The sequence below is a fragment of the Pygocentrus nattereri genome, chromosome 8, assembly GCF_015220715.1.
Source record: "Pygocentrus nattereri isolate fPygNat1 chromosome 8, fPygNat1.pri, whole genome shotgun sequence".
In the NCBI taxonomy this organism is placed as follows: Eukaryota; Metazoa; Chordata; class Actinopteri; order Characiformes; family Serrasalmidae; genus Pygocentrus; species Pygocentrus nattereri.
Window position 1 is genome coordinate 31,366,419 of NC_051218.1, and position 72,089 is coordinate 31,438,507.

The 72,089-nt window shown below is 38.4% G+C and overlaps 2 protein-coding genes across 2 annotated transcripts in view; one reads left to right on the plus strand and one right to left on the minus strand.

Annotated features, from left to right (window-relative positions):
• The first annotated feature begins 5,940 nt into the window (after positions 1-5,940).
• On the plus strand, positions 5,941-35,236 carry elovl6 (ELOVL fatty acid elongase 6). The gene is made up of 4 exons (XM_017693385.2): positions 5,941-6,223; positions 25,162-25,293; positions 25,832-25,983; positions 33,665-35,236. Exons 1-4 carry the CDS (start codon positions 6,141-6,143, stop codon positions 34,096-34,098), a joined length of 801 nt encoding a protein of 266 aa, XP_017548874.1. The 5' UTR covers positions 5,941-6,140; the 3' UTR covers positions 34,099-35,236.
• A 15,068-nt stretch (positions 35,237-50,304) lies between these two features.
• egf (epidermal growth factor) overlaps positions 50,305-72,089 on the minus strand; it is a 43,427-nt gene continuing 21,642 nt past the window's right edge. The window contains exons 10-24 of the mRNA XM_017693384.2: positions 70,318-70,454; positions 69,516-69,667; positions 69,334-69,438; positions 67,296-67,519; positions 66,089-66,256; positions 62,679-62,822; positions 62,468-62,578; positions 61,706-61,822; positions 61,127-61,252; positions 58,895-59,017; positions 57,547-57,712; positions 53,895-54,059; positions 51,644-51,743; positions 50,784-50,886; positions 50,305-50,662 (exon numbers count right to left, since the gene is read on the minus strand). Coding sequence (XP_017548873.1) covers positions 50,490-50,662; positions 50,784-50,886; positions 51,644-51,743; positions 53,895-54,059; positions 57,547-57,712; positions 58,895-59,017; positions 61,127-61,252; positions 61,706-61,822; positions 62,468-62,578; positions 62,679-62,822; positions 66,089-66,256; positions 67,296-67,519; positions 69,334-69,438; positions 69,516-69,667; positions 70,318-70,454 — 2,114 coding nt within the window. The 3' untranslated portion in view covers positions 50,305-50,489. The remainder of the gene's footprint in view (positions 50,663-50,783; positions 50,887-51,643; positions 51,744-53,894; positions 54,060-57,546; positions 57,713-58,894; positions 59,018-61,126; positions 61,253-61,705; positions 61,823-62,467; positions 62,579-62,678; positions 62,823-66,088; positions 66,257-67,295; positions 67,520-69,333; positions 69,439-69,515; positions 69,668-70,317; positions 70,455-72,089) is intronic.

Here is a 72,089-nt window from a genome sequence, read left to right on the forward strand (position 1 = left end):
GTCTGAGGTGAAACACTGAACTTTAAACAAGCTGTTTTTACAGCTACATATATTTACATTTTATGGCATTTTGGCTGACGCTCTTATCCAGAGCAACTTACAGTTTGATCATTTTACACAGGTAGGCCAAGGTGGTGTTAGGAGTCTTGCCCAAGGACTCTTATTGGTATAGTGCAGGGTGCTTGCCCAGATGGGGATTGAACCCCAGTCTACAGTGTAGAAGGCAGAGGTGTTAACCACTACACTATCCAACCACTATATGTATGGACTGGGTAGGTGTTGAAACACTAATAATGCTTACATGTTACATAAAACACTTTTATTTCATAAAAATAAGAAAACCTCAGTTTTCCACAATATGGGCCCTTTAAAGGCTTATGCCTCACATGCTTCCTCTAAATTTGTTGTTTGAATGGTGTTATGTACACTGGATAAAAATATTAGCCTGATTCAAATGAGTCAGTCAGACACGCATGAATAAAACATGCATCAACACAATTGCTGTCTTTCGTTTCTGTACTTTGGCAGGAACTGTGCTCATGTGCAACCAACATATGATTCATGTAAATTCAAAGCACTTTTTCAGTGTATGAAAAACATAATTCATTTTTACACAGCCATTTTCCAAACTGCTGGCTGTTTTTGTTACTTACTGTGATATGCAAATGACCTCTGCTCTGACTGGTGTTCATTGAAAAACCAGTCTGGGTTGAGAACCACCGTTTAAGTCATAGGTAATTCTGAACTATGGAAATCAGGTAGAAAGTTGGTTTGAATGCATGTTTCAGAGACTGTGGGGCAAAAGCATGAACAGCAACATATCAGAGTGCTTATTATTAATTCAGATGTTATCAATTTTATTTCTATAGTTTTTTAACTAGATCCTTCATCCAAAAAGCAGCTTTAATCCAGATCCGTGGGTGCATGCCCCTTATAAGCATCACTGAGGGCAACACTGAGAGAAACAATCCCTAACAGCATGAAGAAGAACCACTGAGAAGAACCAAGTTTCCCAGAGAGCATGAGGAAGAACCACTGAGAAGAACCAAGATTCCCTGAGAGAATGAGAAAGAACCACTGAGAGGAACCAAAACTCAAAATAAGAACCCATCCTCCTCTTGGCTGCACCAGGCAGTGCAATAACAGTGTAAGCAGGACAAGTTAAGAAAAATAGTAATAAATCTAGAATAATAAGGTTACTTTAGGTGCTATTTTGCCTCACAACACCCTGCATGTGCCCCTCCACCATGAATGAATTTTAAAAAATGCATTTTAGATGAAAGTCTTCTCAAAACTATCATAAAACAATGTCTCAGGCATCAGGCAGTGTATTCATAACCATTTCTTGTAATAACTTTCTGTGAGGGAGCTTTTAGAGGTGGATGTCTGGTTCCTATCACCACCACTGTGAGCAACTCTGTAAGTTTCTCTAGAACAGAGCATTTCACACCAAACCACTCTGAATGACCTTGTTTACATCTTAAACATTTACCCACACTTTAGAAAAAACAGTGCCGTTCTCCTTTAGGTGTTTGAACATTTTATTGTGTGCTTTATTGGTTATTTGGATGCAACCACTGGGTTTCTCAAATAACGCTATATGAACAGAATGGTTTAGTCTCGTCGTTAACTAAAATAGACTCAAAAAGTAACATCTGATGCTGTGGTGTCATGTAGTGTGTTCTGCCATGCTGGCTGATTGGTACATTGTTTGGGGAACAGCTTTATCAGTGAAGTTATTGCCACAGCAGTTTCCAAATGCCTTCTCCAAAAGTAAACGCAGTGAGCTATGCAGGGCTGAGGTCATCAATCAAACAGGCAACGCATAAAAAGTCTTTGTACCTGTGTCACAATATGAAATGTCATTTTGTTTTTAAGGCCTGTGTTTAATGTAAGGCATAGTTGAAAGGATTGACATTCCACTAAATACTCACTTAACTTTACATACAATCAGGTCCATAAATATTTGGATATTAACAAGGTTATTATTATCATAGCTGTCTACCACAACATTTTGGAGTTGGAGTAAATGTAATTAAAGTGTAGACTTTCTTGTTTAATTTGAGAGTACCACAAGTAATCCAATCCAAAATGATAAGCATGTGTGGAGAACTGCTTTGTGTAGACTTTACCATGACAACGGGTATCTTGTGAGTCCAGTCAGAGTGAGAGGAGCAGCAGTGAGCAGTGCTTGTGTTTTTAATTACTTTAAAATTATGTCAGACTCAGGAAAACGTACTTCACATGTACTTATTAACAGTGGTGGACAAAATACGCAAATCATGTACTTGAGTAGAGCTACCCAAGGTAAAGTATTACTCTGGTAAAAGTAGAAGTTCCTCCATTTAGACCTCCACTTGAGTAAAAGTACAAAAGTATTTGCCTTCAAATGTACTGAAGTATCAAAAGTAAAAGTATTAAAAGATTAATTATGACTTTAATGACCTATTAGCGTATTTGTAACAAGAATCTTGCTTTATCAACTCATTTTAGTTGAAAATATTCAAGTGTTACTCTTGATAAACCAGTCTTTTAGAATAGAATGTTGTTAATTAGTCTGATGCTGATGTCAATTAAAATTATCATAAGCACAAATCACTACAGGCAAACAGTTTCCATCAGGTAGAACCGAGTGGCTCTGGAATCACTTTTTACAAACAAGCAAAGTTTCAGTTTAAGATTTATTTGCAACTTAGTTACAAGTTTAATTTTAATAAAAACTTGCTTTAAACTCAGGATCACAAATGACTTATCCTTTATTACATTGCATCTGTAGGCCTCTGTTCATAAACATAAACTAGCCAAAACAAATTTACTATAAAGTGAAAGTGTTTGTATAAATTCAGAAAAAAGACGCGTCAGTCACGACTGCATATGTGTACATATTTCTATAGTGTGGTCTATTTACACAAAGTTGGGTTAGTTAAATCATGTTGGAATAGACACTTCCAAAATGTTATGGTGCTGACTGGGTCGGTATGACCAACAGGTCAAAACAAGCTCAAAACAAAGTGCGAGCTGTACCCTGATTGGTGTTCTTGCTTCGCACTTCTTTTGTTTTGTTACATTTTTATACACACATAAACCAAAAGGATTGACAGAATTTCACATAATGTAGTTTAGTAAAAAGTAAGATATTTGACTTTGAAATGTAATGGCATGAAAGTAAAAAGTTGCCCAAAATGGAAAAACGCCAGTAAAGTACAGATACATGAAAAACTACCTAAGTACAGTAAAAAATTACATTTACTTAGTTACTGCCCATCACTGCTTATTAAAGAAGGATGAGAGGAAGATGTCATGCTCTGAGACACATAAGTTGGACGCCCATCTCACTGCCGTCTTTTCAAGACCAGACTATAAACTTCATTTCCTCTGCAGATCAGTTTCTGCTCCCGCCATGTTGAACGTTATAAACTTTCACTATGACCTGATGCATAAAAAGCATACCACCTCCTCTGTCCAGCATGGTGGAGGTAGTGTTGTGGGCATGTATGGCTGTTAATGGTGGTGCTAACCTTGTATTTACTGATAATGTGACTGCTTACAAAAGCAGCAGGATGAATTCTGAAGTGTACAGAGCTGTATTATCTGCTCAGATTCAGCCAAATGATTCAGAATTCACTGGACAGCTCTTCACAGTGCTGACAGATGATGAACCAAAGCCTGCTGAGGATGTTACCTTATATAGCAACTTTTTTTTAAAGCAAGACTTTAATTACATCTAGAAGTGGAATGTTCTGCAGTGACCAAGTCATTCACCTGACAGCAATCCAATCGAGCACATTACTGAAGGCAAAGCTGAAGGTAAAAACAGCCCAATAACAAGCAGACAATGGAGGCTGCTGCAGTAAAGGCCTGGCAGAGCATCACCAGGGAAGAAACCTGACTAAGAATTAAGAAAATGTTGGTAGTTCCTACACCGTTCACCCGATTTGGATGTGAATGCCATCAAAGAAAAGCTGAAACTTTTGTGCACTCTGAGCTCATATTCATTATTCGATTCTGTGGTAGACAGCTAAAATAACAACTTTGTCAATGTCCAAATATTTACAGACCTTACTCTAAAACACTTTTCATGATATAATAAATAAATATAAATAACATTCTGATTCTGATGTGACTTCATCTAGGTGCCAGACTGCTACCACAATGAAGCAATTCAGTCAGTTTGTAGCCTGATTGCTCAATTCTTGCACAACTGATTATGAATGATAAGATAAAAGATAAAACCTTATGTTGAGAAAGAAAAATTAGATTTTATTTATTAGATTAGATACAACGATTTTTATCATGTAATATTCACAGATGATTTCACTGACTTTATAGTGTTTGTATCTCTAGTTTTGTCCATTTATGCATAGGATCAAAGACATTATCCTGACAAAGTGGTCTTAGGCTTGACCTTGGCATGCTAAAACACGTATTACATTATACCTGACTATGCAAGCTGGAAGCAACGTGGCACATTCTGGACAAATAGCCATCAAACCTAATATCCCACATTGTAAGCACATTATTTATGCCACTGAAATGGACAATGCGATGGCCATGCAAATTGACACAAGCCATTACTGCAATGAGATAAGTGCTGATGTGCTTCCTGGCTTGAGAACAGACAGTATAAAGTATGGTGGCCAAAGGTTTGTAGAGAGAGGGTTTCTCATGAAATGAAGGGTATTAACAGTGAGTTTGTTCCCCTTTGATGCAACTACAGCCTCTACTTTTCTGGGAAGGCATTACACTGTATGCTGGAACCTTGCTGCAAGGATTTGATGGCAGCCACAAGAGCGTTAGTCAGTTGCTCTTGATGATCTCAAAGGTGTTGGATAGAGCTCCATCACTTCAGAGAACGCAGTTCCACTGCTCCACAGCCCACTGCTGGGGAAGGGGGTTATATTGCTCTAGTCCATGCTTGGCATTGGCCATGGTGACCTTGGTTGCCCGAGAGCATCCCACTCAACTGGTAATTCCTGTATAATTTAATAATAGAGATAAATAAAGTCATCCAGAATGGTTTGATGTGATAGGATTCAGGGGTCACAATGGCAACACAAATACTTCTATTTTACTTACTGTCCAAAATGACCAGCAAACTTTTTTCATAGTCTTTATATGTAATGTTGTCAATGGTTGGGATAGTGTAGTGGGTAACACCTCTGCCTTCTACGCTGTAGACTGGGGTTCAATCCCCACTTGGGTAAGCACCCTACACTATACCAATAAGAGTCCTTAGGCAAGACTCCTAACACCACCTTTGCCTACCTGTGTAAATGATCAAACTGTAAGTCGCTCTGGATAAGAGTGTCTGCCAAATGCCATAAATGTAATGTTGATGACTATGAAACAGTGACAAATCGGAAAGAAATAAGGTTACACCAGATACCCTCAGCCATGAACAGACTTTAAAAAATACGTTTTGGGCCAAAACCTTAGACACCCGGCTGCCATTCAAGCCCTTCTTCAGAAGCTCATCAGCTGGAGCAGGTGCTGCAGGCTGTTGCTGGAATTGGAGAGTAGACCTGTAGATCTTGAGGACCATGTGACACATCTTATTTAACATGCCACGTGGAAGGCACATCATTTATGTCATTAAAACTATCAGTGCGCTGGGACACGAGCCGTTACTGCGATGAGATGAATGCTGCTGGGCTTTATTTACAGCCTGAGGTTAAGATGTTATCCTGATGCGTGGGGGGGAGACAAAGGAAGCATCATGTGGGCCTAGCCAGACTATATAGCGCAGCATCAGTCTCTCGCGCGCATATGCATGAAGCCTTTCTAGCTTTTCTCACAGCACTAAACGTGCGCGCGCCGTAGTTGCATCGCGCATCTATTAAAAAATGATTTGGCCGGTGAATCTGTGCGAAAGGTCGGCCCAGGCTCCTCCTCCGAGGGAGGAGAGAAAAGAGGCGGCGTTAGGACCCAGCTTCTTCCCCCAGAGAGGGAGACAGAGAGAGAGGGCGGACGAGCTGACATTCGAGAACAGCGCGAGAGAGAGATGCAATATCTGGGCTGCAGCTGAACCAGAGACAAACGCAGACGTATATACACATTCACTAACCTGAAAAAAACACGCGTCCACGTTTTTCTGCTGTTTCGTCGCGAAGCGAAGGCCAAAGCCCCGGCAGTGGTGGATCATGTCCGTGTTGGCTCTGCACGAGTATGAATTCGAGAGACAGTTCAATGAGGACGAAGCCATCCGATGGATGCAGGAGAACTGGTAAGGTTAACGCAGCGCACTGCGACCGTGAGCGGCTCGTATTGGCGTTTTAGCCCGAGCTATAGCCCAGATTAATAGATTAGGGGGCTTCAGGCGCTCTCCCGGACTCTAAAACCTCTAAAGCCGGCGTCTGTTGTGTCTTTCTCCATCACTTGCACTTCCTGTTACCCCATGAGAGGGGCAGTTCTGAGTTGTGCTACATTGTCGAAATGCCCTGTATTTATAGGTGGCTTTCTGGATAAAGCTGTAGGTAGGATACATTGTCACTGTCTGATAATGCCTCTAGCCTTAAAACTGTAGGTGGGATACTTTGATAGCCTAAATCACCTCAGAAAATGCCAGCAGCAGGTAGGATCATTTAACAGCCCGGATCTCCTGATCAGAAAACGTCGCCAGCATCAGGCAGTAAACGGGGAACTGGATTTCCATTAGAAGCACAATAGAACGAAACACTAAAGTTACTACACTATACTGGTGAAATGCGCATGCTCGGTTTTACCCCCAGCGCCCAGTGCCCTCAGCCTTGTTTGCATTATGTCCATCGCCTGCGTTCGTCTATTTGCAGCATTGCTTCCCTTCACTAATCAGATTGTAAGGTGGTGTTCTGCTTCTGTCCTTGTGCTCGGGGTCAACGCGGGGCATCCTGTCCGCTCCTTTGTTTTTTTTTTTTTTTTTTTTTCAGTGGGGAAAAATGTTGTGCATTGGTCTGTTCAGTGAAGATGACTACCAGATGATCAGATGATGATCAGGTGATGATGATGGTGGTGATTAGGTGAGAGAGTCTTGGTATATAAGCTTATGTTGTGAGTCTTGTGGTCAGCCTCCTATTCGCCAGCTTCTTGTTCGAATTTTCCCGTTCCACCTTAAATGGTGCAACTGTTACAATCTGGCAGACTCTTTTTGGCTCTAGCTAGAGACGCCCCCCGCCACCACCCCGCATCTCCCCTCCTCTCCCCTCCTCCCAGTGACGTGATGAGCCTCGTTGTGACAGATGAGACACTTACAGCCTCTGTGCGTTCGTTCACCAGTGATTATGAATGAGGAACACATATCAAACAGTTCTAGCAGTACTACCTTAAAAATGATCTTCATTGGTGACAGAATTCAAGTGCACGTGCGGGTTTGCTTCCTGAAGGGTGCGTCATCCAGAGCTCATACATACACACACACACACACACACACACACACACACACACACACAGAGCGGGCAGGTTTAGGGTGGGTTTTTTGGGCCACATTTCACGCTGTTGTAATTCCTGCCAGCGTGTAGAGACGGAAAGCTTCAGCCTGAGTGTGAAGCCGTTCGCCACCGACCAATCAGAGGCGTCATCTGATGTCTGCTGACAGACTTCTGACCTATCATGGTTAAGCGTGGCTCTGGCCGCGTTGAGGGGGGGCGAAGGCGAAACCGCTCACATTCACGGCAGTACAGCACTCACTCTTGAAAACGATGGTTCTTCAAGGGTTCTTTAGTGAAGGGAATGGTTCTACTTAGAACCAAATGTCCCGTATATAACCATTGGCATGCCTAAATGGTTTTTTAGATTGATTGTGTTGCATATGGTTCTATATAGCAGCAAACGGTTGTTGTTATACGCTTGACACTAACATAGAACCCTTTTTGGTGCTGTGTAGAATCCTTTTCAGAAAGGTTCCGTATAGAACCACATACAACACATTCTTCATGAATCTGAAGAACCATTTCACCCTGCAAAAACCCTGTAAGCATGCAGATGGTTCTTTGGATGTTCATCCCTTGAAGAATCATCTTTATTAAGAGTGTGGGTCTGGGCAATATGACAGTATATATCATTATTGTGACGTTGTCACACTACAGTACACTTTTCTCAACATATGTATATCCGTACCTGTAGAACCTTGACTGACTACATGTTTCTTTATAGAGAAAATGTGTCCCGTTTAAGTGGATTTAGTGCCAAATACTGAATAAAAATCACCGTGTTCACAGTTTTTGGAATAAAAACTTTGATCAAGTTTCTGAAAAAAGTTAAATGACATTGTGTACCTTGAACATTTCTTGAAATGTCATGATTTAAACATTTTTGATATATCGCCCACCTCTGATATGCAGCACCATTTTCGAAAAGGTGCTGTATAGAACCATATACAACACATTGTCCATCAATCTGAAGAATGAATTCACCATGAAAAGAACATGAACTGCTTCTGTATAGAACTCAGGGAACCATTCTCTTTACCAAAGAACCTTTGAAGAAGCATCCTTTTTTTAAGAATGTAGCTTTTGGTCACTTCTAACCCAACTACAATTTGTCACTTGACATTCCAGTGTAATTTGTAGTATTTCAGTAGCTCTGGGAAGGATTGATGTTTATATGTACTTCTTAAAACACGTCCTTGTTTTGTAGCTCATATAGAAGAAAGAAATATTCTGAAGTAGTTCTGTGTCCTAATCTCGGTACTTCTCCTAGACGTGGTTAAGTCCTGAGCCTGAAATTCAGCTCGTGAGAAATATCCCTCAGATTTTCTCATTTTAATCAAGATATTATCACACGTTTGGATGAACACTTTAGTGTCTGACTCATCTCCCCCCAGTCCTAGCTGAATAAAATTTCCATAAGAAATGTGTAAGATCCCATTATATTATTCTACAGCTCTATTCTATATCACAGAGCTCTCTCAGCAGTCTGTCAGTGCAGAGCAAGAACTCATGCTGTTCTCATTCATCACTAGAACGTCCTACAATGAAATGCTGATGTTTAATCTCCTCTCTTCTCCTTAGAGAAAGCAGTGATCCTCCATTAATGCAGTATTAAGATCTGCTTTATTTCTTTGGGACAATCACATTTTTTTCCTCTTAAGTATGGATATATGATAGTCATGCCTTTGCATGGTTACTGCACACTTTTTGCCTTTACATCTCTGAATCACCCATTTCAGGCCTCATTAAAGGACAAAAGTAGCATTTCCCTGGTCAAAATAAAATCCTATAGGTTTTTTTTTTCTCCCAATACAATCAGGATCCCAAAAATCTTTGACTTTTTTTACACTCATATTGAGTTCTTAATGACCCAACCCCCATTAAAACTATGACATATTTGTCGCAAGACCTACTGCATGCTTTATTACAAAGAGAACATTAGTCGTATCTGAGTGTAGTTCATTGCTTAATGTGAAATGTTGAATAAAAAGCATTGAGATTTCAGTGGCATTGCGTCAAATTATCGTGATGCATTCTGTGCATTGTGAAAATGTCTAAGCATTATGGCATTTTTGCCATATTGTCCACTGCAGTTTCCTGAATATATTAAAATATATAAAAACTACAACGAAAATGTATAAATACAATATAAAAAAGATGATCTTCTCTTTAATGAGCCAAAACTGGCATTTTACATTCCTAAATAACAAATTAGCTCTTTATTTAAATAACATGAATCAAGTAAAGGGGTACATTGAAAGTAGGAGGTGATGGATACGAGTCATATAATTATACTACAGCGTTTTGATACAAGTGCAGCAATAGCATTCAGAACAGTGCTCATATTGCCTGGCTTGTGTTATTTACCTCATAAAATACAATGCAGATCTGCCCAAATCACACACACACATCTTCTAAGCAGCTTCTCCTTCTGGGTCGCTGGGGGTGTTGGAGTCTATCCCAAAGGTCATCGGGTTTGAGGCAGGACACACCCTGGACAGGTCAGATCTGCCCAAATCAAAATAATAAATTGTCTGATTGCTGAGTCATCCTTAGTAAGTCTGCTTTTTGTTAAACAAAAATACATATTTACAACACTGTGTAAGAAAATAGGCTGTTTTAGATTTCTAAGACATTATTTTAGCAAAACATCACATCACTCAGGAAGCTTTGGCCCGTTATTGTATCAATGCTCACATGTCATCTGTGTTTAACACTGTGTCATACAGTGTTAAAATCAGATGTTATCAAGTTTCATCAAAAACTGAGCAAATTTGAAGATGTCTCTGTCTAAAACTATGTTTTTGAAACCTGAGATTGGATACAGGGGACAGTATACCTACACTCTCTTTCTCAAGACTGAAGCTGCCAGTGCAATATTTGTAGGGGACAAACCCTGCAGGCTTGATTACGCCACTTCAGGAGAATGATAACTATGCCTATAATGACACAGAGTACAAAGCGCACAGCAGTACTGCTAATGCACTGAGTACATTTGATTCCTTCTTTGCCTGATGCTTGACCCTGTGCTTAGTACTACAGTAAATACCCAGCAGCAAGTTGCTGTGCTGAAATCTTGGTCATTTATTGACCGATAATGTTGGTGTGCCTTGGAAAAAGGGTTTTGGCAGGCAGTAGCCCTAGGCCTTCTCTGAAACACACCTCGATATGTCTGTCGTCATTCTGTACGTGGCATTTCAACACTCTCTCCCATCAGCAAGCAGTTCACAACAGCATCAGTGTGTGACTGGGTTGAGGCTATTTAAGGCAGCCTTAGTAAGGAATATCAGAGTGACTAGACATAACTCTGCAGGTGAAGGTTTCTGGAAAATTCTGTAGTTACCAGAAAGATGAGAAATCACTGCTGTGCTGACATCTTGTCATTCTGTGACAGATAAGTGACTGGAAGGGTTCAAAGCTGTTGTATTCGGTCTTTATGGAGGTGACAAATGGTTATTAAATGCTTTAACTGAGCAACTGACTTATTTATGGCATCACCAGCTAGCGTCCCACTAACAGATCATTTAAAGGGGATCGTTTGAGACACTAACAGATCATTTAACGCTGGTTGTGAAATGGTTGATTGCAGAGACTTCTTTACAGTGGTGGTGATAGGAACCAGGGGTCGCCTACACAACACAACTATAGACATTTTATGTACTATCCAAAACTACCAGTGAACCAGTGAGGTTTATGTGGAATGTTGATGACGGTAAAATAGTGGAAAATCTGAAAAAATAAGTTTTCTTTAAGGACTGTTTTGCTTCACAACGCCCTGCATGTATCCCTCCACCCTCAGTTCTAGCCCCACCTGTTTGTCAGCAGTGCTTGACAAGCCTCTTCTAATGTAACCCTGAGGCTCATGCTGGTCCATGGGCAGAGAAAGCAGCCACCTGGAATATGGAAGTAGGAAACTATTGCGTTCTTCAGAAAAGTCTTCTCAAAGCTGTCTTAAAACAATGTCTCAGACATCAGGCAGTGCACTCATAACCCTTTCACATAAAAATGTTTTATCTTTTAGAGGTGGATGTCTGGTTCCTGTCACCACCACTGTGAACAATTTTGAGCAAGTTTCTCTAGAACAGAGCGTTTCACACCAAACCACTCTGAATGACTTTGTTTACATCTCCGCTGTTTAATTATGAGGAAATTTTGAAAAATAAATTTTAATGATTTGAGTAACTAATCATGCACATGACTGTGAGTGTGAAAACACTGTATTGTATTTATTCATCACTATAAATAACTAGTACAAGTAAAGAAATGCAATTAGTGCACTGACAAAAGCTTAACTGATTTAAAGGGTTGATACTATGGAAAACATTTTTCCTCCCTTTTTTAAATGAGTTAATGTAATACATAAACGTTTTGTTCAAATTGTCAAAATGTACCATTCACTTCCTAGTCCATATATGGAAACTAATCTGCTTTGAATTCACATTTTCTGTGATTCTGTCACAAAAATCAACCCGTATGCAGATTAACTGCTTATGCAGCCAACAGCAATTTAGCCCCACCCGTTCACCATGAAGTAATAAGGAGTGTTTCAGCCCAAGAAGCCAATCAGAACAGAGCTCATTTACACATCAATCTTAAAGGTAACAGTAACAAAAAACTGCCTGTTTATTTCAAAAGGATGATGAGAGGTTGGAAAGTGTTTATGTGAAAATGACTAATAAATGTTTTTGGTAAATAAAAACATGGTATATGGGCCATTTAAAGAAGAGAACTTTAAAAATGTGCTGAAATAGTTACACCAGATGGAGATTAAAGGTTGTCAAAGTTGCTCCTGTTGGGTTAAATGCACACAAATGCAACAAGCATGACATTTGCTTAGAATGCAGTCTGCATATTTCCCGCCCGCTTTCCTTTGCAAGCACTCATGGGAGTAACTGCTGTGCTTTGTCAGTTGGAAGATATTGCTTTAGGGACAGTCCTCTGGACTGGTTCTCTCCACAGTTGACGGGGGGGGGTGGGGGGGGAGGGTCTAGGTGAGCTAGATTTTTTTTTTCCCTAGGCTAGAATACTGTGTCGCACTCCTCCGAAGGTTGTTTTACTCATCCTGTGTCCTGCAGGCCATCAGTTTGACGAGCAAAGAGGAACAGAGCAGGAAATTCAGCTACTCTCGCCATCGATCTGTACCAGCTATCAGATAACAGAGAAGAAGACTGCTTTGTTAGGAAGAAAAAAAAAGGGTTCATGCATATTTTATGAAAGTAAACAAATAATCTGAACCTTGGATGTTACAGTGATGTGATGTAATTGAAGTTCTTAGACAGATATAGATAAAAAATGTCAAAAAATCATATCACAACTCTGTGAAATCAGTCTTTTCTATTAGCGGTGCACCCAAAGGGGAGTTGTGGGCTGATTGTTATTATCTGTTATTTTTCATTTACATATTTGCTGATGCAAAAACATTCATAGGATGTAGAAATTGGGACTAGATCTATCTGGATCAGCATTACATAGAGAGAGTGCATTTAATTATGGGCTAAAGTGAAGCAAAATGAATAAAGTGCAGACATGTTAGTGCAGACACCCACCTAAACAATCTGCTCTCCTGGAGTTCAATAAATACATCACACTTTAGTGTGAAATATGGGCCACATCTAAACATTTGTCTGATACTGATATGTATTTTTAAAGCGAATATCTGCCAAACCAGCTGTGATTCTGATATTGTGCAAGTCTATTCTCCATGAAATTGATAATACACTGCAAAATGGTTTGACTGAAGATACTGATAAAATTAACAATCAGTTACACTGATTCTGATCTCTTTACAGAATAATATATTAATTCAGAGCACATTTATAGTACGTTCTACTCACAGTAGAAATAAAATGAAACTACCATTTTAAAAGTTTTAAAACTGTCATTGACATTTTTGGGAAATATTGCAATGTCACATTATCAAATGACATAATAAAAACAAATGGTTCTCTGTGGGTAAAAGGATGTTCTGGAACTTTTGTTCTTTCAAAAGAAGTGGTGCATCCACCTGAGCGTCGGCCCTGTCATTAAGACAATGCCACAGTTATTTGGAAGTGGTAGTACAGTACTAGCCAGTGACGACATGTCATTTATTTATGTATATATTATAAAAATCTATTTTTTATTGTAAGATCTATGTGTTATTATCAAATTTTGTATAAAAGTTAAGGTCACCATTGTTGTTGTGTAACAAGTACAGGAATAGACAATATAAACGAATAAAGGCGGGCAATATGGTCAATATATAATATCACGATACTTCACAAAATGTATACAATACAGTATCACAATATTTCTATATTTAGACATATGATCACTTGGTTCCTCCCACAGTCCAAAGATGTGATTGTGAATATATGAGTCTGTCTACCTGTGATGGACTAAGAACCTGTCCAGGGTGTTTCCTTCCTTCCGCCCAATGACTGTTGGGAGGGGCTTCAGCTCCCTCCACGACCCAGAAGGATAAGCGGTTTAGAAAATGGGTGTGTGTGTGTGTGTGTGCTCCGTTGGAGCAGTGACAAAAAACAATAGTGCTGTTTAAAATAAAATTTTAAAAAGTGATCAAAAACTGAATACCATAATTATTATTCAATATTTTGCAAATAGATAGACAGTCTGAAGAAACATTTGTAAGATATAATTTATTGTGGTGATATTATCTATTGGCGTATTGCCCAGTCCTATAAACGAACAATATAGACCCAATTATTCTCAGCAGTAGCACTTCTGAGTGCAACAATTTCAGCACGATTTCAGTCTCAAAGCATTAAAAAAAAAGGAGTATGTGAAACAGTGGTGAACTAAAACCGCAAGACGGACGATTGTCTATGACCTTAGCTATAAGAGATACAGGTTTATCTTTTGTGCTTTGCTGACAGACTGGTGAAAGATACTGGTCTGTTTAGCTGCCATATACAAGCTTAAACACACTTGCTGCCATCAGCATTATACAGTCAGGCTTTTTGAGTGTGTTCTGCATTAGTTGACTGACAGTTATTTGATTCTAGGAGATCCTTACATGGCTCCAGACTGGGCGCATGCATCAGTACTGCCAACTGTAAAGACACAAAAGGATCTTTAATTCTGCACCTATGAAAAATAACCATAATCATATTTATATATCGAAATCACAAAGGGTATGACCAAATCCGCTCTCACATTATCATCTGTCTGTCCACATTATCATGTTGCCTTAACAAGTTTTAAGCTTTAAATTTAACCTAGTAACACAGAACTCATGAACTGCTTGGAGATTTTTTGGACCAATCAGAAGCAGCCAAACACCAAACACATGTTGTGCACAAAACAGTACAAGTACAGCTGACTTGCAGTTTGGCACTCTGTGTTCAGTGTTCAAGCCTGAAGCAAGAAAAAAATTAATGGTATTTATGGCTGACAGAGGTGAAAATGCAGTAGAAGTGTTAAAAAGCATAATAGAAAAACATACATTTTTATTTCCATCCTTTACAGACATAAGACTCGTAATGTAAATGATATCTTTCTTTTCAAGGTTACACTACTTGCTTTTTCTTTGCATTTTTTTTCTTTCTTTTTCTTTTCAGTGTTGCTGAATGCCTGAGCCTAGCAGTATTTTATAGTAAAGGCTGCACTATGAGCTTCCTTGGTTTAATCTACTAAAAACAGTGAATCCTGGTTTGTTGGGAAAGAATTTGTTTGCATATCTGTAGTGTAGACAGTGCAGTCAGTTTTATAAATGTGGAAATGTCATAAAAGCCTTTTTTATTAAAGAGGCTGTATCATGGAAAAACTATTAAAATTTCTTATTTATTATTATCTTTTAAATAAAATTGGATTAAAATGGTGTACAGTTCACCCACGGTGGTGTGGTGGGTAGCACTGTCGCCTCACAGCAAGGGGGGTCTGGGTTTGATTCCCCGGCCAGGTGACCGGAGTCCTCTCTGTGTGGAGTTTGTGTGTTCTCCCCGTGTCTGTGTGGGTTTCCTCCGGGTTCTCCGGTTTCCCCCCACAGTCCAAAGACATGCAGTTAGGCCAATTGGACATGCTACATTGCCCCTAGGGGTGTGTGTGTGTGATGTGTGTATGTCTGTCTGTCTGCCCTGCGATGGACTGGCGACTTGTCCAGGGTGTATCCTGCCTTCCGCCCAATGACCACTGGGATAGGCTCCAGCACCCTCCCCCTTGACCCTGAGGGAGAAGCGGCTTAGAAAGTGTGTGTGTGTGTGTGTGTGTGTGTGTGTGTGTGTGTGTGTGCATACAGTTCACTCCACAGTCTGTACAGCCCATATAGGTAACCTGAATTGGTTAGACTTGATCTTGTGATGTCACAAAAACAAATATTATAGTTTCCTGTCTATACACACTGAAGTTATAAGAAATGTTTCAACCTCGACTGCATTTTGAATGAGGCTAATTTACATGCATCTATCTGAAAGGCACAGTAACAAACATTTCTATTAGAACACAGTCATGCAAATATGCATTATGACTAATATTAGTATATAATACAACCTTCACAAACATCACCCCTGCAAAAGTTAAAAGAAAAAAAACAAGAAATGTAGGATGTAGGCCCTTAAGTGGACATGCAAAAGTTTGAGCACCCCCAATAAGAGTACTTTTTTTTTTTTTTTTTTTTTTTTTTATTTCTTCTACATGAGACGCACATTTTACAGCAAGATTATGTATATTGGGGGAAAAATAAAATGTGGCCTGTACATAAGTTATGGCACATTTTGTACCATAGAAGAGTGTAACTTGGAAAACAAACAAAGCATGGTTTGACCAGAGGTGTTACACTTTTAAACTGTAAAAGTCAAGTAGTATCACTGAGTGATGTAATTTTAACCAGCTGTCTATTAATACACCTTCACTTTAAGCCATTAAGAAGCTAAAACTATTACCTTCTTACCTGAGTAATCCAGGTAGGGGGAAAAAGTTTATATAAACACTGTTATGTCACCTCACAGTCATAAAGATGGAAAGCAATAACTGAATTATCTTCCAGTTCTCATGTTTGACCATTAACACTGTCCGTAGCATGGGCCTGTGCAGCCTCCCGAGCTCCAGGTTAGTAAAAGAGAATTAGTCTCAGATGGGTGCCTGGAGGTCATTCTCTAATCTGGGCGTATTTATATCCTGCCCTCAGCCAACACAACCGACCAAAAGTTTCTGTAATGAGTCGTGTCCTGTCAGGAGAATGAAACAGCTTGTCTGTCCAGATCCGGTCAGATCAGACGGCTGGGAGAGAGCGTCCAGCAGAAGCTTTGTGAACCAGCAGAGCTGCTCAGCTGTAGTGAAAGCTGCAGACTGAATCATGCACGGACCGCCAGAGTTACATAACAGGTCAACTCCCATCTCTGTGCAGTGCGCCCAGTGGCTTTGACCGAACATCAAAGGAATGACTGATATTGGGCTATGTGATGCTGGCCTTTGCGATACTGATGTCACAAGCAACTGCGATTTACAAATGGGTCCCTTACCATATGTAAATCAGGCCTTTAGCTAATCACAGCACTTTTTATGGGATTGCTTCACATTATCAGTATAGATACAGGCCCTTAAAGGGGTTCCACCGATTTATCAAAATTTCTGCATAATTACGTGGTCAAGATGTAAACAAAGTCATTTAAAGTGGCTTGGTGTGAAATGCTCTGTTCTGGAGTAAGAATTGTTCACAGTGATGGTGAAGAGAATCAGACGTCCAGCTCCAATTTTGATTTTGGCCTTAAGATCCATTCATGGTGGAGGGATACATGCAGGGTGTTTTAGGGCAAAATTGTCCCCAAGGAAAATTTTCCACTATTTTACCATCATCAACATTCCACATAAAACTCAGAAGACATGTGAAGGTTCACTTTTAGCTTTGGGTAGAAAATTAAACGTCTATACTTGTGTTGTCAACATGGAGATCCACGGTTCCTATCACCACCACTATAAAGAAATCTGAACCATTTCACACCAAACCACTCTGAATCACTCTGTGTACATCAGCACTGAGTTATGCAGAAATTGAGTAAGATCTGGCTGAGGTCTAGTGGAGTGCATATAATACTTTTGAGTTTTTAGGGGTTTTAATTAGGTTAACAGCTACATGTGTAAGAAGAATCTCTCAGACTGTGGTCTGATTGAGTTACATGACCTCCAAAGGAGCAACTGTTTTCTTTCTGGCATCTTCTAATCCAGAGGCTATGGCTGAGTTTGATGTGTGGAGAAAGATAGCGATGTGCACCTCAGGATACTGCTATCATAAAGCATCCCATCAGCCGTTCAGCTTCAGCCTTGTTTGTGCACTCCATCTCCAAAAATAACAAAATAAAAGCTCCCTGCATGCTGCCAGTGATTAAACCATTTTTAAATAAGTGTTTGAAACTCTTTCAGTTCTTGAAGTTAAGCACACAAATGTTAATTGTTGATTACCTCAGCTAATATTACTGGCCTCATCACATTTGGGAGTGGACAGCTAACCAGCCAAGTACAGGTGGGAGTGGAACAACTCATATGTGTAGAATCCTGCAAATGGACAAAAGGCCTAAGTAAAATTCTAGCAATCACTTAATAATATAATCTCCTAAACAGATTTTTTGAATCATGTGAATTGCTTTCTTGTAGGCTACAGAAATGGCAGAGCCTTCAGACTGTTAGAAGGCTGCAGCGGTGGAAAGTGCTTTCAATAAAGGCGAGTCTGACCTACAGCAGTCATTTTCAATCGTGACTAATGCAAATGAAAAAGTTATACAGGTATGTGGGTGGGAGCGGGACCAAATTCTAAAGTTAAGGGTGGGAGTGGAATAAGAGGTGCAGTTTTTCTCTGGTTGAAATCTTTTGGGAGGAGGACTAAGAAAAAAAAAAAAACGTCCTGTGCAGATCTCTGTAGTAAAGATTGGAGGGCTATGAAAAGAAGGCAGAGCTTGGCCAAGAATGAAATGATGTCATTGGCAATTAAGCATTCACAGACAACAAATCAAATTTCATTATCTTAAATAACCTTAGTAAATAACCTTCCCTTCTTTTATTATGTGGGCGTGTGATCAGTTGGACTATGCCCAGACTTACCTGTGGATACGCCCCAGGTGAGGACAAGTTTTATGGATTTGAGGAAGAAGGAAGAAAAGACTATTAGTAGAGGGAGTATTTGAAGATGGCAGAAGCAAATGCTGTGTTATTTCAGCAAACTATGTTGTATTTCAAGGTCAGTTTGGACGACGATGATGATGATCCATAACTTCATGCTCTGTAATACAATATTCAGGTTTTCAGCAATAGCTTTAGAGTCGGCGAAAAAAAAAAGAACTGTACTTGTTTCCAGCTGCGCAGCTTGCGTGCTGGCAGGAAATCTGTGCTGATTCTTGCTCTTCTGCACTGAGCTCTCAGCCTTTCTGCACTTTTTTCCCTTTATTGTGCTGCGTTCTATAAAACCCACCGGCTGTTCGGATCTGCCAGAGCAGATTCTGCTAACATCACTGGTCTCAAACTGCAATTAAGCTGCAGATTTTTTTTTCAACTTGCACTGTTTGTTTGTTTGCATTCTAAATTACTTCAGATGCACTTGGAGAGCTTAGCAGCTCCATCCAGACGTTCTCCGTTTCAGGTAGACGCTGTCATTAATCTTAGTCTGCTACGCAGCTGGGAAAACCAGTGAATAAACAAACACCAGAAGATGTGGACTGAAACTTGATGGGCTTGTAATTTGCTGTAATTCATTTTCGATCAGAACTCATCATCCAACATCAGTTCTGGACCTTACAAATGCTCAACCAGATCTTCATAGCAATATTGTAACATCTAGTGCAAAGCCTTTCCAGAAGGGTAGAGGCACTTACTGCAGCAAATGAAGACAAACTCACTATTAATACCCTTCATTTCAGAAGAAACCAGTTCGTCTACATACTTTTGGATAATATAGCGTATCATTTGTTAGGTCAGTGTTTACCTTTGCGATACTGGTAACGCAGAAGTCTGCAATAAGAGCTCTATGAGCAATATGAGCACAAAGTTATTCATGGCCATAACACAGAGCAGTAGACTCTGGCTTTCGTTCTCTGACCACATTGTTTAGCATTAATGTAAATGCTTGTGAAAGCAGCATACTGGTGAATATGAACCCCGTGTTGGATTCCTGCTCTTCACGTGGAGATGGGGATGAACATGACTGATGAGAATTCACTCTGACGCTTGGTAGAGCTGGCTAGCCCTGAAGCAGCTCAGAGGGCCTCTGTGACCCTCATTCGCCCTCCACAGTAACGTGTGAAGTCCTCCCACAGGGAGATCTCCTGGGAGAGGCTTGTGAAGGGACAAAACACCTCTTCAGCTCCTCACTTGCTTGTGTTGCACATGGTGGTTTAGTATTTAAGTCCAAGGACACCTAAACTCTGCTCACTGGTGTCTCATACATTTCACTTTTTCCACACATATTCATATCTGATTTTGAGCTTGTGGCAGTGTAGCGTAGTCTGAAGTAGACAGTATTAGGGATGTGCATGAGTACTCGGTTTAAGGTCTTTCAAAACGCCGGTGTCTGAATACTAAAATCGTCGCCTAATCAGCTAATCATCTCAATTACTTATGCTGATTTCATTTTCCACAGTCTTTCACAGATTTCCGTCATGTTAGAAAATGAAGAATCATCTTTTTTATGTAAATGTGTACTTAATCGGTTCTTGGCATGGTTAAATGGTTCTTCAGATTGATGAGTGTGTTGTATATAGAACCTTCTCCAAAATGGTTCTGTATAGCAATGAATGATTCTTCTATTGATATATGTTAGATATTGTAGCACTAGCAGGACCCTTTTTAGTGCTGTGTCTAATTAATGTACTAATTTTTAAAGGCTTTTATATAGAACTAAATACAACAGTTTCTCCATCAATCTGAAGAAGCGCTTAAGCATGCAAATGGTTCAATATCAAACTAAATAGAACCATTGCCTTTACTAAAGAACCCTTGAAGAACCATGTTTTTTGAGTGTTAATCCCAATTTCTACACTTTCTAAATGTTTATAGGCTTTGGTAGATATGTGCATCTATATTGGATATTTGTGTCTGACAATTTCAATAATGATCAGAATTAGCTTTAGCTTTTCATTCTTTGCATGCAATGGTAATAAAGGATAAATATGTATTATTGAGAATTTGTAAGTAATTGCAGATCCTAGTAGTTGATTATTGGGTATACTGTGTGTGTATCATGTAGACAAAACCTTGGAAATATCTCACTGCTGTCGGACAAAAACTTTGAATTTCCATTTTTGACGTTTTTCAGTTTTTAACATAATTTGACAATATCTATGGCCCTTTACATTGTGTATAAATTTCATGATGAATGGACCAAAATAAACAGCCCAAAATGAGTTGGAAAAAACTCTGGTTCCATGGACTTACATTAAAAATAAAGTAGGTTTTTTCCATCTCCTGCAAAAGTTTGGAGACATGAGGGTTTGTTCCAGCAACAGTGAAGTATAAGCAGCTGTGTGTAGCTAGAAGCCAATGTCTTTGTTAGTGGGGTATCAACCTGATTTTGTCTCACAAAACCGGCTCCGACACCTGAACTCTGATCAGGAACCCTTTCGTACACTTTGTGTATTTATGTTTTATTTTTCTTTTATTGTTTACAAGAGATGTGTGGTTGGTGCATTTCTACCTAAAGTATCTAGACTGTGTATTTTTTTCCGTTTTGTGTATAAAAAATATCACATGTTCAAGTCTACCCACAATTCCAATATCAAAATGTCCCCACAATTAGTCATAGTGTCTGATCCTCATCCTCAGTGATTATTTTTTCTGTCATCATTGAATTAGTGTTAATTCAGTACTTGTCTTTCTTGTAAGAAAAATTTGCATGCAAGGTTATTAATGGATAAAATGCATCTTTGAGAATTTGTGATTGCTTATTTATTCATTTTTTTATTATTTATTAATAAGTGTGCTGTGTATAATTTAGACAAAACCTGGAAATATGTATACAGCTATCTGTACCTAGAAGCTAATATATGTGGTGTTAACAGACAGCAAACCCTCATTGTCCCAGTCATAAAACCGGCTACGATACCTGAACACTGATCATACATTTGAATGTATGTATGTGTATATATATATATATATATATATATATATATATATATATATATATATATATATATATATATACATTCAAATGTGTGTGTGTGTGTGTGTGTGTGTGTGTATATATATATATATATATATATATATATATATATATATATATATATACATACATGCTGGTTATTTATTTATTTACTTATTCATCTTTTGTTGTAAAAAAGTGTTGTCGTTGATGCAGTGCTTCCATATTGCTGACCCCACTAAGCAGCCTGAACTAGAATGCCTGTAGGTAGTGCAGCACTGCAGCCTCTCAAGTCTCGTTCTTGTGGCCCCCTCGCGTCCTTAACAAAGGACGACACTGTAGCATGTCAAAGACAGAGGAGGCCATTTGTACAGAATAGCCTCAGTGTTCGAAAGCAGAGTGAGGTCAGTGTTTACACATTAGAAACCCGACAGGCAGAGATACGTGATGGCCAGAGAGCCTTTACGATCTGTGTTTCTGATCCTCAGTGTCCATCAAGGAATCAGAGTCAAGAGTCAAAACCAACTGTTTATGGATTAATAATGAATGCCACTGTACATTATAAAGTCGTTTTCAGACTAATATCTCCTAGCATATCAGAGTGTTTTATTGTGGCTGTTATGTGCTAATGTCTCCTAGTGTATGGGAGCGTTTAATGCGGTTGTTAATGGACTAACATCTAGCAAGCAGGAGTGTTTGAGGTTGTTTGTGAGCTAATATCTCTAATTCTAATGTATAGGAGCATTTATTGAGATTGGACATGGGCTAATATTCCCTATTGTAGTGTACAGGAACATTCATTGTTTATAGATTGACATCTCCTAGTGCATAGGAGCACTTATTGAGCTTATTTATGGGCTAATATCTTTCTAACTTAGTATATAGAATGCATATTGAGGTTGCGTATGGACTAACTGCTCATATTCTGGTGTATAGGTGCATTTATTGAGCTTGTTTGTGGTCTCGTGACTCCTATACTAGTGTATAAGTGCATTTATTGAGGTTGCTTAAGGGCTAATATCTCCTATTTTGGTGTATAGGTTTACAGGGTTGTGCTGAATCTGCAGACAGAGCTGAAATGCTTGATATACTGTCAAAAATGCCAAAAAAATAATCAAAACACAAAGCAGAAAGGTCTTAATGTAGGTCTAACATGGATCTAAATTCGAATTCTAGGATCTTTTTCGTGAGCCAGTGTCTCTGTCTCATTTTCACTGTAGCCACAGAACAAAAGCTGCCCAGGAGGTTATGCTCCTCCACCTAACTCACTGTGGTTCTTGGAAAGACAACAAAGTAGCGAGTCGTCAACGAAAGGGGACATTTGGCAGGAAGTGGGTGTCCCAGTTTTTTTTTTCCTATAATTCCTGCTGGATGCAGGCCTGTCAGGACACACGTCTGCTCGAGTTTTGGCGGCACAAGAGAGGCACTGCTGCCAAGGCCTCACTGATTACTCCGTCATTCTGCTTAAACTGCTTTATTCCATCTGATACAGTTTTGCCATTATTCTAATGCAGCACTCAGAGCGAAATGAAAGTGAAAGCTAAACCAAAACTGGGATTTCAACCACATTACTAACCATAAAAGAGCCATTTCCTGCTCCTGAAAACAGTAATGATATTGATTCTTATGAATGAATCATTTCTACATTAATAAAATAAATTGCATCAGTCTTTCAGGTTGCCTACATTTTGCAGAGGAATGTATTTTTATGATTTTCTTTTCCAATTCAATGCATGATTATCTTTAGTGTGTTGTTTTTAGAAGCTGTAAGTAAACGGTCAGATGTGCCAACAGTGGCATTTCCGCCTTCTACAGCCAGTACTCCCCTGTAATGATCTGTATATAGAACAGAGGCTTAATTATGTTAACAAAAAAGAAACATGTTTGTGGGCGATGCAGCTACTGAACATCAGGAAACATCAAAATTCAGATAAAGAAAGCCTTATTGTTTGTTCCTGTCTTTGCTGAGTGATTGATAGATTGATTATGCTGGTGTCCTCATATCGGTGTCACCCAAGAATACTGTTTTTAGCTTTAGCTGTATTATCAGATAATAATATCATAGTTAACTGCAGTTTTGTTGGGTGTTTCAGATTGTTTTAAAAGAAATCGGTTCAAAAGACATAAAAAGTAAATAAATGATATTTTTTCCCTGTAAACGTGCTGTCTGTGTGAAGGTTTGCATTACTGCGCAAGTTTGTTAAAAGGTAGCATTAACATTCATAAATGCACTTATTAACTGTAATAAGGCCAAATTATTGCAATTTGTTATTGTTAATGTTTAGCTTTTTTATTAATGCTACCTTAGAAACTGAAAAGTAAACCTTAAGTGTTTGTAAAGCATATGTATGAAGTATATTAATGCTAACATTAACCTTATTAACAAAAACATTTTATATTTATTCATGCTAACCTATTAAATTCATTCATGCTAATGTTTTTGTCTTTATTCATGCAAACCTGTTAACTTTTTTAGCTTTATCTTAATTCATGCTAACTTTTTTTTTTTTATCTTTATTGGAGAAGCGGCTTAGAAAATGGATGGATGGATATTCATTCTAGCCTTGTGCACTTTATTAGGGCGAATTTATTAACCTCATTCATACTAACCTGTTAACTTTATTAGTGCTAATTCATTAACTTTATTAATGCTAACGTTAAATGCTAACTTTCATGTAATAGTGCTAATTTATTAACCTTATTAATTTTAACCTACTTACTTGATTAATGCTATTGTATTGGGTTCGGTAATTTAATAATGCTAACTTTAACTGTGACAGTGATATTTGGGAAAATGCTGTGATGTTGAGTCTGTATGGTGCAGAATTCATCCCCGTCTTTACTGTTAGCGCATATACATTCATGAAGGAAACATTTAGTCTCTGAGTTTGAAAGCCTGCAAGGTAGTGAGAAAAATGGTGGTCAGCAAAAAGAGACGACTCCATGTGTCTCTGGTGGACAGCAAAGGCAGAGAAGCCACTGCATTAATGACTAATACAAACCTCCCAAAATACTCTGTTACACAACAAGGTGACCCTCGGACTAAACTATACTGTCTAAATCACACTGTTGTATTCTGGAGTGCAGTGTGTGTGTGTGTGTGTGTGTGTGTGTGTGTGTGTGTGTGTGTGTGTGTGTGTGTGTGTGTATGTGTGTGTATATATATATATATATATATATATATATATATATATATATATATATATATATATATATAAAACTAATCTGATGTAGTGTATACTTTCACTGATTAAAAAAATGTTCAATTGCCTTTTTTCATGTTTTTGGCCTCTTTCACACCAAAGCACTACACCTACAAGGCTACTAAAGTTAGCAAATAATTGGAGGCTTATACCACACCAAGTAGCCTTGTGCTAACTAATTAACGTTTAATTATGCTGAAATTTAGAAACATTGGTGGCGTTCCACTTTAAAAGCAGGTAATTTCAATGCTTGATTCTTATGTATTCAGTACAGTTGTCTTAGTGTCTTTTTCTATTGTTTAACAGTTTATCCTCTCCTTCTCCCCATCTCCTCTCACTCACTCACTCACTCACTCACTCACTCACTCACTCACTCACTCACTCACTCACTCACTCACTCACTCACTCCTCTCTCTCTCTCTCTCTCTCTCTCTCTCTCTCTCTCTCTCTCTCTCTCTCTCTCTCTCTCTCTCTCTCTCTCTCTCTCTCTCTCCAGGAAGAAATCGTTCCTCTTCTCTGCACTCTATGCAGCCTGTATACTCGGTGGGCGCCATGTAATGAAGCAGAGGGAGAAGTTTGAGCTGAGGAAGCCGTTAGTGCTGTGGTCATTAACTCTTGCCGTCTTCAGGTAAACATTTGCAAAGTTTCATTATTGACTTTTTATTGTTAGATTTTGAGACAATGACAACACAAAAAGTAATCAACATGAAATCGTATGTACATGTTTGGTTTGCATAACCAGTCACGTGCTGAGGTCAGAACTAAGACAGTTTAAAATCTGTTTTAAGCGGCCAGAGCATCCAGACTGAGATGAGTCTGTAATAATCTGGTTGGAATCACATTTGAAACCACGTCCAAATGTGGTTTAGATCAGAATTGGAAAAATCTGGATATATGAGGTTTTTTTTTGCTGTCCAGACTGTCAGAAATCTGGATACAATCTTGATGTGACAGAAATCATATTTGCTCTGGGAGTCTGAACAAGGTCTGTGTTGTAATTAGTAGGATGTACATCAGTGCCTATACACATCACTAAATGTGTAATAAATCACATTTACCTCTAACCATGTGGTCTTATGTCTGTCCTAATAACTGCTGGAGACACTTTTTTTTTTTTTTTTTTTGCACGCTTTGGTTACCTTCTTATGTCCTTTCTGCTGTTTTAGTATATTTGGTGCCATCCGAACTGGGAGCTACATGACATACATCCTGATGACCAAAGGCCTGAAGCAGTCTGTGTGTGATCAGAGTTTCTACAATGGACCGGTCAGCAAGTTCTGGGCGTACGCTTTCGTGCTGAGTAAAGCACCCGAGCTCGGTGAGGCGCTCTATAATCCACACTTTTCATTTAACCCCTTTAATGCTGAGGCAGAGTCTGTTCTCCTTCACTGAGACAAATAGTGCTTTGAATTGACTTGAGAAACTGCTGCATGTGTTTATCTACTTCTAACTTAACTTTGCGTCATTCATTTACCACTCACTGTCTTTATTGAGCTCGACTGGGAAACTGAAACGTTCCCGAACAGGAGCCAAACGTGAGGAATACTTTGCCTTTTCCAGCTCCAGCTCGCTCTCTCTGCTTGCCATTTTATACAGATAGGTTGATCATTCATCTAAGGCACATAAAGCTGTAGTTATCTTCTTTGCCATCTTCTTATTCAAATTATCCTCAGGAGGCAGAGTGTAACTGCCGCATCGTTTAAGATGGAACGAAAAGTTTGGTTAAAAAGCTGACTTCAGCTGTCTCCTATGTAGGCTAACTAAACAAGCTTATTTCAGCTCTGAGAGCTACAGGGCAGTGTTTATGTATTCAAAACACAGGACATATCAACTCGCAACCCCTGTAACGTGTCGTGGCACTCCTAATTTTCCACACACACACATACATGTGTGTGTGTGTGTGTGTGTGTGTGTGTGTGTGTGTGTGTGTGTGTGTAAAATGAGGAGTGCCACAACACGTTACAGGGGTTGCGAGTGTGTGTGTGTTATGTTTTATTTATATATATATATATATATATATATATATATATATACACACACACACACATTATTTGTGATGGACATCATTCTGACAATGTTTTTTTTTTTTTTTTTTTTGGCCTGTGTCATTACTGCATAGACAGTTGTGCTACAAGGGCATCCATTATGAGGCACCATGAATGCTACAGTTTAACTGTGTTAAGGATATACTGAAAATTCTGTAATGAATTGTAACTCCAAGCACCATCATATACAGTGTCCATATCTCACCTCTACCATGAGAATAACATTCTAAAACACAACCCCTTTTTCATAAAGAAAAGTAAGAATAAGACACTTACCAAATAAGAATAAGAGGCAGTTACCATCATTAGTCAGTAAGTACAGGACTGTTTAAATAAAAATATAATGTAAAATTAAAACTTAAAACATATTGGTTATCAGAATCTTTACCACTTTGAAATTTTTATATAAAATTTCTAAAAGAAATTCAACCGTTGTCTCTCAGGTTTTGTGAGCTTGTTATTCAGAGTACAGCGATAACATTTGATGCTTTTTGGGTTTTTTTTTGCAATATATTGACAATATATTCTACACAATTTATTTAATTGTATTAAATATGAAAACATTTTCATCATTTCACTGGGCTAAAACAGTAATTTTCCTGAGAGTCTACCCAGCATCACCACACACAGAGTCTTACATCCTAGTCAAAAAGTGAACTTATAATTTGTTCTAATCAAATTGGTGAATCACGCTTACTTTCATGCTTTACAAAAGTCCTGTTTTAGAAGGTTGTAGAACGAGTCTTTGAACAAACCAGAACTTCAGCTCATCAGCATAAACCAAACACTAACATACAGCCCGGAACTTACTGTTAAAACAAACGCTTTGGTCTGCGCTCTCAGCATATTTTAGTGCTGTAAGGGAGGGAAACATGACTTTTCAGAATATTTCTAATACAAATGAATGTGTGTTTGTCATCGCAGTACCATTACACAACATGTTAAACAGAATGCAAGTCAGATCTCACCACTTTTCTATGCAAGGAACTTTAAGACTGAAGGAACACATGATTAAATCACAGGATCATACATTTTCTACCCTCAAATCTTTAAGGTTTTTAAATCAAATTTGGAACAAAAAGTTCCAGTTTTAACTTTTAACAGTAGATTGGGAAAAAAAAAATTAGGCATAACCTGCTTTTCACAAATTCCCTTATACCAAAGATAAATATACACAAAGCATCTGTTTTTAAAACTGAAAGTTATTTTAAGGGAGTAACAGGTTTAATATGTATTGAAAAATTGTAAAATATATTGGAAATCAAATTTTAAACAGTGTATTGAAATGTTACAATTAAAAATTGTATCTTGCTATATCTGTAATATGGCCAGTATATCTACTAGTTCACTTCTCCTTCTATTTCTTCTATTTCTTATGTTTCTCATGTCAGTTTTTTTTACTCCTTTAATGTAATTTTATTAAGTGACATTCTCACTATATTGACAGATCATTTTAATTGTTTTAAGAAATATGCTTAAATAAAACAAATCCATCTGACAATTTATTGAGACAATTTTGCTAGATAAAATGACTTAAACAAGCAAAAATGGTTTAAAAGTGCTTAAAGCAGGGAACAATTAGGCTAAAAGATGACTTATTACAAGCTTAAAACAGTCTCAGCTTGAGAGATATTAGATATATCTGCTAGAGTCAGGATGATTTCACTTGCCAAGATACAATTTTTGTCATCAGAGACAAAACTGAGGCTTGTTGGTCCTCTCCGAGTGTATTTATCATCTTTAATGGAAACTAGTGTCCGCTGTTAAAACTGAGTGTCTTGGTGTGGCCTGTTAGAGTCCCTGGAAAGTGGGTGGAGATTATGCTGTGGACACGCCCACTCTTAGATCCCTGGGCTTTTTTCTGAAGAGCTTATATATTGTAGACTGTGATTGTGGGGGTTAACTTTGTTAGAGAATGATGCTGAAGAACTATTATTAGAGAACTTTTATCTATCTGAGCCAAACCAGTCTTGCCTGTGATTAGAGCTCTACAGTCTCTTTTTAACAGTTTAAACATACAAAAAAAAAAAAATCAAAAATCTAATTGCATCTTGACCTCTTATTGAACCTGAAAGCATGTGCATCATTATGACCCTACATTTTGTTCTTCAAGGGTTCTTTAGTAAAGACAGTGTTTCTGTATAAAATCATGAACATTCAAAGAACCACTTGCATGGTATCATTCCTAAGATTGATTGAGAATGCTGTATATGGTTCTATGTGGTTTTTACATAGATTTTTTGATAGGTTTGAACAGACAAATCTGAACTTCTTATTAAAAAATGCAATAATAATGAACTTATAACTACAATGATTTTTATCAGTGTTTTACAAATTGCACTAAAATCAAATGAAACAAATAAAGATGCTCACTTTGTAACGAAACATATAGCTGATCAGTCGTCTTAAAGGACTGACATGCCCAAAGCGTATTGGGACATTTAACACAGTAATGATGAAATATCATAATGTCCACCCCTAACAGTATATTATAGAGTCCAATTTTCAGCTTTGTCCATTGCTGCACCTGCAATTTTTTGCAGTATTTTTGCCTACTTACCTGAATAGAAAGGCAAGGTGTCCCCAAACTTTTGATGTGCTGTGTTTTTGCTGTTCTCTCTGACTGTGTGTGTGTGTGTGTGTGTGTGTGTGTGTGTGTGTGTGTGTGTTGCACGCTCAGTGCTTGAGAGAATTGTATCTGTATTTTCTGCCTCTGTGGGTCTTTTGTGCTTGCCCCTCCCCAGAGAAAGAGGAATACTCACAAACGCTGGTTCCCCCCACGGGCTGAGTTCTGCGTGATGAACCGTGACTTACACATTCACGGCCTGTCAGTGGCGCAGAAGTGTCCACACTCATACAGACTGTTTTATACAATACAATACAAGGACATTGGGGTCGAACATATGAGCCATATGCATATATGTTTACGTAGGATGTATGTGTGTGTGTATATATAGTATGATACACTACCCAAATAACACCTGCTGTGTGGGGGTCCTGACCACTGAAGAACAGGTTAACAAAGTATGTAGAGAAACATGGACAGCAGTCTGTAACTATAGAACTACAAAGTGCTTCTATATAGTCAATGGACCTGATTAAATGGACAGTGAGGGTGGATACAAGGAGGTGTTCCTATTAATGTGTGTGTGTGTGTGTGTGTATTATAAAGTTGTAAATTAATTGTTCCACGATTGTTTCATTTAAAATATGTTGCTAATTAAAAATGTATCAGCAAAACTTTCCATGCATAAAATGTCAATATTCACTGCAGTTCTCAGAATTCAAAGGAATTTATTGTAACATTTTTATAATAATGTCTTTGAAAAAAAGCTAAAAAAAAATTCCCCACAGAGTATTTTCCTCAGTGGTGCACATGTGAAGATGAGTCCTTTAGAAAGTCATAAAGCAAAATGATAAAAGTGACCCATAAAGTTTAAAACAATAGCTTTGCTGAACTGTGTGCTCTGCAGAACACTGCAGTGTGGAGGTACAGCCTGTTCTGCCAGGCAGACAGCTCAATTTTTTTCAGTGTTCTGTACCGTGAAGTTAAGTGAGGCTTAAATGGCCAATTTAAAATGTCATTGGTCAACCTGAACTTGAAGAACTGCTGACCTTTCACTTCACCCTGCGGTCAGTTAACCCTGCTCCCAGTCTCTGTGTTCACAACAGACAACGAAATCATCAAAAATCTTTACAGAAACTGTGTAACTCATTGAAACGAGTGGAGAAATTCTGCAGAAAGTTCAGATTTTAAATGTTTAGTCCAGATCACATTCTTGTTTGTAAGTAGAGGAAAAGATATTTTATAATGATTTGAATTTGATAAATTATTTTTACTTACACTACACATTTTAACACATGTATATCTACTATATAATTATGCTTCTACATTCCAGTGTTTCTTCTGAAATTCAGGGTATTAATAGAGAGTTTGCCCCCCTTTGCTGCAGTAACACCCTCTACTCTTCTGGGATGGGTTTACACTATATTTTGAAACATTGCTGTGAGGATTTGATTGAGCATTAGTGAAGTCAGATACTGATGAATGATCAGGTCCCAACTCATTCCAACTCATCCCAAAAATGTTGGATGGACCTCCATCACTCCAAAGAGCATAATTCCAGTGCTCCACAGCCCAGTGCTGGAGGGCTTTATACCCCTCTAGCCTATGCTTGGCGTGGGACATGGTGATCTTAGGGCCCTGACTCAGCAATACACCTCCAGCGCCACTAATCATGGTTTACTTTCACTTTTACAGTCTGTTTACCTTAAACTCCAACATTAAACATTTAAAAGACATTTAAAAAGTATATTCTTTGCTGTACATGTTATTTTTACTAGTGTAAAGATTGCAGCTCCTGCTGCTGAGAGTTGTTCCCTCTTGAACAGGGACTTTCAAAAATGTTTTGAGGTTTACATGTAAAACATTCAGAGTTGGTTCGGTGTGAAATGCTCCATTCTAGAGAAACTCTAAAAGCTCCCTCATAGAAAGTTACTACATTAAATGGTTATGAATACACTGCTTGATGACTGAGACATTGTTCTCTGATAGTTTTAAGAAGATTTTGGCCTTAAAATCCAGTGGTGGAGGCAAACATGCAGGGTGTTGTGAGGCAAAACAGTCCCTAAAGAAAATATATTAATTCAGATTTTCCACTATAATACCATCATCAACATTCTACATAGAGCTCAGAAGACATGAGTAGGTTCACTGGTGGTTTTGGAAAATAAAATGTTCATATTTGTGTTGTAGTCATGGTGACTCCTGGTTCCTATCACCACCACTGTAAAGAAATCGGAACCATTTCACACCAAACAACTCTGAATGGCATTTCAACTACTCAATTATGAAAAAAGTGCCGTTTTCGTGCACATTTTTGCAAGAAATGAGAGACGATGGTGATCATAAAGAGTTCACCTCAAATCATACTACAGTTCATTGCCAAACACACACACACACACACATTTTCTAAGCCGATTGCCAAACACTTCAGTTGTAAATGACACATTCCTGAATTATTTGTATTGTGCCTATTTGATATTTGAGAGCACTGTAGACAGGAAGACCTATTCATTCTGCAGCTTATCTACAGATAATCTACAGATCTACAGATAATCTAACGTTTGTGCTGGCACACTTTAACCTCTTATACATTACGCAAATAGAAGCTTTGCCTGTCTGCTGTTTACTCACTGATAAACTTTAACAGAGAAGAATATCCAGATGTGTAAGATGCATGAGAAATAAAATGCACACTTTATCACATTTATGGTGTCAGAAATCTGAGAGTTGCTGAGCCGGACAGAGATAAGATTTTGCTATGTCATGTTAGGGTAGTCGATGTGTAACTGGTTGCTAGGTGTATTTCATACATGCGACTGTTAACACAATATAATATCAGATTAGCCCTCTGAAGGCAAGAGGTAAATGGTATTTAATTAACTTACATTCTGTTTGGACAGGCTAGAGTTTGCACTTTTGGCCTTTTTTTTCCTGTTAGGTTTACCAGAAGAATTACAGAAACATAGCAGAAATATGCAAGACAAGTTTCATCTCACAAAATACTACTGCACACATAAAAATGACTTTTTATTAAATTTATATCATGATAAAATATCTCCTCTTCTGTGTAACAAGCACAAGTATGCTGTGATTTACATTTATAATCTTCCCTTTTGACACATTTCACCACTTGATTTTATCACCGGCTATAACTGCAACTTCTGAAAGGCTTTAATGGAGAATTTCACCAATTTTTCTAAACATTTTTTTTCATAATTCAGTGTTTGCGATGTAAACAGTGATTCAGAGTGGATCTTCGTGTGAAATGGTTGATAGAGACTCAGATTTCTTTACAGTGGTGGTGATTTTTATATGGAGTGCTGGTGATGGGGAAAATAGTGGAAAATGTTTTCTTTGGGGACTATTTTGCCTCACAACACTGTTCATGTTATGTATCCCCCCACCATGAATGGATTTTAAGGCCAAAATCATCTCAAAACTATCAGAAAACAATGCCTCAGTCATCAGGTAGTGTATACTTAACAATTTCATGTAATACATTTCTGCGAGGGAGCTCTTATTGGTGAATGTCTGGTTCCTATCACCACCACTGTGAACAATTCTAAGTTTCTCTAGAACAAAGCATTTCACACCAAAGCGCTACACCTACGAGGCTACTAAAGTTAGCAAATAATTGGAGGCTTATACCACACCAAGTAGCCTTGTGCTAACTAATTAACGTTTAATTATGCTGAAATTTAGAAACATTGGTGGCGTTCCACTTTAAAAGCAGGTAATTTCAATGCTTGATTCTTATGTATTCAGTGCGGTTGTCTTAGTGTCTTTTTCTATTGTTTAACAGTTTATCCTCTCCTTCTCCCCCATCTCTCTCTCTCTCTCTCTCTCTCTCTCTCTCTCTCTCTCTCTCTCTCTCTCTCTCTCTCTCTCTCTCTCTCTCTCTCTCTCTCTCTCCTCCCTATTTTCTCATTTTCTTTACCCCTGCATCTCTATCTCTCTCCCGCCCACTTTGTTCTTTCTCTCTTCCATTTCTTTCCCTTCCACGTTTATCACTGTCCCCCTCTCCCTTTCTTTTTATCTATCTTATCTTTATATTTCTTACCTCTCCTTTATTACTCACCTTTTCTCTTTCTGTCTTTATCTTGCTTTTTCTCTCTCTCTCCTTTATCCACTTTCTCTCTCACACACTCTCTCTCTCTCTCTCTCTCTCTCTCTCTCTCTCTCTCTTTCTTTCTTTCTTTCTTTCTTTCTTTCTTTCTTTCTTTCTTTCTTTCTTTCTTTCTCTTTCTTTCTTTCTTTCTTTCTTTCTTTCTTTCTCTCTCTCTGTCTCTCTCTCTCTCTCTCTCTCTCTCTCTCTCTCTCTCTCTCTCTCTCTCTCTCTCTCTCTCTCTCTCTCTCTCTCTCTCTCTCTCTCTCTCTCTCTCTCTCAGGAGACACACTGTTCATCGTCCTCCGTAAGCAGAAGCTGATCTTCCTGCACTGGTACCATCACATCACTGTGCTGCTGTACTCCTGGTACTCCTATAAGGATATGGTGGCTGGCGGTGGGTGGTTTATGACCATGAACTACCTGGTGCATGCGGTCATGTACTCCTACTATGCACTGAAGGCCGCAGGATTCAAGTTGTCCCGCAAGTTTGCCATGTTCATCACGATCACGCAGATCACCCAGATGGTGATGGGCTGCGTGGTCAACTATCTGGTTTACTCGTGGATGCAGCAGGGTCAGGAGTGTCCGTCACACGTCCAGAATATCGTGTGGTCGTCCCTCATGTACCTCAGCTACTTTGTGCTCTTCTGTCAGTTCTTCTTCGAGGCCTACGTCACCAAGACCAAATCTACAGAAAGCAAGAAGAGCCAGTAAAGTGCACCAAATGATAGATATAAAAGAAAGAAAGAAAGAAAGAGAGAGAGAGTGAGGGAAAGAAAGAGTGAGTGAGTGGGCATAAAAGTGGACCAATGTGAGGAGAGTCTTAACGTGTTAGGGTTTACAAGAACTGAAGGTTTTACAGTCTAAAGCTTGTGCATACTGTATTACTAACGCATAAAGTTAAACCTTCCCTCCACCGGGGGGCTCTACTGAGCTGCACTGATGAATTATTACTACGATAACTGAAGAAAAAAAACAAAAAAAACAAAAATGTGTCTTTACGTGATGTTTATGTGCCCAATGCTATTCTCTATATTTAAAAAATGTAATAATGTATAAATACAAAAAAGGGAGAAATTTAATAATAAATACACTAGCCTAGATTAAGGAAGCGTGAATGTTATAGAATTTTAAAAAACGAACAAAGGGAATGATTGATGGAGCGAAACAGGTGGCGAACGAAATCTACATTTGTGTGGTTACGTCTACGATGTTTGTCCTTGAAGTCAACATTAATGTTGTTACCGTTCCGGTTTAATTTTTTTTAATCTATTAGACTCTAGTGTGAGAGGTAGTTTTGTACGAAAGCCATGTCGACGGACAACCGGTGAAACATTTACGCTAAAAAAAAGATACAAAAAAAATGTAATGCCAATGGATGTTTCGTGTTCAGCATTGCAGCGCCAAATTCTCTCAGGTCAGTTTTCCATTTTGATGTGCATATCATTTAGGAAATAAGACAAAAAAAGTAAAATAAACAGATGAATCACAATAGACGTAAAAGTGCGTAAGTAGCTACGTAGAACTTCAATGCCATCGAACATGTGCTAAAGAAGAAAAACAAAACAACGCTGAGAGGACAATTTGGGCCAGACTGATCATCCGACCGCCACGGCTCTCTATCCCAACGCGATTCACTCAACCTCTATGAGCCTAAGGGTCATTGGCTGCGCTGTCCTCTTGTGGGGAGTAGCCTGCTTTCCTGCAGCTAGAGGTCGGTGTCCGTCATTATTCCAAAGACCAATGCCGAAGGGGTCTGAAGCAGACCCTCCTGAAGGAACTTGGAGTTTTGAGAGTATTTAAACATGCAACATGTCTACATACACTGTAATAAAGCTGTCATTGAATGGTGTCTGTTGTGCTGTTGTGCATTTTGCATTGTAGGTTAAAGCATCTGTAGATGATGCTGTAGAGCCTACAGTGCTGAAAGTAAAGAAACCAAGCTTCTCTTCCCAGCCGAGACCACTCTTACAGCATTCTCATAGTTACAGCCCACTCTTACATCTTTTATAGCAGGATTCACTCTTACACACTAGCTCAAAAGTTTACAATCACTTGCCATTTTAAAAATTTGTTGTCAATGTACAATAACATGTCACTGCTGTCACAATAAAACCTTGTATCTCCAGTGTTGCTGTTTTTCATTTTTCGACATAAAGACCAACTGTTTTTTTTTTTTTCTTTTTCAATTATGATGTGTTAAAATACCACACAAAAATACTCAAATTACTTGGGATTTATTTTTTTTTTATCCATTTACTTTATTAAAAGTTAAGAACATTTTTCTTTCGTCTTATAAAGTTACCTTTGTAAAGTACCTTTTACCGAGGTTTTGTTCCGACAGCAGTGATATGTAATACTCTTCACCAAAATTTAATGCTGTATGATATTGTAATTATTTATATTCGCTTTGTGTCAACTCCTCTGCCTTAAAATTTGTTCTCCACTTTTGAAATATTATTCATTCTGCTTACTAAAGTAACTTTCTAAAGCTTTTTCTAAAACTTTTTCCAGCCACTTTAGAGTCATTTACGGCACTATTCTTTATTTTGGACACATCTAACACTTTTTTTTTTTTTTTTTTCCTTTTTATTTCTGTTCATGATCTGAAAGCTGTGAAGTCATTCAAGATGAGCAGATTAGAATTATGTTAAACATTTATCTGTAACAAAATCACTGTTATATGACTGAAAACAGTGATTCCCAACTTTTGAACACCATTATAGCTCACTCTTGGTCCTATGTCACTCACAAACCTCAGTCTTGCTCCACACCAGTAGAATTATAGAAGTATTCTCGTCATAACTTATCTTACAAGTCACTCTTACAACTTTTCTCCCTATAATTCACTCTTACAGTTCATTCTTAAAGCTTGTGTACAATTCTATCTTGCACTCTCACACTTTTGATATTAAGCTTAGGTTCACTATTACACGTCATAGCTTACCAGTAGCAACAGCTCTCAGTCTAATAGTTTGCTCTTGCAGATCTTTTATAGCTCACTCTTATACAGCTCACTCTTGTTATTCACTCTTCTAGCTTGTGCATCTCTTTTGTGCTTCTCCCAGTTCACTCTTACAGCTCACCAATAACAGTATGTCACTCTTATGGGTCGTTCTTCCAGCTGTTTTACAGCTCACTCTTGTAGTTCACCAATAGCAGCAGCTCACTCTCCATCTCACTTTTAATTCGCTTCAATGTGTCACTCTTTCAATCCATACAGTTTTTCATTACAGCTCACTCTTTAGAGCCCTTACAGCTGTGTCTTAAGGTTTATTCACTTTTTTAGCTGCTTCTATCTGATGGTGCTCTGATTTGTTCATTTATTATATTTTTACAAATTCTGAACCTTTTTGCTCAGTCCACACTCTTCTGGTGAGTACTGATGCAAAGATCTCTGCACAGCTCACTGAAGAATCACAACCAAACATCTTTAAGTTAAATGCTTTGTGGCCATCGTTATTGTGTATTCTTTCTCTGTTCTGGTTTTAAATATAAATCACTTAAATAAAATATTCATTAAAAAGGCAACCAAATAAAGATAATGTTTTTAATGGTAAATGAAAAGATGGTGAACGAAACTTGTGTCTGTTATCAAGGCAAAGGAAAACAGTAGCATGTTTAACTCATAACAGGGACTTTTCAGGGGGTGTAACTGCTGGATGTTGAATTGGATTTCTCTTTTTTTGACCACTTTAGCTTTGAAGCATTGTCTCCATGACAACATCGTAAAGCTGAGTTTTTAATAGCGCTATAAAACAATGTCAACAGTATTGTTGCCTGAAGAGATCACTCATCTCACTGATGAAGCAATATTGTCAATGTAGAACCTCAGAAATGTACTCTCCTGCAGAAAGTCCCGCAGATGAATATGTGTGTTTTTCCTTTAAAAGCTCCAGCCTTTAAAATAGAAGTTCAGAAAAAAAGGCTAATTTACACAGTTTACCCTCTAACATCAAATATAAACGATCATTCAAGATGTCTTTGGTGTCTAAAGGTCTTCTTTATTTTTGGCACTGGAGCTATGAGACTAATGTAGTGATGGAAGCTTATGAATACTAGCATGGTGCTAACCGTATGCCTACATCATCTCATACTTAATCTTTGTTTGACATATAAACCCAAAATCTAATCATAATTTGGGTTTATAATTCCAAAAAAAGTTGGGACAATATGTGAAATGCTAATAAAGACACAAAGCGGTGATTAGTGAATTCTCTTTGAATCTGGCTTGGCCTTCTTATGTTAAAAGAAGCATGGACATCCCTGAAATGATGGCCTCTAGAAGGCAGCATGTTGCTCTAGAATGCGTTCAGTATTAATACCTTCACAGATGTGCAAGTTACCCACTAATAACACACACGCCCCCCATACTATGACAGATGCTGGATTTTTAACTTTACACTGGTAACAGCCAATACAGTCCTTTTCTTCTCCAGAGAACACAATGTCCATTATTCTTGACTCGCCAGACGCCAGATTTCTCAGGATTCTCAGAATGTTTTGATGTTATTATACATCACAGAGGATGAAATACCTAAAAAAATCTTTGCAATTACTGGCTAAGAAATGTTAGACTGTTGGATCTTTAATTGATGCATTTTTGGCAAAGTGGGACTCACTCATAAAGGACTCAGCATTTTCCATATGCTTCTTTTACATCCAAGCAAGATTACATCATCTGTTTTCTTAACCTTTAACATGGGGCCTTTAACATTCTCCAATCACTCTTAAGAAGATTTTTTTTCTTAAAACCCACTTGTGTTTTCATGAAGATTCTGATAATCACCACTGTTTTCTTATTTGGGATTTGTTTATAGAACAGAACCTACACATTCAAGAATACAAATGTGTGAACAATTCTGCAGTTTAAGAACACAACATGAGTTGGACAGAGACGTTTTCTTAGGACCTTTCTCAAGAACACATTTAAGATATTGGTGAAAGAGGCTTGTTGTTTCTAGTCTTAAATTTGAGCATTTTGCAGTCATCAATTTCAGAATGAACATTGATATACAAAAAAAACATGCAGTTGATAAGATAAAACATTAAATTTTGTATTTAGAAATCATTGCTTTCTGTTTCTATTTGCATTTCAATACTATCCACACATTTTTTTAAGGAGTGTGTATCTTTATATATAAACATGGACTGAATTTCATATTCATTCATGATCCCACTTTTAGATATGCTATTTAGTTTTTGCTATGTACTGTTGCTTTATATACAGTATATATGTCCTGTACAATATACTTATTGAAATGTGCCAATTACACTGAGAATAATGGCAAAGGGGAAATAAAACCTCATCTCTAACTATTGCTTCTTTATTCATAGTTAGCCTAGCCAACATTAGGTTATATTATTCATAAAATAAAACATATCAAATGTTTGGATACACCTATTCATTAAAGACTTTCCTTATTTTGAGCCACCACAACATAAATGTACAGTGACCATCAAAAAGTGTTAAATGCAAAATACAGTTTGTCCATAAGTGTCCAGATGGTCCTTCTAATGAATGATTTCAGCTACCTTATGGTTAGTTATTATACAAGCTAACACAGCTTGTATAATCTCCATAGAAAAGCACTGACCAATAGAATGAGACAGTCTGGAGCAGCTGCACATGAGCCTAAGGTCACCATGCCTGGTGCCAAGCGTGGGCTAGAGAGATAAAAAGCCCCCCAGCAATGGGCTGTGTAGCAGTGGAATGAGGTGAAGTGATCTAGAACTGACCATCCAACATCAGTACCTGACCTCACTAGTGCTCAACCAAATCCTCACAGCAATGGTACAACATCTGGTGTAGAAGAGTTGAGGCTGTTACTCATGATTAATGCCCTGATTTGAGCAGCTGTCCACAGACCTTTGGAAGTATAGCATATATGTATAACTGGATAAGAATGTTTTTCAAGTCACTAATCTAATGCTATATAATACTGATCAGAATTCTATCTAATCTGTTTAGGATAAAAACGAAGCTCCCTCTCTCTCTTTCTCCCTCTTGCTTGCTCTCTGAGGTTAATTTAAGTACAAATGTGTTAAACAAAACAGATTTATTCACCCTGAGCGAACACAGCCTCTTACACATCAAATCACAATGAATATTAATAATCCCAGCCTTGAATTCAATTCCGCCCGGTGCTGCTACGCTGGGCTTAATGAGAATGTGATGTGAGCCGTCTTCATGTTTGCACTGGCGGAAATGCAGTTTGTCAGACTCGCATTAATTCACTGCACTATTTCATCCACAGATTTGCATATTAAGCTTATGCTAGCCTGCTAACACGCACGCATCTGTGCAGTCTGTCATTTAGAATTATTCCTTCCAACATGTGGCATATGCAAGATGTTGGAGTACAAGACATTTAATGCTGCACTGCAGTTAATCATAACATGTCACAGGGCTGTTTTTCAGCCATGCCAATGCAGAAGCCTTGGCTGAATGCAATTTTAGATCTAGATTAGTGATGATGCCTGAGTCTCAGGTTGAAATAGTTGTGTAGTTCAGGGACAAATTGGATTTCATTCATTATTTCTCCTTACCTCACATGTATAGATCCACCAAAGTACTGAAGCTGTGCTAATGCTAGTGCTGCTATCATTAGAAGCTTATGTACACCAGTTAACATTTTGCAATCTGCATGTCTAAATCAAGCACGCTTACCTGAAACTGTGTGGAGCTGTTCAGTATCTCTAATAGACTTGATTATGTGGTTTCTGACACTGTATGACTCACTGTTATCTATAAATATGGACTAAAGTATGTTAGCATAGCTAACAACAGTAGTAGTGTTCATCAAGCTTCCATTAATTGTTAGCTATATTAACTGCACAGGGTTTGGGGCAGATGTGTAGTGGTTTGGAGCTATGATGCTAACAGCTATGATGCTAACACTGCTATCATTAGAAGCTTATGTACATCAGTTAGCATTTTGTAATCTGCATGTATAAATCACACGAACTATTGCCTGAAACTGCTTGGAGCTGTTCAGTAATCTGTAATGGACTTGATTAGCATCTACTACAACGCCAATTCCAATGAAGTTGGGACGTTGTGTAAAACAAATAAAAACAGAATACGATGATTTGCAAATCCTTTTCAACCTATATTCAATTGAATACACTACAAAGACAAGATATTTAATGTTCAAACGGATAAACTTTATTATTTTTTGCAAATATTCGCTCATTTTGAATTTGATGCCTGCAACACATTCCAAAGTTGGGACAGGGGCATGTTTACCACTGTGTTACATCACCTTTCCTTTTAACAACACTCAGTAAGCATTTGGGAACTGAGGACACTAATTGTTGAAGCTTTGTAGGTGGAATTCTTTCCCATTCTTGCTTGATGTACAACTTCAGTTGCTCAGCAGTCCGGGGTCTCTGATGTCGTATTTTGCGCTTCATAATGTGCCACACATTTTCAAAGGGAGACAGGTCTGGACTGCAGGCACGTGCAGAATGTGGCTTGGCATTGTCTTGCTGAAATAAGCAGGGATGTCCCTGAAAAAGACGCTTAGATGGCAGCATATGTTGCTCCAAAACCTGCATGTACCTTTCAGCATTAATGGTGCCTTCACAGATGTGCAAGTTACCCATGCCATGGGCACTGACACACCCCCACACCATCAGAGATGCTGGCTTTTGAAGTTTGTGCTGATAACAATCCGGACAGTCCTTTTCCTCTTTGGCCCAGAGGACATGACGTCCATGATTTCCTAAAACAATTTGAAATGTGGACTCGTCAGACCACAGGACACTTTTCCACTTTGCGTCAGTCCATCTCAGATGAGCTCGGGCCCAGAGAAGACTTGTAGATGGAGCAAAGAACTGTGTTCACTGACAATGGTTTTCTGAAGTGTTCCTGAGCCCATGTGGTAATATCCGTTACAGAATGATGTCGGTTTTTAATGCAGTGCCGCCTGAGGGATCGAAGGTCACGGGCATTCAATGTTGGTTTTCTGCCTTGCTGCTTACTTGCAAAGATTTCTCCAGATTCTCTGAATCTTTTGATGATATTATGAATTGTAAATGATGAAATCCCTAAATTCCTTACAATTGCACGTTGAGAAACATTGTTCTTAAACTGTTGGACTATTTGCTCACGCTGTTGTTCACAAAGTGGTGAACCTCGCCCCATCCTTGTTGTGAACAACTGAGCCTTTCAGGGATGCTCCCTTTATACCCAATCATGACACTCACCTCTTTCCAATTAACCTGTTCACCTGTGGGACGTTCCAAACAGGTGTTTTTTGAACATTCCTCAAATTTCCCAGTCTTTTGTTGCCCCTGTCCCAACTTCTTTGGAACGTGTTGCAGGCATCAAATTCAAAATGAGTGAATATTTGCAAAAAACAATAAAATGTATCCATTTGAACATTAAATATCTTGTCTTTGTAGTGTATTCAATTGAATATAGATTGAAAAGGATTTGCAAATCATCGTATTCTGTTTTTATTTATGTTTTACACAACGTCCCAACTTCATTGGAATTGGCGTTGTACTACATGTTAGCTATATTAGCCTTGTACAAATTAGAGTTTTTGCTGAAATATTAGCTTTTTCAGGCCATGTTAGCATGCACTCCATTATCATTTAAGCCAAGTAGAGCTGGAAACCCCCTTAAGCCCCCTAAAACTTCATGATGTGAAGCCCACCAGCCTATACAGAAAAGTTACATATATTTCACATGTAAAATCACATTTTTTCATATGTGTACACATGCTTTCATACATGCAATCATATATGCTTAACAATATGTTTTATTCACATGTGAAACTCATGATCTTTCTGTAAGGGTGCCGTCCTTATTTGTGTATTAATTTGTCTTTTTGGCCCACTCCAAATAGTATAACTTGGCCCCCCAAAAAGTTGACCAAAATGTTGTTCTTACTCTGATCAATTCACTCTTTTACACATAATGTCTGTGAATTTCTCATATGAGAACTCCAAACTAAACTGCACTACAGCACATACAGTAATACGCACATGAGGTTCTGCTTGGATGAGCTTTGTCCTAAACCGGTTTAAATCCATCCATCCATCCATCCATTTTCCAAGCCGCTTCTTCCGTCAGGGTACCGCTTTAAATCAGATAGTTAAATGAGGCTTGTTGTGTGCAGTGTGCATTCCCGCATCTTCTAATGGGACATTTTTATTTTTAATTCATGTATGCATTCAGTTTATTCGCACAGCAAATTCACAGCAGTCTTACCGTGTGTAATCTAATGTGGCCAATCATGAGCACAAAAAGCTTATTGCATCATTATTATTGATCTAAAAGCCTATAGACAACAGCAACGCTACATAATTTGATTAAAAACATGCAAACATACAATTGTGTGCAAATGGCCAAATTTCACATTATGCTGATTTCTGAAGTGAACATAACCTGTGCAGTGCACACACATGCACACATGCATTTTCTAAGCCCCTTATCCTTCTGGGTCATGGGGGGTGGTGTTGGAGCCTGAACTCAGACCCTTCTTGCTGTAAGGCAACAGCACGATCTACTGTGTCACAGTATTTTTAAAATTTTTCCTGCAAGTGTTAATGCAAAGTTGCTTTATATATGATTAACTTAAGAAAGGGGACACATTAATAATTGTGGCATGTGCAAATGTTTGGACTTCCAATTATTGTCTCTACACTCGCTAAGCTTTCATTGAATTATTAGAACAGGTTAGGCAATAATTATCATGAAATATGGCCAGATTTGCCATTGCAAACAACTGTCTACTGTATGTTCAAAAGTTTATAAACAAATGTCTTCTGAAATGAAGGATATTAAAAGTAAGTTTGTCCTCCATTGATGCAGTCACAGCCTCTACTCTTCTACTCTTCTGGGAAGGCTTCACACTAGATGTTGGAACATTGCTGTGAGGATTTGATTGAGAATTAGTGAGGTCAGGTACCAATGTTGGATGGTCAATTGAATCAGCTGGATCACTTCAACTCATCCCAGAGGTATTGAATGAAGTTCCATCACTTCAGAGAACGAAGTTCCACTGCCACACAGCCTAATGCTGTGGGTCTTTATATCCCTTTAGGCCATGCTTGGCACTGAGCATGATGATCTACCTAAGTTTGGCTCATTCCTAATGATCAGTATGATTTCAGCTCACACATTCTGTATTTAGTACACAGTTTAATTCCCAATTTATTTTCAGGATCACCTTCATCATTTGGTAATTCTCAGTCCAAATATTTGCCTCAGTTGACCATTGCTGCCCCCTGGTGAACAGACATTGACAATGCTTTAATAGTAAATCCCACCAATTCTACAAAACTGCTTAATAATTCAGTGTTTGAGAAGTGAGTAGAATCATTCAGAGTGCTTTGGTGTGAGATGGTTCAGATTTCTTTACAGTGGTGGTGATAGGAACCAGAGGTCGCCATGACTACAACACAAATATAGACATTTTATTTTACTATCCAAAACCACCAGTGAACCTGTGTCTTCTGAGTTTTATATGACATGTTGGTGATGGTAAAATAGTGGAAAATCTAAAAAAAAAAAATCTTTTTTCTTTGAGGGCGATCTTGCCTTAAAACACCCTGCATGTATCCCTCCACCATGAATGGATTTTAAGGCCAAAATCTTCTCAAAACTACTGTAAAACAGTGTTTTAGACATCAGGCAGCGTATTCATAAACATTTCATGTAATACCATTCTGTGAGGGAGCTTTTAGAAGTGGATATCTGGTTCCTATCACCACCACTGTGAACAATTCTGAGCAATGGAGCATTTCAAATCAATCCACTCTGAATAACGTTTTTTTGACATATTAACCATTGTATTGTGCAGTCAATTTTTGAAAAATCGTTGGAATTCCCCTTTGACAAGCAAAGATAAAAGAGTTTGCAAAATGCATTACACATGCAGTTGCTCATTGCTTTAAAAATATGACATCATACAAAAATGATCCAGTTTTGTCTAGAATGGAGAAGCTCTGATCCTCAAATGCCTTTTCCAATCCAGTATAAAATAATCCCCTATTCTCTTCTCTACTCAGCTCTATACAGTTAATCTATAATGCTGGGACATTATCTGGAATTAGAACATGGATTTGCCCATGTGGAACAGACAATAAGAATAAAGGCCATGTTCATGCATCTGCTCTGTCTTTAGGCCAAAATTGACCTTTCACTTAAGATGTACATCTGCACTTCATGGGCTGTGGAACATACTGAATGCTGTCAGACTGCACTGCACAAGCAGAACACTATAGGGCCACTTTTTCTTCCGATATAATGTTTTATATGTTTAAATTCAAATGCTTCTTAATTCATGTACATATGTATTTATGTATAGCACTGTGTAATGGTCAGAGAGCTCCATTTATTTATTTAATTTCGAGTCAAAATGAGCTTTCTTTTTTCAGCGGCAGAAAACATGTTTTTTAGACAGAAAAATAACACAGAAGTCTCAGTGTATAATATAAGAAATGTTTGAGTGTTCAGTGTGTCTCTCTTCCCCTTCATTACAGCTTCCATTCTTTTCAAGAGACTCACTTTCAGTTTCTCAAAGAAATCTGCAGACACACCTCCAAAGTTCAGCCTTAGAAGTTGGTTGTTCATTTTCTGAAGTAATCAAATACATTCATAGATGCTGAGGTCTGGACTCTTTCCTCAGTGAGGTTCTTCTTGACAGTTACAGATCCTTTCAGACCCATAGCGCTGAGTTGTCTTCACACAGTAGAAGGATGGCCCGAAACACCTGTGGATGTTTTCAGATCTGAGGCAGCTTGATTTTCTCTTCTGTCTCAAAGATGAAAGCTTTGAGTGATGTTTTGCTGATAAGGGCAGTTTTGCTGTCTACCAGGTCTTCCAGGTGAGTGTCAGGAGTCATGTTTTCTCTGTAGATTTTTATTGATTTTGGTTTTTTTTTGGTTTTTTTTCCTACTTTGACTTTCTTGCTCATTATTCAAATGGATTATCTCATGTCTAATCTCCTCAGAAACATCTCTAGGAAAATAGTTAACATGGCTGTTTTGACATTGAAGAGTGGTCTGACTCTAAATTTTGTTCTAAATTTAAAGTGGACAAGAAGAAAACAGAATAAAGAAACATTAAATCCCTGACTTAAGTGAGGATCTTGTTGTGCCGTTTTGAGCACTGAGACACAATTTGGTTGCACTTCCTCCCTCAGCTGTAGAGAATTAAAGGAGAGAGATCAAAGGATGAAGGAAGTAATCCACATGAGAGAGAGAAAGAGGGAAGAGTGAGACAAAATGAGAGAGAGCGAGAGAGAGAGAGAGAGAAAGAAAGAAAGAAAGAAAGAAAGAAAGAAAGAAAGAAAGAAAGAAAGAAAGAAAGAAAGAAAGCGAATGCTGTTGTCTTCCTCTCTCTTCCTGATCAGATGGTGAGGTGGTTCTGCCCAAAAGGCGCACAGATGAGGCGGCTAATTCAGGTATTAGCGGTCCACTCAAAGGCTTTGGGTTTGATCCTCAGGGTCAGTGTGTGGCCTGCGGCCGCTGACCCTGCGGCTCTGCTGGCTTTTACAACACTTAGCAGGAGGGATAATGCACGAATTTGGGCGCTGAAGGCTCAATGCTATCGACGAGTTTGCTAACAGAGCTTCTCTCTGCACAGCAGGATGAGCACAGTGTTTTTAGCCTGAAGGACATCAACACATGAACTGAAAACAATATGATTATGGAGCCAGTTTGACAAAAAATACATTCAGATTTTCTCCTTATTTCAAATGTAGCTGATCAGCCAAAACATGTTTGATGCCTGAAGTTTGCCTCTTTAGTTTTGGAGCAAGAATCTATCTATTCATGATGGTCCATTAATCATGACATATTTATACAAAGTCAGCAAAATAACATATAAAGTTATATACAGTACTGTGCAAAAGTCAGACCAACCTTCATTTATTTGCTGATTCAAAAACTGGTTGTAAGCTACAGAGAAAATGGGACTGCTAACAATCACATGGAAGACCTGTCAAAATGAGCTCTCACTTTTCAGTGGTTAGAGTGTTCAGTGTGTCACTCTTTATCTATTCCAGCTTCCATTATTTTTAGGAGACTTACCCCCCAGACCACCCCAGAGTCCAGACCACAACACCACTGAATGTGTTTGGATTTCTTCAGAAAATGGTCAACCAACTTCTAAGACTGAACTTTGTTTGAGGTGTGTCTACAGGTTTCTTTGAGAAACTGAAAGTGAGTCGATTGAAAAGAATGGAAGCTATAATAAAGATAAAGAGAGACACGCTAAAAACTCAAACAGCTGATAGTAGGTGTAGTCATTGAGGCTTCTGTGTCATTTCCTGTTAAATAAATAAACCATGATGAAATCAGTCATGAAATACATTACTGTCCAAACAGTGGATTCCAAACTCTGGATTTAGCATTGAATTTATACATTTTAACACCCACACACACAGATAACCAGATATCCCACACAAAAAAAACATAAATGCATTGACACAGATGTGGCCTTTGCCTTCAGTTTGTTGCACATGACCTCAGAGAAATTGAGGGGTTGGGGGGGTAAAATCTAAAAGCTTTAGAGGTTAAAGAAACTCTCCTCACTCCGTTAAGTCCTGAAGTGAAGTTTTATCAGAGAAATTGACACAGCGTTTGATTTGGGCTTTATTATCAGCCCCATTGCCCCCCCACCTGCACTGCAACCCACACCGCTCTGCTGTAATAGAGGGCAATATAGAGATAAGTGGAGTCTCTGAGAAAATCAATAGACATATGGACCAGTGATGGCACCTGTGAGTGTGTTTGTGAAGGACAGTGCTGAGGCAGTGATGGGTTTTAGAAACAGCTTTTTTTTAGTTCTTCTAGCGTTGCACAATATATTTCAAAGGTTTAATGCTTTTCTAGTACTCAATTTATCATTTATATACACTGAATAAAACAATGTACTGAAATATTTCAATTGAAATGTGTCATAAAGTTTGACACTGCTCTGTTATTTCATTGTTTTGTGTCATCATAAAAGGGTTTTTCAGATTGATAAAGAATGTGTTATATATGGTTCTATATGGTACCAAAAAGTGTTTTTCTACTGTTACAAGCTTGACATCATAACAGCAGAACTGTTAGCAGAAACCTTATCAAAATGGTTCTATAGAACCATTAACACTGAAAAGACCTTTTGCATTGTAAAAAATTCTTCAGATTGATGGAGAATGTGCTGTAGATTGTTCTGCACAGAACCTTGGAAAGGGTTCTATATAGCACCAAAAGGTTTTGCTATTGATTTCTATTTTCTATCAAGCTTGACATCGTAAGAATAGCAGAACCCTTTTTGGTGCTATATAGTAGAACCCTCTACAGCACATTCTCCACCAAAATGATGTGGAAATTCTACAGAAGATACATGACGTATATATATATTGTTTAGAAAGGAGACATATATCACATCTCACTGTACAAGTAGTCTACTGTGTTGATGTAATATATTAAATTCATGTGGAAGTTATGTACACATCCATCCATCCATCCATCCATTTTCTAAGCCGCTTCTCCATCAGGGTCGCGGGGGGATGCTGGAGCCTATCCCAGCAGTCATCGGGCAGAAGGCAGGATACACCTTGGACAGGTCGCCAGTCCATCGCAGGGCGTTATGTACACATTGCAATTGCTAAATATGTTGAACACAATTCTATGCAATTTCACACCAGTCACATCACTAAATGCACTAGTTATATTTCAGCTGTAGTTTAGCCAGTATGAACACCTAACGTCAGCTCAGCAGCTCAGAAATTGAGCCCATGTCTTAATGAACTTACAGCAAAGAAAGGATGCCAGGTGTCTAATTCAAGCAGACATGTAGGTTTAAAAAGACTTAAATTTTGAATGCTTTAAGTATTCATATAGTATTTTAAGATCTACTACAAGTGCCGGTATTTCAGTGCTTCCCCTTAATATGCCCCAATTAGTGATTGAGTTTAACACCCCTGTTTTAACTGATATTATGTTTTTAGGGATGTTCATGTTGACTTAGTTCCTTTTACATTTAATACAAAAACGTTTTACCTACAACTTCATTTTCTGTTTCTTTTTTTTAGAACTCTAGTGTTTTAGAACGCTAACACACCACCACCACATCAGCGTTACTGCAGTGCTGAGAATGATCCACCACACAAATAGTATCCACTCTGTGAGGGTCCATGAGGTCCTGACCACTTAAGAACAGGGTAAAAGGGGGCTACCAAAGTATGCAGAGAAACAGATGGACTACAGTCTGTAAATTTAGAACTACAAAGTGCACCCTATACAGTAAGTGGAGCTAATAAAATGGGCAATGATTGTAGAAACAAGGAGGTAATCGTAATATTATGCCTGATTGGTGCGTAAATGAGCTACAAAATATGTCCCTACATATATTTCTACAGTAGAGACATGCATGATTTTGCACTGTAGCTTTTATTTGTACCATTTGAATAATCATTTCCATTTACAGCATTGCAGTTATTCATCACTCATATCAGTCTCTAACAGTGCTACTGTATTACCTTAATAAGGCTGGCCTCTGTGTTAAACATCGCACCGCCTTTGTTTCTTTCTTTTCCTGTCTCTATTCATCCAGTTGTCTCATTGATATAACAACAAATTTAAAGTAACACTATACAAATATATCCAACATAGCACATAATATCCTAAAAAATAACCTCTATGCAATACTAGTCAAAAAATACTATTTACACAGTTAGTAAGCAGAGAACAGAGTCAAGCAGCCTCAAGAAGGCGCTATAGCATATTTGGCTCACCTATACAAGCTATGCCCACAAATGTGTTCTTTCGTAGCTGCTGCTGTTTAACACAGATGCAAAATAGGTGTAAGTATTGTGATATAAACGGAGTCTGTTCTACAGTTTCTCATTAGGTTGAATGAATAACTGGCTCTGAATGTAGGTATTGTGATATAAACTCTCAATAGGGTGAATGAGCTTCTTTCTGTAAAGCTGGTCCAGTCTGGCAACAGTAGCTGTGAAAAATATTTGTGGGCGGAGCCTGGACAGGTCAGTTTCTATAGACTGTTAAATTCCATTGTCTATTGTCCTTTATGTTAAAAGTTACAGGTAGAATAGAGTACAGCAGTAACGTGGAAACACAGCCAGACTCTTTGGATCATAACAAACTGTCATCAGAGGATCTGCAGTTTAAACTGCACTGAAAACATTAGTGTTGTATGTCTTTGGTCTTCTTATTAACCTGAGCCCTTTGTTTAATAACCCAACACCACTCTGTAGAATGTAGTTGCCACACAGTCACTATATACACTGCTGTCAAAGGTTTGAGGACACCCTGCCTTCTTAGTAATGTTTAATTTCCATTTTTACTTCAAAAAAGGGAACTAAAAGGAGAATTCCACTAATATTTCAACATTTCTGCATATTTCAGTGGTTGAGATGGAAAGTTATTCAGAGTGGTTTGATGTGAAATGGTTCATTGTAAATCATTTAAAAGCAATCATGAATGGATTTTAAAAATGTGTTTTTTAAAGGTCAAAAGCTTCTCACAACTATTGTGAAACAGTGTCTCAGACATCAGGCACTGTATTTATATGTATTACACGTAATAAGTTTCTGTGAGGGAGCTTTTAGAGGTGGACGTCTGGTTCCTATCACCACCACTATGAACAATTCTGACTTGGCAAGTTTCTTTAAAACAAAGCATTTCACACCAAATCACTCTGAATGACTTTGTTCACAAGGATTTTAATAGAAGAAATATGTGGAATTCCCCTTTAAATGAGAAAAATAATCCTTAATTTATCATAAAGCAACTCTGCACTATTATTTTGGACATTTTAATTTTTATTTTGGAAATACTCAGCTTTATGTTCCCTAAAATATATATAATATCTATATAATACAATGAAGGGCAGGCTTTGGCTTTTCTTTTCCCAACTGTTATTAAAATCACAAATTGAAACTCTTATAAAATATAAAATGTGCTTTAAATACCTGACAGGTTTGAGTGCTGATGAGAGCTGATGTAACAACAATTAAATAATATGGGTGGGACTATATATAAACACTGAAAGGCTAGGTGTCTCCAAACGTTTGATGCACAGTGTGCCCTCCACACACTGATTGCATTAGAAAGAGAAACAACTGCAGGGTTCAGAGTGGCTGAGGGGTTTTGGGCTGGGGGTCATCTAGAGAGATGAGGTTATCACTGGGCTTTGGAGGAGTTCCAGGTTTGGAGTTGTTACATGAACTTGAGCACTTTGTCAAATCCAACTGTGTCTTTTCTGTCTTCAGAGTTCCAGTGTCTTCTGAAACACAGATCTCACCTACAGAACATTCAAATGATGAGAAGCTTTAATATAGCATATTTAGCCCACGTCTTTCTCACTCGCATAACTACAGAACTTACATTAGTTTCATGACTGATTAGGTATATTAGTGTGTTACCTGTTTCTGCAGAGCAGGATGGACATGCTGTTCTTCTCTGACAGGCCACAGTGTGAAGCATCTTCCCGTTATTGCGCATGCCATGCTGTAACACTACATATAACTACATGCATACGTACACACACAATGCACCATTACAAAAATAAGAACTTCCTTACATCCTTACATCACAATAAATTGCATGTTTTAACCAATACACCAACAATAGATATATACACATAACATATTTCCAAATATATTTTGCACATGAAGATTTTTACATTTTGGTTTAATACAGATGATGTAATGGATGGTTTAATGACATGTTATGGTACATACCAGAGTGCAATAGAGTTGTGTGGTAGGATATGGTATGGTATGTGATTGGTCAAAATGTTATGGTTTGGTGTGGTATAGAATAGAATAGAATAGAATAGAATAGAATAGAATAGAATAGAATAGAATGGCATTTTATCATATAGGAGGAAATATGATGGAATAGCATTTTACAGAATAGAATAGAATAGAATAGAATAGAATAGAATAGAATTTTATGGTATGGGATGGAATAGAAAGGGTTTGCATTTTACAGCATGGGAATTGAACAGAATAGAATAGAACAGAATATTATTTTATGGCATGGAATATAATATAATAGAATAGAATAGAATAGAATAGAATAGAATAGAATAGAATAGAATAGAATAGAATTATATGGTATGGAACATAATGTAAAGGTATAGTATTGAATTGAACGTTGTGAAATGCTTTGACGTGCTTTGATGTGAAAGAATTTGATGAAAATAAAACTAATATATGACACAGGGGTCATTTTGGTTTTGTCAGCAGCTCTTTAGCTGAAGATTAAACAGTGGTGCTACCTGCGGTGTGCTGGATGGCGTTTCTGTTATGCTGTCCTCACTCATACTTGTCTCACTCATGCTGTCCACTGGGGGGCGCTCTCCTAAAAGCCTCCTGCACCTGCAGGGTGGGACAACAGGGCACTGAGGTCAAATATAAGGCAATGAAGCTAAAGAAATAAGTACAGAATTAAAGCGATAACTTGGTGAAAAATCAAATGGCAGGAGCAGGAGCCCAAATAAAGCCTAAACATTACTGTACTTTTGTCCATGTTTACAGATACAAGTCATAGAATGTCAGTGTTTATTAGAGATTACTTAATAGCTTATGCTTCGTCTGATGAGGCTGTCACACAGTTAGCATGATCCTAATTGGTCAGCATTAGTTTAACAGTTCTAGAGCTAAAACTAACGAAGACATCAATCATGGTCTTGGTTGATTGACTACATTTGGGTGCATTCAATTTTTCTTTAAACTTTCACTTCCCTCGTTGTATCTCCATAAACTGAAAGTAAGTATTGTAAGGTTTATAAAGCATTTTTATACGAAAGCTTTGTATCTGTGCTTAGTTTAGTAGGTGACCTCTGAGTTGTTGCATGTTAATTGTCACTGGGTGCTACTGAAGCATCTGCAATGCCAGAACAGACTCATGCGAAGAATCTGTGGCCAAATGGTGCACATTCTCTCTCATATGTATGGAAATGCTGATCGTGAGCATCTCGATTTTCTCCGGAGCTTTCCACGGACCAACAGCCCTCTAACTGACAGCGGTGACAAAGCCAATCTGGAAATGCTGCTTTTGTGCTCACCGTAAGAGGTTTTATTACTTTCATGTATGTTATGATAAGTGTGACCCATCCGTCCACCTGGGGCCTATAATAGGCTTTAGAATAAAGCAGGGGTTCATGCAGAACATGAGTGCAGTGTGTAGGAGCATGTGTGTGTGTGTAAGAGGTATAGACAGAAAAAAAAAGAAAAAAAACAGAGAGGAGAAAAAAGAGATACAGGCAGCCAAGTGCAAAAGGCAATTTGAACCAGAAAAATTGTCGCCCCTTGTAGCGTTTAAATAAGGCCATAGATCAGTGGGTCCATTTCTGAGGCCTATTCTGACCTATTCTGATGCGTAATTGCTGTAGTACAAGCTAAACCAAGCATGTAATTGAAAGCGTGCTAGGTTAAAGAGACCTAAAACAAGCACAGTTGCTTTGGGAGTATAAGAGGGGCCACGTAAACACCCACAAAGAGAATCAGACACTTAACCTGAGCCAGACAGGAGCGTCTGCGTTTTACACCCTACTGACACATGCTGAAGCCAAGGGAAAACATCTTTAATCTTTCATTGGCCTTGGCTTCAGTGAGCGCTCCTAATAAACAATTTAACGCCAGCGGTGTGGTCTGAATTCACACATACACAGCAGGGAAACAGCCAGCATCGGTACTATTTCATTCATTACTGATTGTGTGGGTGGTCCTCAATGAATCCAGTGTAATATCACATATTTTGTAGTGCATTACAAATGTGATCTGCTAGCAGCTGTTTTTAGTAGCTAATATTTTACATCAGCAGTTGTCCGTGATACAAAATGCATGGTGCTAACATGCCACAAACCGTGTTGAGTTGTAAGGTAATCTATAAAATGTAGTTTATGTAGCTTCTGACTATAATAATCATCTATAAACATGGACTAAAGTACATTAGCATAGCTAAAACAGCAACAGCAGCATCTTAAAGCCTGAACTTTTCGTTTAAATGTGTGATGATTTAGGCATGCAGTTTGCACAGTGCCTCATAGCTCTAGTGGAATGTGTCCAAAACAGAATGTACAGGCCACAGTGTACATTGGGGGGCAATGTTAGCTTCTACAGTAATGTTTAATATAGTGTTCCAATTTAGGGAAGAGTGTAAGTGGGGCATTTCTGTTCCCTATAATAATGATCTATATAGCGCTCTGATGTAGGGAATAGTGATTAGGGGACTATCTGTTCACTGTTCTTCATAATATTGTTCTATATAGTGTTCCAATGTGGGGAATAATGATTAAGGAGCTATTAATATTACCTATAATATTGATCAATGTAGTGCTTTAGTTTAGGGTTGATAGTGATTAGAACTCTTTTCTGTTCCCTATTAAAATGTTCTATATAGTGTTATAGTGTAAAGATGAATGATAAGGGAACTGTTTCTGTTTCTTTTAATAGTGTTCTATATAGTAATCCAATGTAGGGAATAGTGATTAGTGGGCCATTTCCAGTCCAGCTAAAGTCTCTAACCTGTAGCAAAAGATGGTGCTGGCAGTGATGGCCAGCAGAAGGATGAGTAACGCTACACACACAGTGATGACCATGTTCCTCCTTTTCTCCTGCTCAGCCTGCTGTAGCTCCCACCACTCCAGATCACTGAACTGGCAGCGTTCGCCCATGTAGCCTGGCATACAGCTACAATACACACATAAATAAACACATTAATAAACTCACACTAGTGAGGTATTGACATTAGCATGTCTGACAACATAGTCTGACTTCTGCTTAATTTCGTAAGAGTTTACCCTGATGCTTAACATGCTCTCTACCATTACACACTGAAAATAAAGGCAGAACAGTGCTGTAACTTCATTTTATGAAGCAACACTGCCATCTGCTGTTTATTATTGGCATAAAACACCGCTGTGGCCAGGGTGGAGACATGAATAAAGGAGAGTCTCAAAGGGGAATTTCAACAATTCTTTAAAAAGCAGTTCGATGTAAAGTGGTTAATTACACAGAGTCTTAATGATTTTCTTTACAGTGATACCATTACTAACCTGGTATGACCAGTGAACCTTCTGGTCTTATAAGCTTTTATTTGTAATGTTAATGAGGAATGGTAAAACAGAAAAAAAAAAATAAGAAAAAAAAAATAGACAGAGTATGGAATTTTAAAAATGCATAGGCAGAAGCATAACAGAGCTATAGATCTATTTCAAAACAATGTTACCAGGCAGTGTATTTATGTGATCACTGTACTTATGCAATAACGTTCTGTCAGGGAGCTTTTAGTGGTGGACGCCTGGTTCCTATCACCACCACTGTGAACAATTCTGACTCACAAATTAATGTTAAAATGTTAAAGATTCTCCTTTTCAAATTGTGACACTGTTAATATGATGTTGTCATCAGAGCACGGCTGGGTTGTGTTTGGTTAAAGGGAACGGTAACGAGGGGTGTTTGAGAAATGTTTGCACACTGGTTTTGGTTTGTTTGTTCTCCAGTATTTATTCACAGCATTTATTTGGCTAAGGGCTCTTATTGCAGAAGGCAGGGCTAGGAGTGTGTGTGTGTGTGTGTGTGTGTGTGTGTGTGTGTGTGTGTGTGTGTGTGTGTGTGTGTGTGTGTGTGTGTGTGTGTGTGCAGAGGGAAAGTGAAAAGGAGAGGGGCTGAGTACTTGTGCACTCTGTGTGTTGAGCAAAGTGTTATGGACTCATGTATACGCCACTACCCCTACCCCAAAATGTCATAGAGCCATTTCAATTTGAACCAGAATACATAAATGAGTTGCAGTGACTTGAGGAAGACAAAGCCAAAATGGAGAGAGAGACTGAACCCGTATGCGCTGAAGCAGAAGCGAATGGAACCTGGTGACTTCGACAGCAAATGACTTGCTACTCTGCTTACCAGTTTATGAGGTAGGATATCAAAGCAGATAGTTATTTTATTGCATGGCCCACTTTAGACAGTATAACACTGCTCTTTGTACAGTGGCTAATGATGACTAATTTATTTCACTCAAAAATGCTTTTTACCTTGATTACAGTTTCTTTGGTGTAAAATACAGCAGACCCTTCTGGAGGGATGTACAGTCCTCTTTAGCAGGCATTTAAAGAAACATGTTTTGCATTTTTTCACTGGTCTTCAGTAAGATAGTCTTCATCAGTTTTCAACTTTGGTATTTGTGTGTAGCTTTAAAACAATTAGCCACAACGTCAGGACTTCTGGTACTTGTAATGGCAACTGGAAATAAAAAAACGAATCAAACTGTATTTTCTCTTTTAATTTTTGCCTCCTGGTACAGTGCAGTTCACCACCACTCTGAATTGACCAGCAAGATGCACCTGTGATCTATCGCAGCCCCTCTGGTGAATAACATTACTCACATAAGCTGAGTTTTGGTGACACCACACAATGCCATAAACCAAGCCAAACAAAAAGTGTGCAAGGTGGAAGGGTTCATGCAGGGCATTGTAAGGAACAAAACAGTTCCCAAGAAAAACATTTTTTTTTTTTTCAAATTAAGCAGTATTTTTAACATAATCAGTGTGACATATAAAAACTTATTAGATAATGTAAGTTCACTGGTCATTTTGGATAGCAGATAATATGGTAATATTTGTAATGTAGAAATGAGGATGTCTGGTTCCTAGTACCACTTTTGACCTTCTCTAGAAAGGGTCATTTCACACCAAACCACTCTGAATGATTTTGTTTACCTCTATTAAAACAAGCTCCCTTTAACTGTGGTACTGTCATAGGGTGCCACCTTTGCTGCAAGACCATTTGTGAAATTTCTGCTCTGCTAGGTCTGATTTAGTCAACTGTAAGTGCTATTTTTGTACAATGAAAGGTTCTAGGAGGAACAACAACTCAGCCTCGAAGTGGTACACCATGCAAACTCACAGAGTGGGGCTTATGAGTGATGAAGCTAGTTGTGTGTATAAATTGCCTATATTCTGTTGCATCAGCCACTACAAAGTACCTCTGGAGGAAATATCAGCACAAGAACTGTACATCTGGAACTTCATGATGATTCAGATTTCCATGGCTGAGCAGTTGCACACAAGTCTCACTATGCGCAATGCCAAGCATCAACTAGAGTGGGGTCCACATACTTTTGGCCATATAGTGTATATTGACATGAAAAACTTTGTATTAAATTAGAAAAGAATGCAAAATAGAAGCACTATTATTACTGTTCTCAGACTTTTGGTCCCCAGTGTACACTAAAGCCCAAGATTTACCAAGATTTATTATCAGTAGTAATAATAATAGGATAGAACTAATATTAATACTGATAGTAACAGCAATGTTGAACCTAAATGAATAAACAAAGCAAAAAAGGATCTGTTTACAAAGTTCATTGTTCCTGCATTATCTTCAATACTCTCCAGCAATATTAGATCAGCATATTCGAGCTTATGCAAAAGTATAGGCACCACTGGTCATGTTGTGTTTAGCAGTAATACAGCAGAAAATGTGGCCTGTGCAAAAGTAATGGCACATTTTGTATTGTATGTTAGATTTTTCCCAATATGTTAAGCTTAGCAAATAAATAGAAATTGTGCAAAATTTGCTGGAAAATATCATTTTCACTTAGAAAATCAACAAAATATGTACTTTGACCCATGGCGCCCAAACATTTGCATGCGGCTGTAACTGTCCTTGTTTTGGCCCTGTTTGTCCTTGTTGTTCTACATTCCAAAGAGCGAGCCAGATGAGAGTCAAAAACGTCAAAGAAATACTGATAGATGTACAAGCAAAGACTGTACCAGAATACTGGAAAGAGTTTCCTAAACAAAAGCCCTAAATAAATCCACAAAATATGCACATAAGAACCAACTATTTGGCTGTATTCAATCACCCATTGCAGACACAGGTTGTTTAACTTCATGGAAAAGCACTGACCAAGGTCACCATGCCTGATACTAAGTGTGGCCTAGAGGGGTATGAAGCCCCCCAGCACTGGCTGTGGAGCAGCGGAACTGTGTTCTCTGGAGTGAAGCAGCTTCATTCAATACCTTTGGGATGAGATGGAATGACCAAGAACTGATCGCAAATGTTCTTGCAGCTGAATGCGGTCAAATAATTCAGTCAGAGTTTCAGTTTTTGTGAATTAGTGTTAAATAAGTGATTCTGTGGTTGTGTGATGGATAAGAGAGAGAGCAAAACTTGCTTGCAGCCATAAGAGTCCATCTCGGGGAAGTAGAAACAGACTCCATTGTACAGGCAGTATGAATCATAAGAGGATGGACAACTCTCCACGCCACTGCGTCGCCATGGAGAAGTGACGTCCGGTGTACTGCTTGTGGTCGGCCTAAAGGGGGCGTCCTTTGATTTTGCTACACCAAAACACAGAGAGGGAGAGTTCTTTTCAAGCTCATTTTGTGATCTAATTTTAGTAAGCAGAAATGGTTTCCTTATCACTATTCCCAAACAACTATTCTCTAAACAAGATCCATCAATCACTAATCTTCGATCATTATTCTCTACTCACTCTAATGACTATTCTCAAAGCACTATTCTCCCTAATTATTATTCTCTAATCACTATTTCCTAATAGCTATTCTCTAATCACTGTTCCATAATCACTAATCACTATTCTCTAATCACTATTCCCACATTTCTATTCACTAATCAGTATTCACTAATCACTATTCGCTAATCAAATTTTACAATCACTTTTCCATTAAATTTCCATTATATTTACTAACCACTATTCTCTGATCACAATTCAGTATTCACTAGTCACTATTCACTGCAGTCACTATTCTCTAATGACTATTCCATAAACCATGTTCTCTAATCATTATTCACTAATCACTATTCATCCTAATCATTAATCTGTAATTACTATTCACTAATCACTGTTTTCTAATCACTATTACCTAATTATATTCCCTAGTCACTATTCATTAAACACTATTCATCCTTATCACTATTCTCCTTAATGACTATTCTCTAATCACTATTCCTTAATCATCATTCTCTAATCACTTTAGCCTAATCACTAATCACAGACCATTTTACTCAACTCTAAAGGTCTGTATGGTTCACTTTTCGGTTTTTCACTTCTAAACTGCAAAACTTACCAACAGTTTCATAATAGAATAATTCATAATAGTTACTATAACTGACGAGGCAGCTTTGTTGTTTCAAAAAGATGCTGAAATATTCAATAAAATATCAACATATCTTTGCGGTGTTTCAGTGTACACCATACATGTTCTTGGAAAAAAAATGTAAACATTGTTTTTGTTATTTTAGTGAACAAAATAACACACACCATTAGCACAGCATGCATACACACACACACACAATTAAAACAGAAATCAACAGATAATGAAAAATTATTAACATGAGAAAAGATGAATGTCTGTTTGTCTCTGTCCATCAATCTCTATCTATCTATCTATCTATCTATCTATCTATCTATCTATCTGTCTGTCTGTCTGTCTGTCTGTCTGTCTGTCTGTCTGTCTGTCTGTCTGTCTGTCTGTCTGTCTGTCTGTCTGTCTGTTTACCATGGCAGTTGAATCCTGAGCCGCTGAATCCGTCTCTACATCTGCACTCGTAATGTCCTTGTGTGTTCAGGCACTCAGCGTTTATATCACAGCTGTGCATCTCCAACCTGCATTCATCAATATCTACAAATACACAGACACAGGCGCCACCAGTCAGGTGTCTTCTCCAAAGGGAGATGGCTGAACAATTGCAGTAAAAAAGTTATTATTATTATTATTACTGATTTTTTTTTTTTTTTTGAGAAACCAGTTCTTCATTTAAGCACGTTTAGTCAGCTTTACTTTCATGGTTTCAAAATATCTCATTTATGTTCCTGAGATACAACCAAATGATTGCATTAAACACATAAAAAAAATGAAGAAAATGCAAACTTTGATACCTGTTACCTAGAAATATGGCTAGAAATAGTAGCAACAGTCATTTTGAAGCTTGATATTTGTCCATACTTTTGGTTGAATGGTTTATATTTGTCTGTACTTTTTGTGTGATAATTGATATTTGTTTGTTTCAGTTTGATATTTTTCTGTACATTTGGTTTGATCATATTTGTCCATACTTTTGGTACTACACTTGATATTTAACCTTTGGTTCTACATTTGACATTGATTCATGCTTGATATTTGTCTGGAATTTTGGTTTGATGCTTGATATTTGTCCATATTTTTGGATCTATATTTTATATTTGTCTGTACTTTTGGTTCTATAATTGATATTTGTCCAAATGTTTGGTACAATATTTAATATTTGTCCATACATTTCGTGTGATAATAGATATTTGTCTATACTTTTGCTTTGATAATTTGTCTGTACTCCTGATTTGATATTGGATATTTGTCTGTACTTTTGGTTCTACCCATGACATTTGTCCATGCTTTTGAATCTATGCTATTTATTCTAATCTATTGATATTTATTTGGACTTTTGGTTGGTTGTTTAATATTTGTCCATACTTTTGTACAGGGATGAGGGAGTAGCGAAGTACCGCGCTATTTTTTGTAGTTAGCTGCCGAAAATTTTCGCTACAATTTCGCTACAGGCTTCAGTCAATCTGCGCAAAACCTGAACCATATATCACAGTTGTTGACCGGGCTGGTGGCGATTGTGCAAACCTGACTGAGCCGGTACTAGACTGGCCTGCCTGCAGTCCAGACCTGTCTCACATTGAAAATGTGTGGCGCATTATGAAGCGCAAAATACGACAACAGAGACCCCGGACTGTTGAGCAACTGAAGTTGTACATCAAGCAAGAATGGGAAAGAATTCCACCTACAAAGCTTCAACAATTAGTGTCCTCAGTTCCCAAACGCTTATTGAGTGTTGTTAAAAGGAAAGGTGATGTAACACAGTGGTAAACATGCCCCTGTCCCAACTTCTTTGGAATGTGTTGCAGGCATCAAATTCAAAATGAGTGACTATTTGCAAAAAACATTAAAGTTTATCTGTTTGAACATTAAATATCTTGTCTTTGTAGTGTATTCAAGTGAATATAGGTTGAAAAGGATTTGCAAATCATCATATTCTGTTTTTATTTATGTTTTACATAACGTTACAACTTCATTGGAATTGGGGTTTTATAAAAGCCTGGACTTTAGCATAGACTAGTTGTGAGGTATTGTATCTTTCTTGATCTACTGAGCGTTCTATTATCTTTCCTGTGCATGACCATATTTTGTCTTTTGCCTGACTCTTTTTGGACTACCTGTCTTCTGTTATGTTTGTCTTTTTGTGTTGGATGTCTTTTTTTGGATTTGACCTATGCCTGTTTATTGACCATGAACCTGGATTGTGATTCTAAGAATAAAGCTTCTTTTTCTCCTTTTAACCGCAAGAGCCTGAATCCTTCTGGCACAGCACAGAAGTAGCAACTACTCCTTCTGGAAAAGTAGCTAAATTGTAGTTAGCTACAAATTTTGGGAAAGTAACTAACTAGTAGTAGTAACTAACTACAAATTTTTCAGAAGCTAGCTCAACCCGGCTTTTGTATCTATATTTGATATTTGTCCATACTATTTGTCCATACTTTTGGACATTTACTTCATATTTGTCCATACATTTGGAAAGTTTGAGATGTGATGAGTTTGATGCTAATTGGTATATTCTTAGGGCTCTTAGGGAAATTAAGTTCTGACTGCTTTTATATATATATATATATGTGTGTGTGTGTGTGTGTGTGTGTGTGTGTGTGTGTGTGTGTGTGTGTGTGTGTGTGTGTGTGTGTGTTTTGTTCTCACCTATACAGTGGTGTCCATCTCCACTGAATCCAGATCTGCACTGACAGAAATATCCACCGGCTGTGTTCACACACTCAGAACGAACACTCACACACTCAGCAAAGCCCACTGTGCATTCGTCAATATCTACACACAAAGATACACACCTATCAATAAAACATACAGAAATCTGCACAAATCCAGCACTGAAATCAATTAATCATTACAAAAATTACACAGAGAGTAAGAAACCATGATTGTGCATTAAAAAATTTTTTATTAATTTTTTTTTTTTTAATAATTTTTTTTTTTTTTTTTTTTGATTAAGGATATGTTTGTTGTATTACATGTAGAAAATCCACAAACAAAACTTTGGGGTGAATTTTAATTCATTTGAAATAAAAAAATAATTAAATCCTACATCAAAGTATTTTACTCTAAAAACTCAAGGCTTTCTAATATACAGGCTTTTTAACATGTTACATACCTGAAAACATTTAAAACAAAATCTTTTAAAAGCTAAGTGTCCAGAAGCTTTTGTTGGGCATGTGACCTGATGGCCTAAAAATCAGCACATACTGTAATGTAGATCCTGCTTACCCACACAAATCTGTCCATCTCCAGTGAAGCCGCTCAGACAGCGACAAACTGCACCAGTGTCTTCCAGCACGCACTGAGCGTTCACATCACAGCTTAAAGAGAAACATTTGTCCTGATCTGCAGATAAAGCAATGTACGCCTCAGAGGTGTTCAGTATCTCTAATAGACATGATTATGTGGTTTCTAACACTGTATGACTCACTCTTATCTGTAAACATCTAGAGTGCATTAGAATAGTTAGAAACAGTAGCAGTCATCATGAATCATTACTTTTGTTCATATTTTTGTCGGTTTTATTGATTTTAACAGTACGTAATGTGCGCTAGAGTTGCACTGGAACGAATTTAAAGCCTAAACTCATAACTTTGAGATGTGACACGAACAGGCCGGAGTGTCACTGCTAATTTTGAAATGCTGGCACGCACGAACAGAGATGGATTATACACGTCTGAAGTTATGCGTCATTCTGTATTCGGTGTCATGCCCAAAGTAGGTGACTCATACCTTTTGCTGATTCCCAGGTCTTTGAGAAATGGAGTGTGATATCTGCTCTGAAAATAGTGCTGTGCTGAGTTTTGCTTGATTGAAACTTGTACCTATTTCCTCATGACTAAATATATTATGCCAGTACAATTTTATACCTTAGTTTACTTTTGGCAGTAATTGGAAAAAAAAAGTTTTTATATGGATATCCATACATTTAAATCAAGCAATTTCAGTGCAATTTCACTGAGTATCTGACAGAAATGACCGTGACTGTACCAGACACCATTTTCTCAGTGAAGGCCGCTGGTTCTCCTGAGTCTGAGGGCAGACTTTCATCATTCAGAGTTTTGTTCTTTAGATGATCCCTCCATTCTCCATCACCTGACCCTGCAACATAATCGGAGCCAGTTCACTGATATTCACATTCACTTTCAGACAAGGTTTTAGTACTGTTAGTAATCCTGACTGGATGGACTGCAACACTGACCTGTGGAGGATGTTTTTTTGGACAGGCAGGTTTTACCGTCAGCCGACAGGATGTGCTGTGAGTGACAGGAGCACTGAGCCAGTCCCAGTCTGCTCTCACACAGCTGGGAACACCCTCCGTTTCCATGGAGACAGATATCTGCCCCTGGGAGAAAAGCACCAAATAACTAGAGTCTCTCTCTCTCTCTCTCTCTCTCTCTGTAAAGTGCTTTGTATCCTCTTGCCCTCTTGGCATGGTGACTTTAGGCTTATACGCAGTTACTCCAAAGTGTCCTATTTTATTAGTCAGTGCTTTTCTGTGCTGTCTCAGCAATGTATGACCTTAAAGTAGCTGGACTCACTCATTCACTTTTGGACATGAAGAGCATACATACTGTTGCTGCCAGAATAAAATAATTATTTTTTTTTACATAATTTGTAAACACCAACTGTTCTTTACAGTGAGTGTGTTTACATGCACATCAATAATATGTTCATTATTGGGTTTCTGCAGTTATCCGTTTAGTCAAGGGCTCATGTTAGCAGCATACTCTTAGTATTTAGATCAGATTAATGCTAATATGGGATTTCTATAAATATAAATGAAAATAAATGAATAAGATAAAAATCAATGTGATAGGACAATTTTTGTTACGCTATCCAGGTTGAACAACATGTTTCTTTGAAAGGGTGCGAAATGGTGTGCAGCAGGCTTTGTGGTATGTTTTCTCACGTTTGATCGGGAGGTGTTGCCCAGTCAGCAGCGATGTGTATATAACGACCGGCATATTAAAAAGGCAGCTTACACAATGAATTCTAATAAAGTCCTCTACGAATGCAGCCATAGATGTAGAAGCGTATAATTTGACCAGAAGTGCTCAAACTTTTGTGAAAGAGATTTAATAAGATGATCGATCTTGCCCTCAACCAGACTCCTCTGACCCACAGAGCAGGCAATGCTTTGGACCTGATATTCACCAGACCTACCTCTGCGCTGGATGTGACAGTAACTCCCATGCATCGCTCGGATCACTACTTCCTATCTTTCTCACTCTCCCTCCCTGTTACTTCTGTCCTTTCCACCCCTTTATGCTCCTCTTCTTGGCGCAACTTGCAATCCACTCCTTCCTCATCTTTCACCTCAATTATCCTGAACACCCTTCCCCATACTCATTTACCGCTCTCTCACTGAACATGGCTACAGAGGCTTTCCTTTCTTCACAATCATTTGCAATTAACTTTGTCTCCTCTCTCCTCCAGGCCAGCGAGATCTTCCTCACCTGCCCCCTGGCTGATGGGTGTCCTGCGCAGCAACCGACAAGAACTAAGAAAGGCTGGGAGAAGGTGGAGGAAATCCCAGCTCGACTCGGTTCTTCACTCCTACCTCTCCTTTCCAAGTTCTCCCTCGAAGTTACTGCTGCAAAGATCTTTCTACAGAGGGAAACTGGAAGTATCAGCATCTGATCCACGCAAGCTCTTCAACATTTTCTCCTCTCAGTCTCAATCCCTTAAAATGTTTTTCTTCTCTTTCCACAGATGCTGTCCTTCAACTGATTAAATCCAGTAACCCCCACCACTGGATCCCATTCCATCTGCATTGTTTCAGTCAATCTCCACGGACCTACTGCCCCAAATCCTTGGCATCAGGTGAAGTTCCATCAACTTTCAAGACTGCAAGAGTATTTCCCATCTTGAAGAAACCCATGCTTGACAGCTCTGATGTCAACAACTACAGACCAGTATCACTTCTTTCGTTCCTTTCAAAAATTCTTGAACGTGCAGTCTATAATCAACTTTCTCTCTTTCTCACACAGAACCAGCTCCAGGACCCCAACCAGTCTGGCTTCAAACCAGCACACTCAACAGAAACTGCCCTCATAGCAGTGACTGAGAAGCTCCAGTCAGCAAGATCAGCCAAACTGTCATCTGTCCTGATCCTTCTTGATCTCTCAGCAGCTTTTGACACAGTCAATCATACTAACCTTTCTTTACATCCTCACCAACCTTGGAATCACTGGCTATGCGTGGAAGTGGTTCAAGTCCTATCTGGAGGATCGCTCTTATCAGGTAACATGGAGAGGGTTCACATCCTCTCTATGCAGGCTTTCCACTGATGTCCCACAAGGCTCGGTACTGGGTCCTCTTCTCTTTTCTCTTTACACTAGCTTTCTTGGTGATGTAATATCTTCTCATGGCTTCTCTTATCACTGTTATGCTGATGACACTCAACTAATGCTTTCTTTCTCACCCTCTGACACACAGATTTCCAGTTGCATCTCGGCATGTCTGTCTGACATCTCCTCATGGATGGCAGCTCACCACCTGAAGCTCAATCCTAGCAAGACTGAGCTGATATTAATCCCTGCAACTACAGGTCCTCATCATGATCTTGCCATGTCATTTAAGAACTCTCTGATTGTTCCGTCTGTAGAGGCAAGAAGTCTTGGTGTGACTCTGGATAGCCAGTTATCGTTCTCAACTCACATCCTGAACCTAGCTCGGTCATGCAGATATCTCCTGTACATCATCCGTAGGATCTGACCCTTCCTCACCTGAGAGGCCACCCAGGTGCTAGTGCAGTCTCTTGTCATCTCATTGACTACTGCAACTCGCTCTTGGCTGGTCTTCCCATGGAGGCCATCAAGCCTCTGCAACTCAAGAATGCGGCAACGCGGCTTGTCTTTAGTCTGCCAAAGTTCAGCCATGTCACCCCACTGCTGCGCACCCTTCACTGGATTCCTGTTGCTGCACACATCAGATTTAAAACCCTAATGCTTGCCTACAAAGCCAAAAATGGACCAGTCCCTACCTACTTGATGGCAATTGTGAAATCTCAAACTGTACCATGAGCCTTTCGAGCTTCGAGTACAGCTCAGCTTGACCCGCCATGGAAGGCGCGTGGAAGACAAGCGTCGAGAATGTTCTCTGTACTGGCACCCAAGTGGTGGAATGAACTCCCACTTGCTGTCTGTACAGCAGAGTCTCTTGCTGTCTTCAAACTGAAGACACATCTCTTTACGCAACACTTAAATGAACATTGAATTAAGTATTGATTGCAATATATTGTGCTGCACTTATATATTATATTTTATTGTATTGCACTGTGTATTGTAGTTAACTGTATTGTACTGTATTGCATTGTATTGTATTGCATTGCATTGCACATAGTTCTGTGTTCAACTCTGTTCCTTGTTTCTGGGTATCTACAGTGACTTTTTTGTATCTAGCAGTATCTGAGCTCAGGACTCTCTTTCTCTCTAACCTATTGGTAACTAGCAAAGATACTTTCTCTAGATAGACAAAGCACTTCTTGTAAGTCACTCTGGATAAGAGCATCTGCTAAATGCTGGAAATGTAAATGTAATAAACTTAATACTCAGACTCATGAAATCATTTCTCATACGTCTCATGTATGTGTGAGTGTGAGCACACCTGGTTTATTGAGAGGATGGATGATGACAATCGCAGCCGGATGGACACTTTCAACACTGAGAGGCTCTGGGCTGTGTCCAGTTTTCTTGTTCAGCCGGTAGAGCTGATTATCACCCCAATTACTGACCCACAGAGTGTCCTCAAACACCGCCACAGCAAAAGGCCGCCCTGCAGGCAGATTAAACACATACAGTATTTTTCTCTCTGCAGGGTCACAGAGCATAAGAGGATGTTAATGAGCTTTTTAGTAAAGTGTTGCTTCTAACACATATTAATTAACAGCCCATCCCACACCTTCATCCCAACAGTGCCCAACCAGTAGAGACATGTTTGGTGTGAAGCTTCAAGCTTCAGCTATGTACTTTCTTCCATGTTTATAAATACCACTGAGTGAGTCAAACAGTGTCAGAAACCACATAATCAAGTCTATTAGAGATACTGAACACCTCCACCTGGTTTGAGGTGAGTGTGTGATTATTAGGCATGCAGTTAGCACCATGCTAATTAGTGAGGTATAAGCTTCCAGTACTTGTTAGCTACATTAGCATCATAGCTCCAGTGCTAAAACTAAAGAAGCAAATTTAATGTCTTGTCTAATTGGTCACATTTGGAAGTTTTCACGTCAAAAAATATCTGAACTAACAATTAAAGGGGAACTCCACCACTTTTTTTGCATAATTAAATAGTTAAGATGTAAACAAAGTCATTTAGAGTGTTTTGGCTTGAAACTTACCAAGTCAGAATTGTTCACAGTGGTGATAGGAACCAGACGTCCACCTCTAAAAGCTCCCTCACAGAAAGTTATTACATCAAATGGTTATGAATACACACCATGATGTCTGAAATGTTGTTTTATTACAGTTCTCAGAGAATTTGGTCTAAATTGTACTTTTTTTGGGTAGAGTATGTGAGACAAACTAGATGGTAAAATAGATTTCTGACTATTTTCCCATCATCGCTTTCCATATAAAAACTCAGGAGACACGTGTAGGTTCACTGGTGGTTTTGGACAGTAAATAAAATGCCTATATTTGTGTTGTAGTCATGGCGACCCCTGGTTCATATCACCACCGCTGTAAAGAAATCTGAACCATTTCACACCAAACCAATCTGAATGGCTCTGTTTACATCACACACTGAAATATACAGAAATATTTAAAAAATAGGTGGAATCATATGAACAGCATATTACAGCCCACAGCCTCACCTACTTGGTTCTGTGTGAGTGTACGCCGGTCAGAGCCATCCATTCTGGCAGACTCTATCACTCCAGTGGTCAGGTCACTCCAGTAGAGCCTCTGTGAGCTGAAGTCCAGAGCTAGGCCACTTGGAGTGACCAGACCAGCACTGACCAGCACCTCACGGCCCAGACCATCCAAACGTGACCGCTCCACTGCCGGATGACCGCCCACATCAGTCCAAAACAACTTTCTCCACACACAAAGGAAGAGTTATGTTAAAATTAAGTCCAATTTATTTTAAATCCACATTTAAATGAATAGGTATGAATATGAAGTCACATTTTAATACAAGATTAAATACATTTTAATACCTGATTAAAGGAGCTGCATTTTTTTCTTTTTGTTTTTTATAATGTACTAAAATCATAAACAGCCCGTTTTACATGATGATTTTTGACTTTACTCTTAAGATTTCACCATTTTTGTTACTGAGCCTTTAACAATCATATATGTAAATAAACTGTCCATGTTCTGATTGGCAGCTCTATATTGTGTCTCAATATAAAGGGCTGAAACACTCCTATAATGTCAAAAAGAGTCAGTGGGCCTAAGTTCCTATAAGGTAGATATATGTAAATATATTGTTCGTTTGCCAGGGTGTTGCTGCGTGGTTGTTAGGGTGTTGTTAAGCGGTTGCTAGGGTATCCTTAGGTGGTTGCCAGGGTGTTGCTAGGTGGTTACTATGGTTCCCCACATGGTTAACAGGTTGTAACCAATGCACTTGCATCAACATGACATAAGATGTGTGCACAAAATTTCGCTCCCCACTTAGAGGACAAAAAGCATCATTTCACAAAAATTGTACAAAAGTGATAACTGATCAAAAGCTATATAGAAAACCTCTGGATGAGTTAGCAGACAAAAAATATGAACCAAGTAGAAGAATAAAATACCGTCGGATGACAAGTGTTGTGCATTGCTTTGCATTACCCAATCACTAACAGAAAATTAACTTATGTGTCAAAAACAAAGATGTTTTCCAAGTAATGCCATAAGTCTCCTCCACATCTCTCTCTTTACATCAGCTGTATCTCATACACATCTCCTTTCAGATGTTCGATAACAGAGACATGTTACGATTGGCCCCTCCCAGTCCTTCGTGTGCTTTTGTTTTGTTTTGGTCTTGTACATGTGCTTTCTTTGTTTTGATTCTTCCCTGTCCTGCCCCCTTGTTTCTAGACTCCACCCTTGGTTGATTGTTCTCACCTGTGTTTACCACCTGTGTCTTGTTAACCCTGCTGTATTTAATCCCTGTGTTTTCCCCTAGTTGTTGGCTGGTCTTTGTTTGATCTTTGTATGGTATTGTTTGGTGTTCGTTTTTCCAGCCTCCGTTATTTGTCCTTGTCTCTGTTTTTGTTTAGTCTGTATTCCTTTTTGTTACGTCTGTCCCTCCATCTCTCTTTGTAGGCTCCTTGACCCTGGACTGTCTAGACCCTGAGTATGGATTTGTCCATAATAAATCTTGCTTATCTCAGCATATGCGTCCACCTCATCATTGCTCCACGGTGTTACAAGACACAGTTTATTTTCTTTCACTGATACTTTAAAATGATGAATAGCCATTCAGAAAAAACTGCTCTTTAAACCAAACTAGAAACGATCAATTAAAAATTAAAAGCATATTCTAAAAAAAAACATCACATCTGGGTAATTTTGTGATTAAAATACTGGAATTTTAACATAGAAAGTTGGGCTTGAGTTGGGTTTGTTTTCTAATGAGTGATTTTATGTAGTGTATTTGCTTTTTTACAAAAATACTCTCTTCTTTGCTCACTCTTTCTTGTAGCATTACAGTCTGTAGCGGCATTAGGAATAGCTCTGGAGTTTGAGAAGTAAGTGAATGTGCCCTTGAATGAAACAATGAATGATGAGAGGGATGTGCAAACGTGCTGTGGGGAAATGTGTCACATTAGCAATTTAGAGTTGTGGGCTGATTAAAATATATTAGGGGCTACAGCCTGGGAAGCCCAGGACAGGTGATGCCCCTGAGAATAAATGTCTTACTGTGCCTGAGGGTGGACTGCGATCCCTTGGGGCTTCAGCAGCTTCTTAAAAATCAGCATCTCCCTGTCCTGACCGTCCAGACCGCTACGGCAAATTGAGGATGAGCTGAAATTCAAAAAAGAACTCTTTATAGACACATTTACTTTGCTTAGTTGTCCTGTTTTTTGAGCTTTGTGTATTACCCTCTGTCTGTCCAGTAGAGTTTGCGGTTGACCCAGTCCAGAGCCAGTCCCTCGGGTGATGAGTCTGGCCCAGTGGAGAGCAACAGCTCTCTGGATTCTCCGTCCATGGAGATCCTCTCAATCTGCTTCCGTTCAGGGCTGGCAAAATAAACCTGAAGCATACAGAGCACAAATATTAAAGGAATGGGTTTCCATGAAATTATATTTACTCATCCTTCTCTCCCACCTTACCCTGAATGAAGTCAGTTAAGACATATTGTGTTTTGCAGTGGAGCTATGAGGCAAATGTAGTGAACAAGTAACGGTTTTGGGTGACACAGGCTCCTGTTATATTTGTTTTGACACAAACTCAGGATTTGGCCATTCTCTGCTGTTTCATCAGCAAGACATTTCTGTCCACAGAACTGCTGCTCACTGGTTCTTTTTCCTTTATTGCACCAACAATCACAGTCAAAATCACTGAGATCACATTTTTTTTTCTCCATTCTGATGATTGATGTGAACATGAATGAGTAGGTGCACAAAAATTGCTTGATGAGTACACAATAATATAATAATATGTTGTTATATTTTAAAATGTTTGAGTATTTTGGCTAAATAACAAGCAAGATGAAATATTTTTCAGTGAGTCATATAATCAACACTGAATAATTACAGAATGTCAATTAGCCCTTGAAGATATTACCATTACATTGCGATTGCAGCCTTTGGCAACCAGATGGCGCCCTGTCCACACAGATAGCAACACTCATATCAACATCCTGGACCTTTTACTTGTGTTTATATAAGCATGTTTTATTACCATACTCTGCACTGGGTCATAGTCCACAGCTCTGAGGGAACCTTCAGGATCCTCCAGCAGCATCCTGCTCCCTGACCCATCCATACTGACACTCCTGATGTCCACCCCGTTAGCAAACAACAAGAACGCTGGAGGACCTGAGAGAGAAATTGATGCAATTACATTTCAGCCTCAAATTTCACCATGATTTGATTTATTTCTTAATATGCACTGAATAATCAAATGTACAGTTGTGTTCAATAGTTTGAACACTCACCAGTCAAATGACATGTAAGGGAAAATAAAACACGTCCTCTACAGAGAACAAATTTCTGCACACTTTGATGCACAATTTACATTCATTTGCTGAGTTAAACATTTTGGGAAAAAAAAAATTAAACATAAAATGTATCATAACTTTGGCATGAACCATGTTTGATGTTATTTCTTCCCATAAAATGTTAAATTCATTCATTAACTAGTAGTTTAAATAGTAGTTTAACTACTAAATAGTAGTAGTCATAGTAATAGTAGTACTTTAAAATGTGCAGAAGTGTGTTCTCTGTAGAGAATGTGTTCATTTATTTACACTTTGAAAATCAATACATCAAATTTCATCAAATACGAAGGTCCTGCCTCACAAGAAGGATTTCTAGCTTAAGCAGTAACTCTATGTGTAGCTCAGTCTAACTTTGTACTGAGCTACATCAATATTGCAACTTATGCTACACGTCTAACCCGCTCCAGGGCTGGTCGAGTTCAGGATTTTGGATCATAAACAGCTCTTAGATCAATCAGGGCCAAGCTTCTGACCAATCAAAAACAGCCTTCTGGCAGAGGTGGACCCTTTCAGTCACCTTTTCTCCCTTTTTTGAAGTCTGTGGTGTCAATCACATGAAGACTGTCAGTTTTCAGCAGAGCAAACAAATCATACATATCAGAAATATAATACTTATATTTCTCCAGTAAGTAATAACAAGGTGGCAGTAGACAGGCATATACACACAAAAACACACACATACACACACACACACACACACACACACACACACACACACACACACACACACACATACACACCCACACTATCTAAGTCACTTATCTGTCTGGGTCGTAGGGGGAGCTGGAGCCTATCCCAGCAGTCATTGGGCAGAAGGCAGGAAACATCCTGGACAGGTCGTCAGTCCATCGCAGGTTATGTATCTACATAGTTTTATTTATTTATTTATTTATTTATTTATTTATTTATTTATTTATTATTTTAAAGTAGCCTTCCACCCGATGACTGCTGGGATAGGCTCCAGCACCCCCTCGCGACCCTGAGGGAGAAGCAGCTTAGGTGTGTGTGTGTGTGTGTGTGTGTGTGTGTGTGTGTGTGTGTGTGTGTGTGTGTGTGTGTGTGTGTGTGTGTGTGTGTGTGTGTGTGTTTTAAAGTAAACCTAAACCAAGATTAACAGAGAAATTGTTAATCCCTGCCATGACATAGGTTAAAGGGGAATTCCACCAATTTTTCAAAATATCTGCATAATTAAATCATTAACATGTAAACAAAGTCATACAGAGTGGTTTGATGTGAAATGCTTTGTTCTAGAGAAAATCTCACTCATAGAAATGTATTACATGAAATGGTCGCAAATACACTGATTAAGGCAGAATATGCCTTAAAATATATTATTTCAGATTTTCCCCTAATTTACCATCATCATCATTCCACATACAATTCAGCAGAAGCATTCATGTTCACTGGTGGTTTTGGATAGTAAATAAAATGGCTATATTTGTGTTGTAGTCCT

Coding starts and splice junctions, on each gene's coding strand:
- elovl6 (XM_017693385.2), top strand. CDS start 6,141: ATGTCCGTGTTGGCTCTGCACGAGTATGAATTCGAGAGACAGTTCAAT. Junction 25,294..25,831: donor TTAACTCTTGCCGTCTTCAG/GTAAACATTTGC, acceptor CTGCTGTTTTAG/TATATTTGGTGCCATCCGAA. Junction 25,984..33,664: donor GAGTAAAGCACCCGAGCTCG/GTGAGGCGCTCT, acceptor TCTCTCTCTCAG/GAGACACACTGTTCATCGTC.